The 72,089-nt window shown below is 36.4% G+C and overlaps 1 long non-coding RNA gene and 3 other non-coding genes across 6 annotated transcripts; 2 read left to right on the top strand and 2 right to left on the bottom strand.

Moving 5' to 3' along the window:
• Positions 1-13,176: 13,176 nt before the first annotated feature.
• Positions 13,177-13,283, bottom strand: LOC141722114 (small nucleolar RNA R71). Its single transcript, XR_012575144.1, has one exon. It is a non-coding gene; the product is annotated as a small nucleolar RNA R71 (small nucleolar RNA).
• Positions 13,284-23,962: 10,679 nt separating this feature from the next.
• Positions 23,963-24,069, bottom strand: LOC141721960 (small nucleolar RNA R71). The gene has a single exon (XR_012575000.1). It is a non-coding gene; the product is annotated as a small nucleolar RNA R71 (small nucleolar RNA).
• Positions 24,070-44,409: 20,340 nt separating this feature from the next.
• Positions 44,410-44,516, top strand: LOC141722143 (small nucleolar RNA R71). Its single transcript, XR_012575171.1, has one exon. It is a non-coding gene; the product is annotated as a small nucleolar RNA R71 (small nucleolar RNA).
• A 10,960-nt stretch (positions 44,517-55,476) lies between these two features.
• On the top strand, positions 55,477-56,360 carry LOC141716954 (uncharacterized). 3 transcript variants are annotated; one of them, XR_012573461.1, is made up of 3 exons: positions 55,477-55,605; positions 55,729-55,787; positions 56,007-56,360. It is a non-coding gene; the product is annotated as an uncharacterized LOC141716954 (long non-coding RNA). The 3 variants fall into 3 exon arrangements; XR_012573460.1 differs by having other exon boundaries at positions 55,492-55,787; XR_012573459.1 differs by having other exon boundaries at positions 55,492-55,787; positions 56,002-56,360.
• The last annotated feature ends 15,729 nt before the right edge of the window (positions 56,361-72,089 follow it).

Below are 72,089 nucleotides of genomic sequence, written 5' to 3'. Positions count from 1 at the left end.
AACAGCACATTAAATAAGTTGATACAAGTCTGTGAGAAGTAGTCTTCGAGGCACCTAAGCCAATAAGGAGTATGATTCCTTCATTCTAGGACTCCAAAGTCCATTCAAAGACAAGTCTCTAAAAATATTTAGTTTTAAAAATAATGATTATAGAAATATTAATTAATTTTGATATTTTTTTAATAATTTAATCGTGGACCGTAATTTAACTGTATTTAATATTTCATAGTTCAATAACCCCCCGTTTGCGTTTTAGAAAGATTTAGAAAATAAAATGATCAAAAATTTAGAGTTTAGTGCTCAAAACCTTTGAGTTTCCAAGAAGTATACCATAATTCAACATTTTTTAATATTTTAGGGTTTAATTAATTTTTCACTTGGGGTTTAAAAATAATTAGTTTTAAAAATTTTGAATTTTAGAAATATACAACTTCGTGATTGATATTATACAATTTTTAACTGGTGTGTACATAAAATATGTTTTTTTTGGAGCGGGAGTGTGTTGAGGAACCTGAAAAAATGGGTGGTGGAGGAGGAACCAGAGAAGTAACTGAATCATTTCACTATTTGGAGAGGTGATCGGTTCAAGTATTACTTTGTTTATATTATTGTTGAGAATGATATTAAAGGGATAATTTGTTACTAATATTAATTAAAAGAAAATGTTATCGTTGTATGACAGACTTTATATTTGTTCCTAACATATTTTTTGCTGACATATATGATATTAAACCAATGTTACTTAATTTTATATTGACTGAAGTTAGATATAATAACCCCATTATTTAAAAATTAAAAATTATATTAATATTTGGATTTAACTGTTTGTACAATTAAACAAACATGTATTGTTAAATACGGCATAGCATTTGTGGGGACATTAGAGCTAAAATATTTTATAAATAGAATCTCCCTAGAAAAGTAGTGTCATGTTTAAGACTAATGCATTAAAGTTTAATTATTATGACACGTATTACACACTAAAGTATTGTAGGGACATTAGAGCTAAAGCATTTTATATATTGCATCTCCCAAGAAAATTAATGTCATGCAAAAGACTAATGTATTAAAGTGTAATTATAATGACACGTATTACACAATAAAGTATGATGAGCATTCTTACATCATCAACTAGAAAATCTAAATATAAGATCTTTTTCTTAAAAACTTAACTATAGAAGCTGAAGAGTCTACAAAATCTTCACTATTACATATGCATGGATTCAATTTGATGATAAATTCATTAAGCATAATTATAACTAATTTAACACAACCTTTTCAGCTTCTTATCTAGACATCTCTTCACACTGTTCTTACTCTTTCTCTATCATATAATCAATTTCATACAACTCTCATTTCTGAGAATAACTAAGACAATGAAAAATCTTCAAATGGACATTATCAGTTTGATCTTTTCTTTCATTATTATTCAGGAAGATGATTTCAGCAGTTTTGCAAGACTGTTCATTGCTTGGCTAAATAGGCAAAACTCACTGAGAATCAAAGAAGTGTTGGACAAGATGGATTGGGAGGTACTGTATCAGTTTCATCAAAATCCATTCAAGGTTACACGTGATCGTTTTCATGGTTTCATAGCTTTTACAGTTCGTAACAATGTTGATCAAGCGATGTTCTATAACTCAGTTCAGAATATATTTTTGAGGCAAAATGTTGATCACCATCTCACAGTGTTGGCTCATATATCAGGTAATCATTTCCCATCTTTGTTCGGCTATATTTTCTTTAAAGCTATTTTTAGAAGCCTTGAAAGAAGTCAGACCTGCCAGGAGATGTTTGAATTGCAGAATAGAACTGACATGAGGTCGAAGCTGATAAAAATGTTTAGGTTGTTTGAAGAGATGTATGCTTACATTACAGACATAGACTATCTTTTTTCTGTATATAAGTTTTGCCCAAATGCACGAAATTTAGACCCAATGTACTAGTTAGATGGTCATCCTTATAGAGAAGAATTATGGCTATCCCTCTGCGATATGACTGTTGAGCCTGACTTTCATTTTGAGGGTGAAGTATACAACAAAAGTTTGAACATATCTCATTTGTGGAACACTAAGTGTGAGAATTGTGCTACTCAACTCATCCTTTACAGGATTCTCCTAAGTAGTTTCATTGATTAAGCATCTTAGATATTCTCCTACAGTAGATGTTTCTCTGATTTTGATTAAGCATGTGTTTTAAAGTACAATTCAAGTACATGTTATGTATTTTTGTCATTTTGAACATATGTTCTGAAGTTTCAAGGCCTATAGTAGGAGCAATGTACAACTGACTTTATTACATTTCAATTTACATGTGTTATTAGTTTTATAATTAATCATATTCGATAAGAGAAGTAGTTAACAAACAAGTATTCCAATGTTAGAAGCACCTTATTCTTTCTTAGTAACACCATATGAGGAGAATTCATGACGTAAACAATTTAATATCGTCCCACTCTTCCTTAAATTTGCAAATATAGAATATTTTGAAGACTAACTACAATGTATAGTTTGTTAAATCGTAATCATATCAATGTTCAATTATCCTCATATATCTTTGCATGATAGGCTTTATAAAAATCATTCCTTTAGTATATAGTTAGTAATCTTAGGCCTTATATTCCATAGATTTTGATTCGAAACTCCTCAGAGTAATCATAAAGAACTTCCATCATCTCATACTCATGTCTTACCTCATCTGGAGTTGTGTTGTCCTAATTTGTTGGCCAGTTCTGATATACTGCTCATATGTCCCCTTTTTCGATAAATACTAACATATGCCCCACTGCCAGCCTTCCCCACAGTCAAATGATGAGAAAAAATATTAACTTGTTCAGGACGCTTTCTCCTAACATATCCCTGAATTCAGCCAAATCACTAATCCAAATTCAGTATCACTTTTGGAGCTCAAGTAGCTGAAACGGACCTTGGATGGTTGCATCGATATGGCTTCTCTGACTAAACAGTACAATCGAGGCATCCCATCTTCTTCATCATACAATGCTCATATATCTGCTTTGGTTGTATACACTCTTCTGATATATCCTTATCAAAATCATGGAAGTCTGAGTAGTGGACTGATATTGGTACCGACCTAGCTTTCTTGAGTTTTTGCTGATAAAGCGGCCTCTCTTTGATTATACTGACCATTCCTTTAAGCACTAATTCATGATAGTTTAACCTTCATGTTGTATCTTTTCATTAGTCAACTCCTTATTATAATATCACTTTATTAAGCCTCAACTTGATCATCAACATTTTGTTTATCATAATGGTACAATTTAGGCATTGACATTATGCAATATTGGAGTTCTTATAATCGTCATTTGCTTAACGCAGAAATCTTAGTGTCGAAGATAATCCCCACATTGATTTTAGAATTTAATGAAACAATGGGATCCTGTAGTTTTCTTTTAAAATTCTGAATAATCCTCACATTGATTTGAGATTTTTTAATCAAGCAATAGGTTCCTTAGTTTCTTTGAAATTGACAATTATGTTTTTTTCCATGTTTAATATATTTTTTATGTTCGTTAATATAATTAAAAGTTCACCTACTCAGAATACGATATACCAATTGGTTTCATTTATATAACAGTTTATGTGTAAAAAGTTGTCGTATAACAAGCTTGCATAACGCGGGCAAAAGTCCCTAGTTATATTATAAAATATAATTAATACATCAAGAAAAAATTTATAAAAAAGAATATTAAAAAAAGAATACCAAATCATCCACATACACTGTTATTCAAGACTTTCACTTTCGTACGGGCTAAACGACCTATATGGTGTAGTGTAAGAACTTTTTAAGATTTTAATTATCGAAAATTTAAAACCTTTAATAATATAATACATACAAAATAATACATAAATATTTTAACTTCATTAATTTAATAATATATAATTATTAATTTTAATTTTTTTATAGAATAATAAAATTATAAATATTATAATTATTCCGTGCATTGCACGGGTTATAGACTAGTAGCTAGTAATTCTCCCCCGCGCATTCTCCGTTGATAAACTTGGACAACATCACAGTCACCTAGCTTAAATTGGTTGGGCCAATGCCTATTTTTTCTAATAAATAATTGGAAAATATTATATTTAATTCTAATTAGTATGTAAATAATTACATTTTCAATAAAATTATATTACCTTCTTTACTTCTTATATATGCTTGATATGGGTTGGAAATAAATTTTAAAAAAAAAATTATAAATGTTGTATTAATTATACTTGGAATTCATGTCCAAAGACGGCTGAAAGACTAGAGACACGACGTCATGGACACTACCTGCTACAAGGAAAGATGTAGAATTCGCTGTCTTACAGGAGTCCTAATTTGGAGACTTTTCCACCAAGTCTCCCAACCCTAGTCTAATCTTAGACTCATCCTCTATATAAAAGGCTTTACTCTTCAACCAAAAACTACATTTTTGGCTTAATTCTCTACAACATAGAGATACGTAGGCATCTCGCAAGAACATCCAGTCCACAACGCATGACCAACCATTGAAACTCGAAACTCACAAACCTTAACATTAAATACTAACAAACCCCAGTTTTTATTCCATAATATTTGGCGTCGTCTGTGGGAAGCTAACAGCAACCATGGTAAGCACACGGAGCAGAACTAACAGTGAAACTAGCGATCCAACCCCTACGATGATACTCTCTTCCTTTATTAAGATCCCAACATACTCAACCTACGCCACACTCGATGGAGTAGTTTCTACAACGACAACAAACGCACGAACTCAACGGACGAATCCCCCAATCCAAGATCTACCTCTAGGGAAAAATCCCCCACCGCTTCAAGGGACAAATTCCCCCGCTTTAATAAATTGCATGCATCGTTAAACTCTCAACCCGTGGGGTATGAGTTTTCAACGGTCGTGATTTTAAGAAATACCAACCCACCTTATGGGATATCTCTATGCCCTGAGATTGGAGGAAGTGGCCTTTGAAATCAAGGCGAAGGACAAGGGCGGACGCCCCATACATTCGTGGATTGGATCCCATCCCCGAAGATCGAGAATACTCTGAGCCTTACTCTGCCACATATTCCAACTCATCGGAAGATGAGACTCTCCAGAAAGGAGACGCCCTGGCAAGGAGCCTATGTCAAGGGGCTTTCAGAACACCCAAGGGAAGATTCCCCAGGATATACAAAAGATGATCAGGGTTCATGAAGCTGAAATCCAAATATTGAAGTGTGATATGGAGATTCCGACAAACAGCTTGATCAAGGCATTTTCCTCCAGTTATAGACCTAGAAGGTCTAGCTCAAGGCAACGAATTGTGACCCCAAGGGCTAATCCGAATGACTGGATGCCCCCAGGAGATCCTAATAATCCAAACTCTCTATTCACTAAAGAGATTATAAATGCCCATATCTCAAGAAAGTTTAAGGTGTCCACCATCAAGGCGTATGACGGTACAGGCGACTTGGCGAATCATGTCGGGGCATTTTCTAATGCCCTGTTTCTGTAGCTGTGAATGATGCTATCAAGTGTCGGGCCTTTCCTCAAACCCTGTCAGGTATGGCTCAAAGATGGTATAACCATATATCCCTTAATTCGATTGGATCCTTCAGAGATTCGAGTCAGTCTTTCATCAAGCAATTTATCAGCGGCAGTGTGCATGAGAAGGGCTCGGCTTTCCTCACGGATCTTGTATAAGGAGCAAAGGAGTCCCTTAGAGACTACCTGAACCGGTTCACAAAGGAGGCCCTGAAGGTCCCAGGTCTTTATGATAAAGTGACCATGATTGCCCTACAGCAAGGAACCAGGGATGAATTCTTCAAGATGTCCCTAGCCAAGCGCCCCCTGAAAGCATGATGCAGGTCCATGATAGGGCTGGAAAGTATATCAAGGTGGAGGAAAGTATGAAGAAGGCGGTGGTAAGCAATGAACCCACTGGCAACAAGAAGCAAAAGATGGATCAAGAGTACGATGCCAAGGACAAATATCCTCGAGTTTGAAAGAACTCTAATTCCCCTCTAAGAAGAACCAACCACCAAGATTCATTGAATATGCAAGGTTAAACGCTCCAAGGAGCCTGATCCTTTTGGAAATTGAATAAGATAAATAGTTTAGATGGCCGAAGTAACTAAGGAGATACCCCGAGAAAAGAGACAAGCGTCGATACTGTAGGTCCCATAGAGATGTTGGTTATAACACCGACAATTGTAGACAACTCAAGGATAAGATCGAGTGTCTAATCCGAAGAGGAAAGTTCGGCAGGTTCGCCAAGGGTGAAGAGGCTGGAGGCTAGAAAGGAGATTATGGTCGAAGGGATAATGATCGAAGAGGTAACGACTGAGATCATAACCCACAACACTGAGTGCCAGTAATCAACATGATCTCAACAAGGCCAATAGCTACTGAGATAAAAAGGAACTCTCAAAAGACTTATGCAAGAGAGGTGATGAGTATAGTCGGAGACGCACCCAAGCGTGTTAAGACTAAGATGATACCTGAATTCGACGACATAAATGTTAAACCTTCAGGGTGTGAAGGCAGCCTCTACTTATAATGAATTCCTTGGAAGAACATGAGTTCATGCATTCAAGACCGTGCCTTAAACCTACTACATAGTGCTTAAGTTCCCAACTAGAAATGGTGTTGGAGAGGAGACAAAAGATTAGAAGATGCCTGAAGGTTCTATGTCACAGCAGTTAGGCCCGATGAAACTGGGGGATAAGTGTTAAGTTGCATTTATGACATTTTATAATGCTCTATTAAGCTTTGAATTGATGCGTTTGTACTCAAGTAGTTAAGTGTTTTAACGTGTTTTCTAGTGTTTTTGCATTTTAGGCATTATCTAGGTAATCATGTGAATTAGCATTATTTTGGTGCTAATTTGGTGTCAAGGTGGTGTTGGAAAAAAAGCTTGTGGAAAGCCGACTCGAAGATGCAAAGAAAATCAGAAATCTGAAGTTTTTTTAGAGGTACGGCACGCCCGGGCTGGTCAAGGGCGCGGCCGCGCCATGATGTCAGAAAGGCAGTGCGCCCGCGCTGTGATAGCGTGCGGCTGCGCCAGTATGAATTCAAAGAATCCTGATTCTATTATAATTACAATTGGAGGACTTATGGATTGCATATGGCTGCTTTATATATTCAAATAAAGGATGTTTTCAAGGGAGAGACGTATCAGAGCGCAAGGAGAGCCGTAGGAAGACCATTTTAGCACGGATTCAACGAAGACGAAGAAGATCTTATTTTTATTGTGAATCTTTGTTCTAAGTTGTAACTTGGATGCTATTTTTCTTACTTGTGAACCTTACTCTTGTTTCTTACTTGGTTTTGTTATTTAAGTATAAAGACTACGTTTATTATACCATGCTTTCATCGGAACCCATGTTGATGATGAGTCCGATTATGGGCTAATCGTTATTTTGGAGTTCTAACGGATTTATTTATGGATTTCTTTAGTTAATTTGTTTTGATACTTTAGTGTTTGGTGATTGTATGATAACCTAGTATTAATTGTGCGTATTCGTCTTATGAGCGTCACAAACTTATAAGATAGTGTGTTAATCTTTAATGAAGCGAAAGTAAATTTAAGGATTTAGAACTTGCCATGCTAGCATAGGTTCATGTATTTGTCATGCATGATTCGTGGGTAATTTTAACCATCTTACTTGCCCTGTGTAATCATGATAGATAACTTGTGCTTTAAACCTTTATGTTGTCAAATTCTATAGATGTGATATCCCATATTTTTCATAACTATTATTATTATAATTTGAATATGTTTAGGTGAATATTAGGGATTGAATGGATATTCTGTCTGCTATGTGTTGTATGTAATATTAATTGTGTGGGACCTAGTTGTGATTGATAATTATTTGTATTATTAATTACTGAGTCGTATTGTTTCGTTTTTGTCTTTAAAAGTGATTTTTATGACTTTATAATTACAATAATTATTTTTGGGATTTTATAAAATTTATAAATCAATATTTCATCAATTATTTAGCCCTCTATGATTTTCTGATTTTATTTATTTGTAAAATACGTATTTAATTCCAAAATTCTTTAAAAATTACGAAACTCATATTTATTTAAGTTTGGAATATTCTGAGAATTTTAAAATTGAGAATTTTTGGGATTAATTTTACCCGCGCGTTTAATCGTTTAATTGTTAAAAGTGGGTATAAATTGTATTTCAAAAATTGTTTTGAAATTATGAAATTTATGTTTTTATAAACTTCGGGATATTTTAACATTTTAAGACTATTTTCGTGATTTTCTGAATTTGTTTCAAGTGCAGCTCGGTTCGTTAATGGTAAAATGTGGGTCAGATGCACAATTCAAAAATATTTTAAAAATTATGAAAAATTTATTTTATTAGTTTTAAAATATTCTGAGAATTTTAGAAGTATTTCAGTAATTTTTTTAGTTAGTTTCACTCGCAAGTTTGTTCGTTAAATCAAGAAATGCGGATCTGATGTTAAACTCAAAAAGGTTTTAAAAAATATGAATATTTTATTTTATTAGTTTTTAATTATTCCGTGGATTTTAAAAATTATTTTGGGAATTTTTTGAGTTATTTTACTCGTAAGTTTGCTCGTTAAATTCAAATTGCGGGACAAAACCGGACTGCAGGGAGTTCATATCAATCCCCAATAGACACGTGTTCGATTTTCAGAAAATATTTGCTGCGTGTCCATTCGTTTAATATACGTGATAAACTGAAAAAAAAACACAAAACCATATACAACACCCCTCACACTCTGGCCCCTCTCTCACCGCTTCCCTCTCTGTGTTAACCACCCCCCCGATTTATTTCATTCAGGCAAAAGAATTCCCCTCCCCCATTATTCTTTTTACATCTGCCACCCCCTCCCCATTCTCTACACCTCTCTCTACTATCTCTCTTCCTTCTATCTCCTTTTATTCGTACGTTTATTTACTTTTAATTTTCAAAAATTCATATCTCTCAAACCGTGTATCCAAATTTCAATTATTATATATATAAATGATCAGCGCTTCGATACCAACGCATAGGTATATATATTGCGAGGTTTTGAGAATAAAATTTACGGAGCATATTTTTCATTTTAATTTATTTTCGGGGCATAGAAAAGGAATTTGGCGGTGTTGATTACTCCACATGGCGTTTCATCGTGTGTATGTTTATGGATATGAATTTCGGATTTTTCTGGAGATATTTTCCGGACATTAGATATTGTCTTCGGGGTGATCAGAATTTATTTTGGGTAACGATTCCGAAATTCCGCCTTCGTATTTTTGTATATATTATAGCATGTTAGTGTTTATATATTTATTTCATAATTTTTAGATGTTTTTGTAGAAGTCATTTTTGGCTGTGTTTTTCGTTTCTGGCGTGTTTATACGTGCAAATATAAATTATTGTGTGTTTTAAATTTATTGATTTTATTAGAGTACAGTTGGATTGTGTTGGTTTGGGATTGATTTTGAGGGGTATGACCCCGGGAAAAGTCCGTTTTACAAAGACGTTATTTCGAAATTTTTTCTAAAATATTTATTTCGATTTCAAATTATTATCTTTTATTATCTTCGAAAATCATAATTTGATTCAATTATTTATAATATGTTTTGATTTATTCTTATTTTATTCATAATAAATAAACCGTTCGTCCGTTTAATACAAAACGAACGCCCCTAGACTCAGAAAAATATTTTGCTTTCATTAAAAATACTTTTGAGACCCAAACTCTTCTGTTTCAAAAAGGTCATTTGATTTACGAGTCATTCTAAGTCGATTATTGATCGAAAAATCATACTTTTAACTCGAAAAATCGAATATTTTGACGAACCGAGTCATGTGTGATATGAATTATGTGATACGTGAGTTATGTGTTTACGTGTTATGTGAATTATGTGTGTATTTGTGTTATGTGAATTATGTGGATCGCTCAAGTTTATCAGGACCAGACATGGGGGAGAATGAGATGAAGTGATGTCGGATATCTCGCTTCTAGCAATCGTAGGAGCAGCACATCAGTGAATTGTCGAAGGGAAAGACGATGATGCCATGAGATGTCAGAATAGATGCGTCATTGCGAGTGTGACTAACTGTTAAAAACTCAAAGGCAAGTATCCCTATCATCACTTATTGTTCAATTGATATTTATTTTAAATCTTCTTATTCAAGCATGCTTTCCTTATTCTCAGTTCAAAATAGATAAATGTTTTACATATCGTTGAATTAAATGATTTTGTTTATGCTAGTACTCTTCTGCTATTCTATGTTCAGAATAGGTAAGTGATTTTACTCATCAAATTACTGGATTTATAAAGGTTTTGGATTTTGAGAAAAATGATTTGGTTGCGAGTATTCCTGCCCAAGTAAATGGGGGAATAAAATTATTTCGGGTGTCAATTATTATGACCCCTTTTCAATAAAAGGTTTTAAGATTGGATCAAATTGCGTAAGTGACCGGGACGGATGGTCCAGCGGAGGGCTATTTTTAAGTGTCATATGAAATATTATGACACAATTTTTGCCACAGATAGGTATATTGCATTTTTATTTGAGTACTCGTGTTTTGGGGACATGTTTCTACGAATCATGACCTAGTGCTATCACACAGGCTGATCAGCATGTGATAGTACGTCCGTCGGAGAATGATCCCAATCTAAATTATCATATCATTTTTTATATTAATAGAATAAATGATTTATCAACTGTTTCTGTTCTATTTAAAAGGTAAAATGCCATTTTGATTCAGTTTCTGCTTGATGTGGATATTTAGGTTGTTGTTAAATATCAAAGGTGGTATTAGTATAGATGACTAATGTTGACTTCAGTATGGGATGTTGTGAGCATCAAAGTTCATATTGATATCTAATTTGATATGACAACAATATGAGTATTAATATCAAGAGTTCGGATTTCAATAAAGTTTATGATTCAATCCATAATCATTGCTTCTTATTATTGTTGTTTACGATATTTTCGTAAACACGGTTTTACGAGTTTTAATCTCGTCAAGATTCAAAGTACTGCTGAAGCCTTTCGCTCAAAAATACCAAAAAGGATTTTGTATACTTGATAAGTGGCATTTTATACCACTTAGAACGTCTTAAAATGGCTTAAATTGGTGTCTTGAAATCAAGTATTTTGTGTATTTGATGCATTTTTCTAGTGTTTATGCATTTCAGGGTATTAGTTGCATTTCGGGGGAGGAATCATCAAGAATAAGCCTTGGCATGTGTTCACCATTGCGAGAGGAAAGGAATGGGCAGATTACGGCGAAGAAACGGAGCAAACCTGGATTTTTTCCAGTAGAGGCCTGCGCGCCCGCGCAGCAATGCTGAGCGGCCGCGCAGCAACCTGCGCGCCCGCGCAGCTATGCTGAGCGGCCGCGCAGGGTCGGGGAAAAAGATAAATTATTTTAGACTTCTACTTCTGTTTGGCTTCCAACTTCTATGTAATCTGAGTTTTATGGGACTATTATATAGGTAGATTTGAGACATTTTCACAGAGATTATTAAGGGGATTATGTTTTAGATTGTGTTTTACGCAAGAAGCGAAGGAGATAAGGAAGAAGACCGATTTAGCACACCGCAATGAAGAGGAAGCATATTTTCTTGTGATTCTTGTTTCGTTGTAACGTTGGATGCTAGTTTTCTTGCTTTGACTTATTTACTCTTGTGACGTACTTTGTTTTAATATAATTAGTTTAGTTATTATTTTCTTGTGTTTGTTTATCATGATTTCATATGAACCCATGATGGCGATAAGTTCTATTATGGGCTAATCGTGATCATGGGGTTGCAACGGATTTATTATGGAATTCTTTAGTTAATTGTTTAATACTTTAGTGTGTGATGATTGCTTGATATCTAGTATTGGTTGTGCGTATTCGTCTTATGTGCGTCGCGAACATATAAGATAGGGTGTTAATCTCTTGTGAAGCGACGGTGGATCTTGAGATTTAGAACTTGCCATGCTAGCATAGGTTCATGTACATTGAGCATGATTAGTGGGAAACTCTAACAGTTTTATTTGCCCTATGTAATCAAAAGGAATAACTTGTGCTTAAATCGTTGTGTTGTCAATTTCTGTAGACATATAGGAACTCAACATAATTGATGACTATTCAACTTCTATCTTAATTGTGGATGCTTGGTAGAATGGTATTAGTACAATGAAAGTTGGCTTTTATCAGTTTCGTGTTATTCGATTAATATCATCACTGTCACATGCTAAAGGTAATAACAATGGCTATAGAAGGAAGTAATAATGAAGTTGTGATCTCATGAGTGTTTTATTATTGATAAATTGAAGTGTTAGTTAAGTGGTTAATTACGTAGTTAATTATAGTTAATAGTTAATCAACAATTTTAAGTGTTATTATCTTAACATTGAGAAGTAATCATACATTGGTGAGTGAGTTTAATTAGACAATAATTTAGTCTGAGTCTCTGAGGGAACGAACTAGAAAGTATTCTATATTACTTGCGAACGCGTATACTTGCGTGAATATTAGTGCGTGTTTTCGCCCTAACAAGTTTTTGGCGCCGCTGCCGGGGACTCGGCGTATTTGTTTAGTTTATGTACTTACCATCATTGGTCATTAGGACTCAGTGATTAGGACGTAGTAGTTACTTATTTTTTTCTTCTTTTTTTTCAGGTACTTTAGCAAGCGTTTATGCAAACTCGTTCTCGTGCTCGCAAGACGACTTTAGATACAGCTGAGGAGACAGACGAAGTTCTTGATATTCCGGAGAAGTTAGATTTTGAGGATTCGGATTCAGGAACTGAGCAGAAAGAACCAGTAAACATGGGAGATCGTATTGTTCAAGCTGATCCAGCTCTTATGGATTTTTCTCGGCCTAAAATTGATGACATTCAGTCAAGCATCCTTCATCCGGCTATTCAAGCTAACACCTTTGAAATCAAGCCGGGCACTATTCAGATGGTGCAGAATTCTGTTTCTTTTGGAGGAGCGGCAACTGAAGACCCCAACATGCACATAAGGAATTTTGTCGAGATCTGCAGCACTTTTAAGTATAATGGCGTGACTGATGAGGCTATCAAGTTGAGGCTTTTCCCATTCTCACTAATGGACAAGGCTAAAGACTGGTTACATTCTGAACCAGCTGGGTCCATCACTACGTGGCAAGATCTTGCGCAAAAGTTTCTGGTGAAGTTTTATCTAATGGCAAAGACTGCTGCTATGAGGAGTGCTCTTACTCAGTTTGCACAGCAACCTACAGAATCTATGTGCGAGGCTTGGGAACGCTACAAGGAAATGTTGAGAAAATGTCCACATCATGGAATGCCGGATTGGATGGTGATCACTGGTTTCTATAATGGTTTGGGGGCCCAATCTCGGCCCATGCTCGATGCAGCAGCTGGAGGAGCCTTATGGGCTAAAAGCTATACTGAGGCGTATAATCTTATAGAGACGATGGCTGCAAATGAGCACCAAAACCCAACTCAGAGGATGACGTCAGGCAAGGTAGCAGGTATTCTGGAAGTTGATGCAGCCACCGCTATTGCAGCCCAGCTCCAAGCGCTATCAATGAAGGTTGATTCTCTGGCTACGTATGGAGTTAATCAAATAGCTATGGTTTGTGAGCTTTGTGCAGGTTCTCATGCTACGGATCAGTGTTCTCTTGCCAACGAATCTGTTCAGTATGTGAATAATTATCAGCGACAACAGCAGCCTGTGCCAACGACCTATCATCCTAATAACAGAAATCATCCAAATTTCAGCTGGGGGAATAATCAGAATGCTATTCAGCCACCATATCAGCAAGGAGTAAGTAAACAGTTTAACCCACCTGGATTCCAGCAACCACAGCAGTATGCTACAAGGCAATCATATCCTCAACAGGGAAGTGTAGTTGCACCTACTAGTGCTGATTTTGAGGAACTTAAGCTATTGTGCAAGAGTCAGGCGGTTTCTATCAAGACCTTGGAAAATCAAATCGGTCAATTAGCCAATGCAGTGTTCAATCGTCAACCTGGCACTCTTCCCAGTGACACGGAAGTACCAGGCAGGAAGGAAGCTAAAGAGCAAGTCAAGGCTATTACCTTAAGGTCTGGAAAAGTGGCTGATGCTGAAAAGGCAAAGAAAGTCGAAGCTGAAGTTAGAGATGAAGAATCTAAGCAAAAGGAGAAAGCGGCGGAACCAAGGAAGACTACTGTTGAACATACTCTGCCTGAGGCTAATACAGGGGAGAAACAACTCTATCCTCCACCACCTTTTCCTAAGAGATTGCAGCAACAAAAGCTGGATAGACAGTTCGGGAAGTTTCTGGAGGTGTTCAAGAAACTTCACATCAATATACCTTTCGCTGAGGCTCTGGAACAAATGCCTAGTTATGCGAAGTTTATGAAGACTATTCTTTCAAGGAAGGTGAAACTGGATGACCTTGAAACCGTTGCTCTCACGGAAGAATGCAGCGCTGTTCTGCAGCAAAAGTTACCACCAAAACTGAAAGATCCAGGAAGCTTCACCATTCCTTGCACAATTGGCAATCTAACTTTTGACAAGTGCCTTTGTGATTTGGGAGCAAGCATTAATCTGATGCCGTTGTCGATCTTTAAAAAGCTGGATCTGCCTGATCCAAAACCCACATACATGTCGCTACAATTGGCTGACCGTTCCATTACTTACCCAAGGGGCATAGTTGAGGATGTGCTCGTCAAAGTGGATAAGCTCTTCTTTCCAGCAGATTTTGTTATTCTGGATTTTGAGGAAGATAAGAAGATTCTCATAATCTTGGGGAGGCCTTTCTTGGCTACTGGCCGTACCTTGATAGATGTGCAAAAAGGTGAACTTACTATGCGGGTCCAAGATCAGGATGTGACCTTCAACATATTCAAGGCAATAAAATTCCCTACAGAAGATGGGGAGTGCTTAAAAGTGGATGTGATTGATTCTGCGGTTACTTCGGAACTCGATCACATGCTAATGTCTGATGCATTGGAAAAGGCCTTAGTGGGGGATTTTGACAGCGATGATGAAGATAGCAACGAGCAATTACAATATCTGAACGCTTCTCCCTGGAAGCGGAAGCTGGACATACCATTTGAATCTCTTGGTACTTCTGACCTCAAGAACGCTGAAGGGAAGCTCAAACCATCAATAGAGGAAGCACCTACCTTGGAGCTCAAGCCATTACCTGAACACTTGAGGTATGCTTTTTTAGGTGATTCATCTACGTTACCTGTTATTACATTATCTGACCTTTCAGGTAGTGAGGAAGACAAGCTCTTAAGGATTTTGAGAGAATTCAAATCGGCTATAGGATGGACCATAGAAGACATCAAGGGGATAAGTCCTTCATATTGTATGCATAAAATTCTGCTAGAGGAAGGTAGTAAGCCAACTGTGGAACAGCAGCGAAGACTGAATCCCATCATGAAGGAGGTGGTGAAGAAAGAAATTCTGAAATGGCTAGATGCAGGCATCATTTATCCTATTTCTGACAGCTCGTGGGTGAGCCCCGTACAATGTGTACCTAAGAAGGGAGGTATCACTGTGGTCGCAAATGAAAAGAATGAGCTCATCCCTACTCGAACAGTTACAGGATGGAGAGTATGCATGGATTATAGAAAATTGAACAAAGCCACAAGGAAGGATCACTTCCCCCTTCCATTTATTGATCAAATGCTTGACAGATTGGCGGGTCATGAGTATTTTTGTCTTCTGGATGGTTATTCCGGGTATAATCAGATTTGTATTGCACCAGAGGATCAGGAAAAGACTACCTTCACTTGTCCATTTGGCACATTTGCTTTTCGCAGAGTTTCGTTTAGGTTATATGGCGCCCCGGCCACTTTTCAGAGATGTATGATGGCTATATTCTCTGACATGATTGGAAATAATGTCAAAGTGTTCATGGATGACTTCTCCGTCTTTGGACACTCATATGATGAATGTTTAAATAATCTGCGCGTCGTACTCAAAAGATGCGTGGAAACTAATTTGGTGCTTAATTGGGAGAAATGTCATTTTATGGTGCGTGAAGGCATTATCCTTGGGCATAAGGTCTCTAGCAAGGGTCTGGAGGTGGACAAGGCCAAGGTGGGAGTCATTGAAAATCTTCCCCCACCTAATTCTGTGAAAGGAATCTGTAGTTTTCTTGGTCATGCGGGTTTTTATCGGCGATTCATCAAGGACTTTTCAAAGATATCTAAGCCGTTGTGCAATTTGCTTGAGAAAGATGTGCCTTTCAAATTTGATGATGAATATTTGGCAGCATTCGAGACTCTCAAGGAGAGTTTGATCACGACACCAGTCATTACAGCACCAGATTGGACAGAACCATTTGAGATGATGTGTGATGCGAGTGATTATGCGGTAGGTGCAGTTCTGGGACAGCGCAAGAAAAATCTCTTCCATGTGGTCTACTATGCGAGTAAAACTTTAAATGGTGCCCAATTGAACTACACCACTACTGAGAAGGAGCTTTTGGCTATAGTCTTTGGCTTTGAGAAATTTCGATCTTATCTGCTTGGTACGAAAGTAACAGTATTCACTGATCATGCAGTTATTCGCTATCTGGTTTCTAAGAAGGATTCGAAGCTGAGACTCATTCGTTGGGTGCTTTTACTTCAGGAATTTGAGTTAGAGATCAAAGATAGAAAAGGTACTGAGAATCAAGTAGCTGACCATCTCTCTAGGTTGGAGAATCCCGATTCTACTTCACAAGATAGGACGTTAATCAATGAATCTTTTCTGGATGAACAGTTGTTTGCAATTCAGGAGGAAGAACCATGGTTTGCAGATATTGTAAACTATCTCGTCAGCAATATAATGCCTCTTAATTTGACATCCGCTCAAAAGAAGAAGTTTCTGCATGAGGTGAAGTGGTATATGTGGGATGAACCATATTTGTTTAGACAGGGAGCTGACCAGATCATCAGGAGATGTATCCCGTTCTGTGAGACGGAGGGGATATTACGAGACTGCCATTCCACGGTTTATGGTGGACACTATGGAGGTGAGAAGACGGCAGCTCGTATTCTGCAAGCAGGGTTTTTCTGGCCTACTTTGTTCAAGGATGCTCATCAGTTTGTTTTAAGGTGTGATCGTTGCCAAAGAGTGGGAAATTTGTCAAGGAAGGATGAAATGCCACTAAATGTGATGCTTGAAGTCGAGGTCTTTGATGTATGGGGAATCGATTTCATGGGGCCTTTTATCTCGTCTTGCAATAATCAGTACATCTTGCTGGCAGTCGATTATGTCTCAAAATGGGTCGAAGTTAAAGCTTTACCGACAAATGATGCAAAGACAGTGCTAAATTTTCTTCATAAGCAAATTTTCACAAGGTTTGGAACACCTCGGGTAATCATAAGTGATGAAGGATCGCATTTTTGCAACCGTAAGTTCACTTCTATGATGCAGCGTTATAATGTGAATCATCGAGTAGCTACTGCCTATCATCCGCAAACAAATGGTCAAGCGGAAGTGTCTAACAGAGAGATAAAGCGCATTCTAGAGAAGGTTGTTTGTCCGTCAAGGAAGGATTGGTCTTTAAAGCTCGATGAAGCTGTTTGGGCTTACAGAACAGCATACAAAACTCCACTTGGGATGTCACCGTTTCAGTTGGTGTACGGTAAGGGATGTCATCTACCGGCGGAGCTTGATCATAAGGCCTACTGGGCATTGAAGAAATTGAACCTGGATTTAGATGCAGCTGGTAAGAAAAGAATGCTTCAGCTTAATGAACTTGATGAATTTCGACTTCAAGCGTACGAGAATAACAAAATGTATAAGGAAAAGGTGAAGAGGTGGCACGATAGGAAGCTACATCCTAATTTATTTGTGCCAGGGCAACAAGTTCTTTTATTCAACTCTCGGCTCCAACTTTTTCCTGGGAAGTTGAAATCAAGGTGGTCTGGACCTTTTATTGTCAAAACTGTGTTTCCACATGGAGCGGTGGAAATTTTTTAGAATGATTCGGACCAAGCATTCAAGGTTAACGGTCAGCGGTTGAAGCACTACTATAGGGACATGGCAAACCGAGAGGTGGTTAGTGCCATTTTCCAGAGACCCTCTGCGCGCCCGCGCAGCTATGCTGAGCGGCCGCGCAGGGGTCGAGTTCCAGAAAATTTTTTACAGTTCAGAAAAAAAAAACAAACAAAAACACAAAAACAGTTTTAGCCCATAAACCCACGAATTGTTCCCACTACCCCATCATTTTATCCCTTAATTCCCAAACCCTAATCTAATCCACACCCTATATATACATACACCTATCCTACATATCTCCCACAAAACTTCCTATACTTAAACCCTCTCACAAACATCAAAAATCAGTTCTTACACACTTTTATTCACGAATCAATGGCACCCAAGAGAGCACGCACTATTGACAGCAGCAGCACAGTTCCTACTGCTGATTCATCGAGGGGTACTGCTGCAAGGCCTCGGTTAACTGACAGAGCTGCGGAGGAGGAGTACACTAGGCTGTTGGGGAAGCCGATTCTGAAGGAGAGGGGGTTTTTACCATCAGGGAGGGATGGTGAGTTGTTGCCCATGATTGCAGAGAAGGGGTGGATAGCTTTTTGTGAGTCACCCGAAGCAGTACCGATGAGCGTTGTTCGCGAGTTCTACGCGAACGCGAAGGCTGAGAAGAATGGGTTTTCTGTAGTCCGTGGGCTGACGGTTGATTATCATCCTGCGGCGATTCGCCGTGTGATTGGACAGCGAGAGAGGAAGCCCGAGGAGGAGAACTGGAATGAAAAGACTGCTGAGGATTTTGACTTGGATTTGATTTGTGCGACTCTCTGTCGACCGGGCACAGCTTGGACCCGCAGTCCAGGCAATAATGAGTATCGTCACTTTCCGGCAATCGTCATGAACAGGTATGCCCGTGCATGGAATGCATTTATATGTGCTAATATTTTGCCTTCTTCATATGCACACGAGGTCACAGTTGAGAGAGCACAGTTGTTATGGGGAATTCTGCATGATGAGTACTATGTGGACCTTGGTGAGTTTATCTACCAAAGAATTCTGAAGTTTTTGAGGGGAGCAAAGCATATGAACATCCCTTATGCATCCACGGTTACGAAGCTATGCCGAGCAGTGGGAGTGAACTGGCCGGCTCATGAGTAGTTGCAGTTGCAGTTGCCAGCAGCTCCGATTGATTCTGGCACTCTGAATGGGATGCAGGAGTGGACCGGTGGTGAGCCTGAGGAGCATGGGCTGGGTTATCGTCTTCCAGGAGGGCGTCCAGCATGAGGTGCTACTATGGCTAGGCCAGGGCGTGGTGAGGCTGGTTCTTTGAGAGCTCAGGAGGGTGCTGGGATGGGTGATGCCCAGTATAGGAGGCTTTCACGGCGGATGGATGCCATGTATGAGACGCAGAGCAGGTTTGCTCAGGAGCTCACCCTTGCGTTAGGGACTGCTTTTTGAGGCCTTGGAGCTGATATCCAGTGGCCAGTTTTTGGTGAGGACTCTGCATACCCACCGCCTGATACTCCACCCACTGAGGGTGATGATGATGATGACTCCGAGTAGGTATACCCTGTGTTCCTTTCTACTACTTTCACTGAGGACAGTGAAGATTTTTAGTTTGGGGGTGGTAGTTAAGGAATATTGTGTGTGTGTCATTTAGTTGCATATTCATGATAGTTTAGTTCATATAGTTGCATAATTTATGCCATATAGTTTTTTTTATGAATGTCATGTAGCTCATGCATTTACCATGATCCCTTTTGCAATGATTTATCGACTGAATTGTGATATTGATGCGAGTGTAGTGATAGCATTAAAGTGATATTAAGTTGTGTAGGTTGATATGCATGCTAGAAACAATTGTAAGTCCACTAAGTCTTAAAGAATGCGTAAGGGCTAGATTGTTGTTATGATTTGGTTGTTTTCAAGGTCAATCTACTTATTATGCTTAGAATTCGATTATAGGTTCTTAGTGATAAAGGCATGAAAAAGAAAAAATTTTAGAGAAAAAAATATGGAAGTTGTTGCTAGTTGTGGCTAGGCGTCAAATGGCTAGTAGCCGGCTCGCATATGGTGCGAGTAATCTAGGGTTGAGCAAGATGGAGCGAAACGCACTTGCTCAGAAGTTAAAAAAAAAAAAAATTGCATAATTGATCAAGAGTGGGCTCTTTGGTATTCGAGTTATTAAGTTCATAGGGGACTTTGTGCCTAGTGACCTAAGGCTTTTAGAGTCTGGGATCCGCTAACCTAATGCTCGTTACATGGATACCATTGTATATAAGTCTTTTGTGGACCTCACTCATTGCACGGTCAAATAAGCATTTGAGTTGTAAATAAAAAGCACGATTCCGTAGTAAGCTCCAGAGTTCTTGTAGTGTTATATATCACTTTGTGCCTAGAATTTTTATTCTTTGTATAATCGTAGGATTGCCTTGAGGATAGTCTAGTCATAGTAATTGGTCTAGTTCCGAAGCATATCTGTTAAGCATTTGCACACACCACGTTTCTGGCTGTATGTCCGTTTGCATGAGTTTATTGATCTTTAGTTGTCTAACTGCATTCGTTGAGATGTGGCAATTTGGTTGATTAATTGTATTAAGGGGGATCGCTGCATTTTCATATAGATTGCATTCATGCATATTTTTATTTGTTTTTGAGTCTGTGACGCTTGAGGACAAGCATCGATTTAAGTTTGGGGGTGTGATAAGTGGCATTTTATACCACTTAGAACGTCTTAAAATGGCTTAAATTGGTGTCTTGAAATCAAGTATTTTGTGTATTTGATGCGTTTTTCTAGTGTTTATGCATTTCAGGGTATTAGTTGCATTTCGGGGGAGGAATCATCAAGAATAAGCCTTGGCATGTGTTCACCATTGCGAGAGGAAAGGAATGGGCAGATTACGGCGAAGAAACGGAGCAAACCTGGATTTTTTCCAGTAGAGACCTGCGCGCCCGTGCAGCAATGCTGAGCGACCGCGCAGCAACCTGCGCGCCCACGCAGCTATGCTGAGCGGCCGCGCAGGGTCGGGGAAAAAGATAAATTATTTTAGACTTCTACTTCTGTTTGGCTTCCAACTTCTATGTAATCTGAGTTTTATGGGACTATTATATAGGTAGATTTGAGACGTTTTCACAGATATTATTAAGGGGCTTATGTTTTAGATTGTGTTTTACGCAAGAAGCGAAAGAGAAAAGGAAGAAGACCAATTTAGCACACCGCAACGAAGAGGAAGCATATTTTCTTGTGATTCTTGTTTCGTTGTAACGTTGGATGCTAGTTTTCTTGCTTTGACTTATTTACTCTTGTGACGTACTCTGTTTTAATATATTTAGTTTAGTTATTATTTTCTTGTGTTTGTTTATCATGATTTCATATGAACCCATGATGGCGATAAGTTCTATTATGGGCTAATCGTGATCATGGGGTTGCAACGGATTTATTATGGAATTCTTTAGTTAATTGTTTAATACTTTAGTGTGTGATGATTGCTTGATATCTAGTATTGGTTGTGCGTATTCGTCTTATGTGCGTCGCGAACATATAAGATAGGGTGTTAATCTCTTGTGAAGCGACGGTGGATCTTGAGATTTAGAACTTGCCATGCTAGCATAGGTTCATGTACGTTGAGCATGATTAGTGGGTAACTCTAACAGTTTTATTTGCCATATGTAATCAAAAGGAATAACTTGTGCTTAAATCGTTGTGTTGTCAATTTCTGTAGACATATAGGAACTCAACATAGTTGATGACTATTCAACTTCTATCTTAATTGTGGATGCTTGGTAGAATGGTATTAGTACAATGAAAGTTGGCTTTTATCAGTTTCGTGTTATTCGATTAATATCATCACTGTCACATGCTAAAGGTAATAACAATGGGTATGGAAGGAAGTAATAATGAAGTTGTGATCTCATGAGTGTTTTATTATTGATAAATTAAAGTGTTAGTTAAGTGGTTAATTAAGTAGTTAATTATAGTTAATAGTTAATCAACAATTTTAAGTGTTATTATCTTAACATTGAGAAGTAATCATACATTGGTGAGTGAGTTTAATTAGACAATAATTTAGTCAGAGTCTCTTAGGGAACGAACTAGAAAGTATTCTATATTACTTGCGAACGCGTATACTTGCGTGAATATTAGTGCGTGTTTTCGCCCTAACAATACTGAGGAAGAATCAATTATAGGATTCCTTAACTAAATTTTTTGATTCAACAATTATGATTTTTTAAATTTTTTGCTCTGAGGCAGATGTCGATTTTATATCAAAATGACCATATATATATTACAATAATCTTCCTGAGCATTTTTTTTGCTCATACTTGCCTGTTTTTAAATTTAACCTCCAGTGAGGATTAACTTGCGTTGTTTAGCCGCGTAATTCGAGGAAACAAAGAAGAAGCTTTTGGAAGGTGGTTGGTCCAGGGTTTGCGGACTAGTGTAAGTTTTGTTGTATAAAGTTGTTTATATTATATTATATTATAGTTGTGTATTTTATAGTTGGGCCTAGTATACTTCTTTTCAAAGTTATACTAGCGGGTTAAGTGTTGAGATTGAGAATTGTTGAAAAGAGTTTTAAAAGATTTATTTGTGGAAATTGGATATCTTGTTTCTAGAACTGTAACCTTAAAAGATCTTGGATTAGTGTGGGGTCATTTATGCTAAATATCTTCCGCTGGCATTTGCATTTTGATTTAACAGGTTAATTTGGATTGAGGTTTTATAGTGACGACCAAATCCTCTGATCCCAGATTTGGGGGCGTTACAATATACATAGAGGGTCTCAATATAATTGGTGTTTATTCAGCTTCGATCTCTTTTATGGATGTCTGATAGTATGTTATTCGTGCAATGAAAGGTTGCATTTAGCAGTTCTGTGTTATCTGATTAGTGTCATCACCATTGCATGCTAAGATTAAGAACAATAAGGCTATTGAATGAAGTATTTAATGAAGTTAGAATCCCATGCCTGTCTCATATAATATACAACCCTCTTTACTCTCTTAGTTATAATTGTTAGTTTAATTCATAGTATAAACAACCTCAATTTGTTATCGTCTTAGCATTGAATAATAACCATACATTGTTGCTTAAGTGTATAAATTAATTAGTTAACCTAAGCTAGTCTCTGTGGGAACGAATCTGATTTATATCTTATACTACTTACAAACACGTATACTTGCGTGAATTATTAGCACGTGTTTCGCCCTAACAAGTTTTTGGCGCCGCTGCCAGGGACTGCAATGTTAATTTTAGTTTATGTATTTTCCATCAGTGGTCGTTAAAGTTCATTGACTCGGACATTGTTAATTATCGGTTTCCTTGTCTTATTTCAGGTACTCTAGGGGGGGTGTATGAATACGCGTTCGTGTACTCGTAAGAGAACTCTAGATAATGCCGAGGAAAAAGTTGTGGTGGTTCGAAAGGAAGTTTTCGAAGAAGAAAAGAAGGTAGAAGAAGAAGAGAAAGTTGAAGAACGAGTTTTAGTAGTGATGGGAGATCAAGCAGAAAATCCTAAGGCTTTGATGGACTATTCCCAGCCTAAGATCAATGACATTCAGTCAAGCATCATCAGGCCAGCCATAAGGGCTAACACTTTTGAGATCAAGTCAAGCACGATTCAGATGATACAGAACTCAGTTCAGTTTAGGGGTTCTCCTACTGAAGACCCCAACATGCACATCAGGGAATTCATCGAGATCTGCGAAACTTTCAAGTTCAATGATATGACTGAAGATGCTATTAAGATGCGACTCTTCCCATTCTCTCTGAGAGACAAAGCTAAGTGCTGGTTACATTCTCTACCAGTAGGGTCTATCACCACTTGGAAAGATCTTGCTCAAAAATTTCTCACTAAATTCTTCCCTATGGCGAAGACTGCTGCAATCAGGAATACTCTTACTCAGTTTGCTCAGCAAACTGGAGAATCTCTGTGTGAGGCTTGGGATCGATATAAGGAGATGCTAAGGAAGTGCTCACACTTGGGAAGATCTTGCTTAAAAGTTTCTCACTAAATTCTTCCCTATGGCGAAGACTGCTGCAATCAGGAATGCTCTTACTCAGTTTGCTCAGCAAACTGGAGAATCTCTGCGTGAGGCTTTGGATCGATAGAAGGAGATGCTAAGGAAGTGCTCACACCATGGCATGCCTGATTGGATGATTATTAACTGTTTCTACAATGGATTGGGTGCTACTTCTAGACCCATGCTTAATGCAGCATTAGGAGGAGCCTTGTGGGTGAAGAGCTACGATGAAGCTTATGAATTGAATGAACCGATGGCTGCTAATGAGTACCAGAATCCTTCACAGAGACTGACTCAGGGAAAAATAGCAGGAATTCTGGAGTTGGATGCAACAACTGCTATAGCTGCCCAACTTAAGGCTTTGACAATGAAGGTGGACACTTTGGCTAATCATGGTGTTAATTAAATCGCTAGTGTCTGTGAGCTTTGTGTTGGTGCCCATGAAACTGATTAGTGCGCAATTTCTAGTGAATCAGCTCAGTTCGTGAGCAACTTTCAGCATTCACAGCAACCTGTGCCAGCCACTTATTATCCCAACAACCGCAATCATCCTAATTTCAGTTGAAGCAACGCTCAGAATGTGGTTCAATAGCCTTATCAGCAGTATCCAGATAAAAAGTATAACCCTCGTGGTTTTCAGTAACCGCAATATGTATAAAGACAGCAACTTCAGCTGCAATAAGCTAATGAAAAATCTAAATTAGAGGAGTTGACCCCTTTACCCGCACTGGATCGATCACAGGTTATAGTATGGAACAGGCACTAATACAAACCAAATGTTATTACAAACCATAAGTCTAATTAATTTTACAGATTATTCAAATTTTATTACAAACCCCTAGACTTATTCAAGCATCCCAAAATAGTCTACCTGGAAAACACACCCAACTATCTACAAGCACTCGACTTCTTATCAAACCTGGAACTCAAGCCTGATCTGGTTTAGCTGAAAGATTAGATGGATAAACAAGTATGAGCGAAAGAAATGCTCAGCAAGCAGTATAAAATGTGCTTGAAATGATAAACCACATTCTGATAATAATTGAACAACAGGATAAAATCAGTAATATTTGATCAATAATAAAAACTTCACAAGCTATCAACAATAAATGATAATTTTTAGATTGGAATCTAACTCCGACGGACATACTATCACATGCTAATCAGCCCGTGTGATAGCACAAGGTCATGATTCATAGAAACATGTCCCCAAAACATGAGTACTCAAATAAAAAGGCAATATATCTGCCTATGGCACAAATTGTGTCATAATATTTCATATAACACATAAAAATAGCCCTCCGCTGGACTGTCCGTCCCGGTCACTTACACATTCATCCAATCCATAAAACATTTTGATCAAAGGAGCCGAATCAAAGGACACCCTTAACTGTATAACTCCCCATTTCTCATGGTCCAAAGCTATCTCAATAATCGATGGAGAAATAACTAGAACAATTAGTTATTCGCTAATCTCAATTTAACGTTCCACTGTATAGAGTGATTTATAGAGAAATATAAAACGTTTAATTATTCTGATCTTAGAATAGTATGGAAATTGAAAGAATAAAGTTCAGAGTCAATATCACTTGAATGGTAAGTAAAGATATAGATATTTGCATAACATGATTCGAATTATACGTCACTTGAACAATAAGTGAAGTTAGGGGTACTTGCCTGATATGCTTGATAATTTCTTACCATATATCTGCTTATAGCTGCTGGCTACTATATCCGTCTAACACTTGACCGCACTCCTTGCTACTCGATTCAATAAACAAAAAGACTATCTTAATTGACAGAACCAAACACAATCGACGTAACTATACGTCTTGACATCTACCCGATCGTTTATAATTAATCATGGCATTTTAAAACTGTAAACAGATAGCATGCATATCATATAGCACGTAATCATGGTATTCGTATAACACGTAATCACATATTTCATGTAACACATAAGTCGGATCGGTAAAAGATATATCTCAGTGCGTTCAGAATGAAAATCAGGTTAATAATAATATTTACCGATCAGATACCGACTCAAACTGATACACAAATCAAATTACATTGCAATACAAAAGAAATTAGGACTCAAAAGTATTTTTATTGGAAGCGCAATATTTTTCTGAGTCTGTACGCGTTCGCTTCGTATTAAACGGACGAACGGTTTAATTATTATGAATAAAATAAGAAATAAATGGAAATAAATAAATTAATAATAATATTAATTGATTTTTAAATACCAAAATATCATTTTTAAAAGATTAAAAACAATTTTTTAGGAATTATTTGAATTACTTATAAATAATTTACATTTATTTAACTATTTATAAATGAAATTAATTGATTAAATGATTTTAATCAATTAATTAAATTCATAAATAATTAACTAAAATAAATTATAAATTAAATCAAATTAGATTTTTGAAAATAATAAAAGAAAATAATTCTAGGAATTTAAAATAATTAAGAAAATAATTTTTAGAATTTAAAATAATTATTAAATGATTTTTGAAAATAAAAGAAATGATTTTTAAAAAAATGAAATTGAATTTGAATTAAAATAAAAAGGAAAAATGGGGAAACAGTTTAAGGAAAGGGGGTTAGGGTTTGGGTGGATTGAATCCGGGTTGTAAATAAAAAAAACGGGTCGGGCAATTGGGTACTAAAACAGGTCTGGGTCACCAAGAACGACCCGCCGGAGTTCTTATGAACCCAGAATCCGGCGGTCGATTCCGGCAACCCGGAAAATTGCGGCGGGTTAAATAACACCCCTTTTCCCTTCGATTCAGTCCGGTTTTCAGCGTAACAAGTTCTAATTTCATTCCTAATTACGATTCAAGCATCAATCAACACCAACAACAAGCAACTCGTCGATTCCGACGAGTTTCATCACCGAAAACCGGCGAAAATGTAAATCCCCGATTTCTACACCAAATTCAATGAATTATATAGGAATTTAAAGCCCTGGAGACATAGAATCAGTTTATATAATCAAATCCAACTGAACTATCATCAAAAATCCAGAAATTAAGAACCAAAAAGCATCAAAACCCAAGAACTCGGCTAATATGATTTCGAAATAAAATGATACAAATTTATACATTAATCGACTCCTTGAATCACGATAAAGTTATCTATAACATCAGAATCAATCAAAAATCATTCTAATTCAAAAATGAATTCATGACCAAGAACACAAAATTTGATTTTTCAGAAAATGAAACCTCAGATCGTGATTCTGGTATCAAAAGATCGGGCTTGAAACAAGGATCGTTTTGGTGTGTAGAGCATCAACAACGGATTCCTAGAACTCCCAAAATCAATGATTCTTTGTTCTTGAAGAAATTTTACCCCCAAAATTGTATTCTTGATTTTTGTTTTTAATGAAATTAAAATGAATTAAAAATAAATAACGGGCTATTTATATATTCACAAAAATTATACCCCAAAATAAATTAAGGGTATTTGTATCCCCTAATTATAATAATTAGGGCCCTAAAATAATAATTAAGGGGAATAATTTTAAAAACGATAAAATACAAAATTAACGTCAAAATTCCCCAAAAATTGCGAATAATTCGAAAATACAAAAATAAAGGGTATTTGAAATATGAATAATTTTATAAAAATAAAAACACGAATTTTGTGGGGTTTGACGTCCCGGTGGGGTCCCGGTCCTTTGATTTTGAAAAACAGAAACGATCCCTAAATTACCAGAGAAACCCGAAAACACCTAAAATACCTTCAAACGCGCATAAATTGAAATAAAACAGGTATCTTAATAAAGACGCTAATAAATACGTGTCCCGATTGTAGATAAATTCATATAATTGTAGTTTAAACGTATATTAATCAATTGGAAAATTTTCCGGCCCGCACGAAAACACACATAATAGCTATAACATCTAATATCATGGCAATAATCACTTTACAGTTATAAAACACATAATATTTATTTAACACATAATATTCACATAATTTTCCCGGATATTACATCCTTCCGCCCTTAACAAGATTCTGTCCTCAGAATCAGCCTAGGAAAATAAGTGAGGATACTTGGATCGCATTTCGCTTTCCAACTCCCAAGTCGACTCTTCAACCTTGGGATTCCTCCACAAGACTTGTACTAACGACACAGACTTATTCTTAAGCACTTTTTCTTTCTTATCTAAAATCTGCACTAGTTGCTCGACAAAATATAAATCTGGTTGAATCTCGATTAGCTCGTATTCTATCACATGGTTCGAATCAGGCAAATAACGCTTCAACATTGACACGTGGAACATGTTGTGAATATGTTGCATGTGAGGTGGTAACGCCAACTCGTAAGCCACTTTTCCCACACGCTTCAAAATCTCAAAAGGGCCAACATAACGCGGACTTAGCTTTCCTTTCTTCCCAAATCTTGATAAACCCTTCCAAGGTGAAACCTTCAATAGCACTGCTTCACCAACTTCAAATTCCATATCCTTTCTGGCAGGATCAGCATATTTGCATTGACGATCTTGAGCTGCCACTAATCGTTTCCGAATGAGTTCTATATTCTCTTTTGTCTGCTGGATCAATTCTGGACCCAAAATTTTCCTCTCACCAATTTCTTCCCAACATACTGGAGATCTACATCTTCTTCCATACAAAGCTTCGTAAGGCGGCATTCCAATGCTGGCATGATAACTGTTGTTGTAGGAGAATTCGACTAATAGCAAATGTTCGTCCCAACTCCCTTCAAAATCTAGTGCACATACCCTTAGCATATATTCAATAGTCTGAATTGTTCTTTCACTTTGACCATCCATTTGCGGATGATACGCGGTACTCATGTTCAGCTTCGTTCCGAGACAATCTTGAAAACTTCTCCAAAATCTTGAATTAAATCGAGGATCACTGTCTGAAACTATGGATACTGGAACTCCATGTCTTGTCACAATTTCCTTAAGATATAACCGAACCAATTTATCCATTGAAAATTTCTCGTTGATAGGAAGAAAATGCGCTGACTTCGTCAATCTGTCAATAATAACCCAAATAGCATCATGATTTTCCCTGGTCCTCGGTAGTCCAACTACAAAATCCATCGCGATATGTTCCCACTTCTATTCTGGAATGTCCAATGGTTGTATTAGTCCACTGGGCCTTTGATGTTCCGCTTTGACTCGCTGGCAAGTGTAACACTTACTTACCCATTCTGCAATTTCCTTCTTCATGCTTGGCCACCAAAAATTTTCTCTTAAGTCTCTGTACATCTTCGTACTTCCGGGATGAATTGAGTATCTGGAGTTGTGAGCGTCTCAAAGAATTTCATCTTTCAGCTCAGCTACGTTGGGTATCCATATTCTGGAAGAAAATCTTAAAATTCCTTTATCATCCTTTTGAGTCCATATTTCTTCTCCTGTCAATTTTTTCCATTCATGGCTCATAACTTCTTCCTGACATCTTCTTGTCTTCTCTAATAGTTCTGGTTGAAAAGACATTGCACACAACACATCTGCAGACATACTTTGGGTACTGACCTCTATTTTAAGCTTCTCAAATTCCTTGATCAATTCCTCGGAAGAATTTATCATATTCAACCTTTATTTTCTACTCAGAGCATCGGCCACCACATTTGCTTTTCCTGGATGATAGTTGATAGTACAGTCGTAGTCCTTGATTAGTTCTAACCATCTCCTATGCCTCATGTTCAATTCCTTCTGGGTGAAGATATACTTCAAACTCTTGTGGTCCGTGTAGATCTCACACTTTTCTCCATACAAATAATGCCTCCATATCTTCAATGCAAACACTATAGCTGCTAATTCAAGATCATGCGTTGGATACTTCTCTTCATGTGGTGTTAGTTGTCTTGAAGCGTAGGCTATCACTTTATCATGCTACATCAAAACACATCCCAATCCCTTGTACGAAGCGTCATTGTAGATCACAAAATTGCCTTCATCATCTGGTAAGACTAGCATTGGAGAAGATACTAATCTATTCTTTAATTCTTGGAAACTTCCCTCGCACTTCTCGTCCCACTCGAACTTCTGGTTCTTCCTGGTGAGCTTTGTCAATGGTGTAGCTATCTTCGCAAAATCTTGCACGAATCTTCGGTAGTAACCTGCTAGTCCCATGAAACTTCTTACTTCCGTTGGTGTCTTTGGCCTCTCCCAGTTGATTATGGCTTCAATCTTTGTTGGATCCACTTCCACTCCTTTATTGCTAATCACGTGCCTAAGAAATCGTACTTCTTTCAACCAAAATTCACACTTGGAAAACTTTGCGTACAATTTCTCTTGTCGCAGTATCTCAAGAACTATCCTCAAGTGTTCTGCGTGCTCCTCTTCTGTTTTAGAATAGATCAAGATGTCGTCTATGAACACGATCATGAATTTATCCAAATACTTCTTGAATACTCAATTCATCAGATCCATGAAAGCTGCTGGTATGTTGGTGAATCCAAATGCCATCACTAGAAACTCATAATGCCCATATCTGGTTCTGAATGCGGTCTTCGGAATATCTTCTGGCTTGATCTTCAGTTGATGATATCTAGATCTTAAATCTATTTTAGAAAACCATACAGCACCTCTCAATTGGTCAAACAAATCATCGATCCTTGGCAACGGGTACTTGTTTTTAATAGTCAACTTATTGAGTTCTCGATAGTCAATACACAGTCGCATACTCCCATCCTTCTTCTTAACAAACAGTACTGGTGCGCCCCATGGGGATACACTGGGTCTTATAACTCCTTTCTCCAAAAGATCTTGCAGCTGAGTTGCCAATTCCTTCATCTCCACTGGTGCCATCCGGTACGGAGCTTTAAAAACTGGTTCTGTTCCGGGTGCTAGATCAATCACAAATTCAATTTCTCTGTCGGGTGGTAATCCTGCAAGATCGTCTGGAAAGACATATGTAAACTCATTGATGACTGAAATTGCTTCTTGTGCTGGAACTTCTTTGCTGGTGTCTATCACATGAGCCAAATACGCCTTACAATCCTGACGCAATAACTTCTTCGCTTGAGCTATTGTTAAAAACTTCTTCTCTTGCTTATTTCCCCGAAATATCACCTTTTTCTTACTATCCGATGTCTGAAGTCTCACTTTCCTATTCTTACAATCAATCTGAGCGTTATTCTCTGACAACCAATCAATTCCTAAGATAACATCAAATTCTCCCAACTTAAAAGATATCAAGTTGGCATGGAAATGATGTCCCCCTATCTCAATATCACACTTTGGGCACACTCGATCGACGAAAACTTGATTTTTATTAGCTAACTCTACCACTAATGCTTGTCCTAACAAATTAACTTCGCAATGCAACTTATCGACAAAACTTTGAGAAATAAATGACCTTGTAGCTCCAGAATCAAATAAAACTTTAGCATCTACGGAGTTGACTGGAAGCATACCTGCAACCACGTCTGAACTCTGAACAGCATCCTTCATAGTCATGTTGAATGTCCTGGCCTTTGGCTGGTCCTTTGCTGGTGGTCTTTCAATCCTTGGCACATTCTGAGATGGAGCACCTGTAAGCCTTGGGGTGTTGCTCGTTGTACCTTGTGTTGGACAATTCCTGGCGATATGTCCTGGCTTCCCACACTTATAACAACTAGTTCCCAAATTCTGACCTTGAGTCGGATTCTGACACGCATTAGCAAAGTGTCCTTTCCTACCGCACTTAAAACACGTCACATTAGCATTACAATTCCCAAAGTGCTTCCTACCACAAAACTGACAATCAGGTACTGGTGGACGATTGGGCCTCTGCTGATTTGAATTCTGAAAACGGTTGCCTTGTCCTCCATTCCCTGATTGTAGTCTTCTAAATCCCACATTCCTATTACCCTGAAATTCTGGCCTTTTATTGAAACGGCCCTGAAAATTACCCTGTTGCTGACCTCCTTCTGAGGTTTCTATTTTCTTTTTCTTCCCATCCTTTCCTTTCTGAGATATGTAACTTTTACTTTCGATCACCATTGCTTTCTGAACCACTGCCACATATGAAGTCAACTCAAACATGGCCACTATGTTCTGAATCCAAAATTTTAATCCTTGTTCAAACCTTCTCGCTTTCTTTTCATCTATGTCAACCTGGTCTGTCACGAACCTCGCTAATTCAGTAAACTTAGCCTCGTACTAAGCAACAGTAAGATCTCCCTAGGTCAAGTTCAAGAACTTAATCTCCATTTGGTTCTACATATACCTGGGGAAATACTTCTCCAGAAACAGCTCGGTAAACCTTTCCCAAGTTATAAACTCACCTCCTTCCAATGCTCTCGTGGATTTCCACCAATAGTTCACCTCACCCTTTAGAAAGTAGCTTGCAAACTTGGTCTTCTGTTCAGTCCATGCTCCGACTAATTCAAAAGCCTTTTCCATCTCCTTGATCCATGCGTTGGCTTCCACGGGATCAGCACTTCCCTTGAACTCAGGTGGCTTCACAGCTTGAAATTACTTAAAAGTCACTGCAGGTGGTGATGCTGCTTGCTGCTGCTGTTGCTGCTGTTGTTGCTGCTGCGTAAGATGTAACATCTGCTGCTGCATCAGTCCCAACATCTGGACAATCGCTGGATCCATCCGACTCTCGGTACGATCCTCTTCTAAATTATTCCTTCTCTTCGGTACCATTATTCTAGTAAGAAAACAAGCAACTTATATAATAATCTGTCAAGAATTGTGTCAAATATGTAGCAATTCCTTAGCATATCAAAATTCTGAAACATTATCTCTTCTCAAAATATCATAAACTTGCTACCATATTAACGCAAGCGACATGATTATCACATAATCCTGCTTATTATCTTGAGAATAACAACACAAAGAAAATTTACTCAGAATTATCCAAACCTTTGAAACCCTTGCTCAACATCTCAAATAAACCAACAAACAGTGGATATGGTTGTAGCACAACCTTCCAACCTCTTTCAACACTTCTTACCATTCTCAAAACCAACAAAATAGCAGGGCTATAACACAAAGGCCTAAGGCTAAACACAAAATAGGAAACCTAAACAACTTAACTATAACCCAGCCCAATAACCTAAATTTAACCCTATAAGAGCTAAACTACACGCACCTATCTTATGGGATCTTCCTACGACTCACCTATGACAATCATAAGCCTGTTTCAATGACCATAACCTGTAGTTCTGATACCAACCTGTGACGCCCTCCAAACTCGGGGTCTAGATTTGGGGTCACTAGCCACTAAACTATAATAAAACAATCACAGCGGAATAATATAATAAATATGACCCCTTTACCTGCACTAGATTGATCACAAGTTATAGTATGGAATAGGCACTAATACAAACCAAATGTTATTACAAACCATGAGTCTAATTAATTTTACAGATTATTCAAATTTTATTACAAACCTCTAGACTTATTCAAGCATCCCAAAACAGTCTACATGGAAAACACACCCAACTATCTACAAACAGTCGACTTCTGATCAAACCTGGAACTCAAGCCTGCTCTGGCTTAGCTGAAAGATTAGATGGATAAACAAGTATGAGCGAAAGAAATGCTCAGCAAGCAGTATAAAATGTGCTTGAAATGATAAACCACATTCTGATCATAATTGAACAACAGGATAAAATCAGTAATAATTCATCAATAATAAAAACTTCACAAGCTATAAACAATAAACGATAATTTTTAGATTGGAATCTAACTCCGACGGACGTACTATCACATGCTGATCAGCCCGTGTGATAGCACAAGGTCATGATTCATAGAAACATATCCCCAAAACACGAGTACTAAAATAAAAAGGCAATATATCTGCCTGTGGCACAAATTGTGTCATAATATTTCATATAACACATAAAAATAGCCCTCCGATGGACCGTCCGTCCCGGTCACTTACGCATTCATCCAATCCATAAAACATTTTGATCAAAGGAGCCGAATCAAAGGACACCCTTAACTGTATAACTCCCCATTTCTCATGGTCCAGAGCTATCTCAACAATCGATGGTGAAATAACTAGAACAATTAGTTATTCGCTAATCTCAATTCAACGTTCCACTGTATAGAGTGATTTATAGCGAAATATAAAATGTTTAACTATTCTGAACTTAGAATAGTATGGAAATTGAAAGAATAAAGTTCAGAGTCAATATCACTTGAATGGTAAGTAAAGATATAGATATTTGCATAAAATGATTCGAATTAAACGTCACTTGAATAATAAGTGAAGTTAGGGGTACTTGCCTGGTATGCTCGATAATTTCTTACTATATCTCTGCTTATAGCTGCTGGCTACTATCTCCGTCTAACACTTGACCGCACTCCTTGCTACTCGATTCTATAAACAAAAAGACTATCTTAATTGACAGAACCAAACTCAATCGACGTAACTATACGTCTTGACATCTATCCGATCATTTATAATTAATCATGGCATTTTAAAACTGTAAACAGATAGCATGCATATCACATATCATTTTTAAAAGTTTAAAAACAATTTTTTAGGAATTATTTGAATTACTTATAAATAGTTTACATTTATTTAACTATTTATTAATAAAATTAATTAATTAAATGATTTTAATCAATTAATTAAATTCATAAATAATTAACTAAAATGAATTATAAATAATTAAATCAAATTAGATTTTTGAAAATAATAAAAGAAAATAATTTAAGGAATTTAAAATAATTAAGAAAATAATTTTTAGAATTTAAAATAATTATTAAATGATTTTTGAAAATAAAAGAAATGATTTTAAAAAAAAAAGAAATTGAATTTGAATTAAAATAAAAAGGAAAAATGGGGAAACAGTTTAGAGGAAATGGGGTTAGGGTTTGGGTGGATTGAATCCGGGTTGTAAATAAAAAAAACGGGTCGGGCAATTGGGTACTAAAACGGGTCTGGGTCACCAAGAACGACCCGTCAGAGTTCTTATGAACCCAGAATCCGGCGGTCGATTCCGGCAACCCGGAAAATTCCGGCGGGTTAAATAACACCCATTTTCCCTTCGATTCAGTCCGGTTTTCAGCATAACAAGTTCTAATTTCATTCCTAATTATGATTCAAGCATCAATCAACACCAACAACAAGCAACTCGTCGATTGCGACGAGTTTCATCACCGGAAACCGGCGAAAATGTAAATCCCCGATTTCTACACCAAATTCAATGAATTATATACGAATTTAAATCCCTGGAGACATAGAATCAGTTTATATAATCAAATCCAACTGAACTATCATTAAAAATCCAGAAATTAAGAACCAAAAAGCATCAAAACCCAAGAACTCGGCTAATATGATTTCGAAATAAAACGATACCAATTTATACATTAATCGACTCCTTGAATCATGTTAAAGCTATCTATAACATCAGAATCAATCAAAAATCATTCTAAATCAAAAACGAATTCATGACCATGAACACAAAATTTGATTTTTCAGAATATTGATCCTCAAATCTGATTCTAGTATCAAAAGATCGGGCTTGAAACAAGGATCTTTTTGGTGTGTAGAGCATCAACAACGGATTCCTAGAACTCCCAAAATCAATGATTCTTTGTTCTTGAAGAAATTTTACCCCCAAAATTGTATTCTTGATTTTTGTTTTTTAATGAAATTAAAATGAATTAAAAAGAAATAATGGGCTATTTATATTTTTGCAAAAATTATACCCCAAAATAAATTAAGGGTGTTTTTATCCCCTAATTATAATAATTAGGGCCCCAAAATAATAATTACGGGGAATAATTTTAAAAACGATAAAATACAAAATTAATGTCAAAATTCCCCAAAAATTGCGAATAATTCGAAAATATAAAAATAAAGGGTATTTGAAATACGAATAATTTTATAAAAATAAAAACACGGATTTTGTGGGGTTTGATGTCCCGGTGGGGTCCCGGTCCATTGATTTTTGAAAAACAGAAACGATCCCTAAATTACCAGAAAAACTCGAAAACACCGAAAACACCGAAAACGCGCATAAATTGAAATAAAACAGGTATCTTAATAAAGACGCTAATAAATACGCGTCCCAATTGCAGATAGATTCATATAATTGTAGTTTAAACATATATTAATCAATCGAAAACTTTTCTGGCCCGCACGAAAACACACATAATAGCTATAACATCTAATAGCATGGCAATAATCACTTTATAGTTATAAAAAACATAATATTTATTTAACACATAATATTCACATAATTTTCCCGGATATTACACAAGGTTTCTAGTATGGGTCTTGAGGTGGAAAAAGCCAAGGTGGGGGTCATTGAAAATGCCAATGAGTCGCTCCCTTTGCTCGGTCCAAAAAGGATCCGGATCCAAATCTTCCTTCTCCTATTTCTGTTAAGGGAATTCACAGTTTTCTTGGTCATGCGGGTTTCTATAGGCATTTCATCAAAGACTTCTCTAAGATTTCAAAGCCATTGTGCAGTTTGCTAGAGAAAGACGTTCCTTTCAAGTTTGATAACGAGTGCCTTGCAGCTTTTGAAACATTGAAGAAGAGTTTAATCATGGCACCTGTCATAACTGCACCTGATTAGCCTGAACCTTTTGAGATGATGTGCGATGCAAGTGACTTTACAGTTGGAGCAGTTCTTGGGCTGAGGAAGAACAATATATTTCATGTGGTCTACCACGCTAGCAAGACCCTAAATGGTGCTCAACTGAATTATACTACTACAGAGAAAGAACTTTTGGCTATTGTCTATGGTTTTGAGAAATTTTGATCTTATCTACTTGGGACTAAGGTGACAGTTTTCACTGATCACGCTGCAATTCGTTTTCTCGTCTCAAAGAAGGACTCGAAGCCTAGATTGATTAGATGGGTTCTTTTGCTTCAAGAATTTGAACTAGAGATCAAGGACAGAAAGGGGACTGAAAATCAAGTCGTTGATCATCTCTCGCGTTTAGAGAACCCTAATGTTACTTCATTGGATAAGACATTGATAAATGAGTCTTTTCTCGATGAGCAGTTGTTTGGAGTGCAAGAAGAAGAACCGTGGTTTACAGACATTATGAACTACCTTGTGAGTAATATCATGCCTCCCGACTTATCTTATGCTCAAAGGAAGAAGTTTCTACATGAAGTGAAGTGGTATATGTGGGATGAGCCGTTTCTTTTTCGACAAGGAGCTGACCAAATCATCAGGAGATGTATTCCTTACAGCGAAACGGGGGGGGGGGATCTTGCGAGATTGCCACTCAATGGCTTATGGAGGACATTATGGTGGAGAAAAGACAACAGCTCGTATTCTGCAAGCAGGTTTCTTTTGGCCAACCTTGTTTAAAGATGCTCACCGGTTCATTTTGAAATGTGATCGATGTCAATGTGTGGGTAATATGTCTAAGAGGGATAAGATGCCTCTTAATGTGCTTCTCGAGGTTGAGGTCTTCGATGTTTGGGGAATTGACTTCATGAGGCCATTTATCTCATCATGTAACAATCAGTATATCTTGTTGGCGGTTGATTATGTGTCGAAATGGGTTGAAGTTAAGGCATTGCCAACGAACGATGCGAAAGTGGTGCTTAATTTTCTTCATAAGCAGATATTCACAAGATTTGGAACTCCAAGAGTCATAATCAGTGATGAGGGGTCACATTTCTGTAACAGCAAGTTCACTACTCTTATGCAAAGGTATAATGTGAATCATCGCATTGCTACGGCTTATCATCCTCAAACGAATGGTCAAGCCGAGGTATCTAACAGGGAGATCAAGTGCATTTTAGAGAAAGTTGTGTGTCCATCGAGGAAGGATTGGTCTTTGAAGCTTGATGAAGCTGTTTGGGCGTATCAAACAGCATACAAGTCTCCGCTAGGGATATCACCGTATCAGTTGGTTTATGGTAAGGGGTGTGATTTGCCGGTGGAGCTGGAGCATAAAGCGTATTGAGCTTTGAAGAAATTGAATCTAGATTTGGATGCAGCTGGAAAGAAGAGGATGCTTCAATTGAATGAGCTCCACGAATTTCGACTTCAAGTTTATGAGAACAACAAAATGTATAAGGAGATTGTCAAGAGGTTGAACGACCGGGGTCTAGTGCTCAAATCATTTGTGCCGAGGCAACAAGTTCTTTTGTTCAACTCTCATCTCCGTCTTTTTCCTAGGAAGTTGAAGTCAAGATGGTCAAGGTCGTGTATTGTCAAAACTGTGTTTCCACATGGAGCGGTGAAAATATTTGAGAATGATCCGGGCCAAGCATTCAAGGTAAATGGTCAGAGGTTGAAGAATTATTATGGTGACACAGCAAACCACGAGGTGGTTAGTGCCGTTTTATTGTCCGTTTGATCTCAAGTTCTACGTCAAGCTAATGACGTAAAGCAAGCGCTTCTTGGGAGGAAACCCAAGTTTGTTGTACATTAGTAAGTAGAGGAAGTAAGAAGAAAAGAGAAAATCACAAAAAAATAAAAAAATGAAAAAAATTTAGGACTGACTACAGAAGCCTGGTGCGCCCGCGCTGTCTTAGCACGCGGCCGCGCTGAAAACACAGAAACACGGCGCGCCCGCTTTGTTTTAGCGCGCGCCTGCGCCGGTTTGGCAGAAGTAGCGTGCGGCCGCGCCGAGGTCCCGACTCAAGAAAAAATAAAAGGCAGTTTTAAGGGGGAAATTGGGATTTTTGCTACAAAATCAATTCCCAACCGAATTTTACTCCCCCGCATCCAAAATTTCCATCTCCAAATCAAACCCATTACTCCCATTATTCCCATAATCAAATTCCACTTCTATTCCATATATAATTCTCTTTTCACCACCTATATATACATACACCTCATACACAAACTTCTTCATCACTTCGCAAATTCTCAAACACAAATTCTCTCTAAAACACATCTTTTATTCTCTCAACTCAATTCCAATGGCACCCAAGAGACAAAGAACATAAGTAAGCAGCAGCACCACCGATTCTTTAAGTGTGGTTGGTGTAAGGCCGAGGTTCTCTACTCTCGAGGCTAAAGCGGAGTATACGAGGCTTCTCTAGAAGCCGATCATCAAGGAGCAAGGTTTTCTTCCATCAGGGAAGGATGGTAAGCTATTGGAGATGATTCTGGAGATGGGTTGGGTTCCTTTTTTTTAGGCACCCGCTGCTGTGCCCATGAGTGTTGTTCGCGAGTTTTATGCGAACGCGAAGGCTGAGAAGAATGGCTTCGTGGTGGTTCAAGGGAGGACTGTGGAGTACAGTGCAGAGGCTATCAGGACGGTGATTGAGCAGCCCGCGAGGAAGTCCGGGAAAGACACGTGGAACGATAAGACTCCAGAGGGCTTTGATCTGGATCTTATTGTTGCTACGCTGTTCCAGCCCAACACTCACTGGAAGATTAAGAGGGGTACGACCGAGTATTCTACGTTCCCGGCTTCCAGCATGAACAGGTTTGCCCGTGCATAGAATGCGTTTATTTGTGCTAACATCATGCCATCTTCGCATGTGCATGAGATTACTGTGGAGCGAGCACGCTTATTGAGGGATATTCTGAAAGGTGATTATGTGGACATTAGTAGGATTATTCACCATGGTATTATGAGATTTTTTAGAGGGAGCACTTGTTATGGAGAAAACACGCGCTAAAATTCACGCAAGTATAAGCGTTCGCAAGTAGTATAAGATATAAATCAAATTCGTTCCCACGGAGACTGGTTTAGGTTAAGTTCAATTTATGCACCTATGCAACAATGTATGGTTATCGCTCAATGCTAAGATAAATAACAAATTGGGTTTTGATTAAACTAGGAGATTAAACTAACAATTATAACTAAGAGAACAAGAATGGTTGAATTAATATATATGACAAACATGGGATTCTAACTTTATTAAATACTTCATTCAATAGCCTTATTGTTCTTAACCTTAGCATGTAATGGTGATGCCACTAATCAGATAACACGAAACTAGTAAACGCCAACTTTCGTTTTACGAATACCCTACTACCAAGCATCCACAAAAGAGATAGAAGTTGAATAGACACCAATTATGCTTAGTCCTTATATATCTATAAGAATTGAAAACATAATGGTTTAATGCGCAAGTTATCTATCGTGATTATATAGGGCAAGTAAGATGGTTAAAATTACCTACGAATCATGCATAACAAATACATGAACCTATACTAGCATGGCAAGTTCTAAACCTCTATATTCACTTTCGCTTCAATAGAGATTAACACGCTATCTTATATGTTAGCTACGCACATAAGACGAATAAGCACAAACAATACTAGGATATCAATCAATCACCACACACCAAGATATCAAAACAAATTAATTATTAAAATTTATAAGTAAATCCGCTAGAATCCCATGATAACGATTAGCCCATAATTGAACTCATCATCATCATGGGTTCCAATGAAAGCATGGTATAAAATAAGGTCTTAATAAACTGAATAATAATCAAAGTACGAATAAAAAAAAGTCTAGGTTCAACAAGAATGAAAACGAGCATCCAAAGTTATAACTATTTTCAAAGAATCACAAGTAGAAAACAAGATCTTTTTTTCGGAGCTGTTTTGTGCTTCTAGGTCTTCTCCTTGACCTCTCAATCTTCCCGGATGATGAAAACCCTTTTTTTAAGTACATATAAGCCCCTAGTGGACATGTACCCTTAAAATTATCAAATTCCACTCAAAAAAGGCTTTTTCAGCGAAATCAATGAAATCAGCCGCGCATCGCATGCGGTCGCGTGCGGGTCTGACGCGGCCGCGTGTCGGCATGCGGTCGCGTGCACTTCTGACGCGGCCGCGTGGGTGGCTTCTGGAAAATTCTGATGAATCTTATTTTGGCCATAACTTGAAATCTACTCGTCAGAATTAGGCGATTCAACTGCCCACGCGAAACTAACGAGATTCTCTACAACTTGACAATGGCCTTGGCTTCCAAATCTGATCACTTTTCATCATATTTCCTTTAGAAGCTCCTTTCTTCATTTACCTGATACCTGATATGCAATAACACAAAAACACATCAAAATACCAACAACTTGAGTCCAAAACACCAATTTAAGCTTGTAATAAAGCGTTTCAAGTGGATATAAAATCCACTTATCACACCCCCAAACTTGAATCGATATTTATCCTCAAGCATAAACAGACTCAAAACTACAAAACAAACATAATGCATGAATGCAACTACGTGAATGCAACTAAATGATAATGCAATCGATCCCCTCAGAATAACCATAACCAAATGAATAAGCCAATGCCTCTAAGAATGTAATGACTTAAAATATAGTTCGAATAAATCCCACAAACCAACTCACAAACCAGAAACGTGCGTGGAATGCTTAACAGATATCTCTCGATACTAGATCAATAACCATAACTTATCTATCATCGAAACAATTAAAAGTTTATAAACAGAATAGATAATAAATGCATTATGACTCACAACACCTCCTTTCTACTAGAGTTATACAAGGATTCAAACTATTATTGAAAACATAACAAAGATGCTTATTTGACCGTGCAATAAATGAGGTCCCAAAAGACTTATGCAATAATACCCATGTAGCGAGCGTTAGGTTAGAGGATTCCAGGCTATAAAAGCCTTAGGTCACTAGGCACAAAGTCCCCTATAACTTAATAACTCGAGTATTAAAGAGCTCACTCTTGATCAATTATGCATAAACACATACTTTTTTTCTTTTTTTTTCTCTTTTTTCTTTTTTTTTCAATAATTTCTGAATGAGTGTGTTTCGCTCCATCTCATTCAACCCTAGACTACTCATAAAAATATGAGCCAGCTACTAGCCATTTGACGCCTAGCCTTACAACAACTAGCAATGAAATCCAAATTTTTCTCCAGATAAAAAAAATCAATGTTTTTACGTCATTACGAGAATATCACAAATTCTAAATATAACCAAGTGATTAAATATCAACAACAAACAAGTATGATCATGATCTAGATCAAAAGTAACCCTATAAGAATTTGTTAAAATATTTATTTCTTGCATGCAAATCAATTCATTAGGACTTAAACATCCCTCTATTCGTCATCACCACACTCAAATCAACATTAACTTATCAAATATCATAGTTCATCTTAAGGGATCATGCTAAATATGCATGCAAATGCAACTATATGAAATTACATAAAAACAAAGAAATATGTCCTAAATGAACAATCATGCAAAAATATGAATGAACTACAGCTAAACATGCAATATGAATCTACATGAATCTATATGGACACATACACTACTAATCCTTACATTATCACTCCCAAACTTAAAATTTTCAATGTCCTCATTGAAGGTAATAATAAGGATTTCAGGCATACCTAGTTAGCGGGAGAGTCACCTTCATCGGGTGGAGGATCAGGTGACCAATCAACCTCACCACCAGTGTCTCGAACAACAGTACCGAAAGCGTGTGTCAAATCTTCAGCAAAATATCGGTGGATGACTTACATGGCCTCCATACGCCTAGTCAATCTTTTATACTGTGCATCACCAACACCAGTCCTATCAACTACATGTTACACATGAGAAGAACCCTCTGTTGGCATGGAAATATCCGTCCAGCCACTCTCTATATCATCAAAAATATATCCCAATCCCTTATCATGGGGTGCACCTGAGAATGAATAACTCAAGTGATCTGGCATTCGGTTGAGCTCAAGTGTGGGAGCTTCTTGAATAAATGGTTCAAAACGCTCCTGAGAAATTTTCAGCTCTGCTAACCCAAGAGAATCAAATGGCATATCCAACTTCCTCATCCGTGGAGGTGCATTCAAATCATGTAATTACTCTGCTCCTTCTTTATCTTCAATAACTGATTCCCCTATTAAGGATCTCTCTAAGGTATCTAACTTTAGCAATTGCTCAGGCTCTGAATTTACTACAGAGTCAACCCACTCTACTTTAAAGCACTCATCTTTAGCTGTGGGTAACTTTATTTCCTTGAACATATTAAAAGTGACCTTTTGATAGTAAACCTTCATCGAAAGCTCTCCTTTTTGCACATCGATCATAGTTCGGCCTGTAGCCAAGAATGGTCTTCCCAAGATAATGGGAATCTTCTTATCTTCCTCGAAATCAAGAATTACAAAGTCTGCAGGGAAAATGAGTTTATCCACCTTGACCAAGACATCCTCCACTATACCTCGTGGATAAGCGATGGAACGGTCAGCTAGTTGTAATGACATGTATGTTGGTTTTGGATCAGGCAGACCAAGCTTCTTGAAGATAGATAAGGGCATCAGATTGATGCTAGCTCCTAAATCACATAAACATTTGTCGAACGACAAGTTTCCGATGGTGCAAGGAATAGTGAAGCTTCCAGGATCTTTAAGCTTCGGAGGCAACTTTTGTTGCAGCACAACACTACATTCCTCCGTTGGAGCAACAGTCTCTAAGTCATCGAGCTTCACTTTCCGAGAGAGAATACCTTTCATAAACCTCGCATAGCTAGGCATCTGTTCAAGAGCTTCAGCGAAAGGTATGTTGATATGAAGTTTCTTGAACACCTCCAAAAACTTCTCAAACTGCTTATCTAGCTTTTTCTTCTGCAGCCTCTTAGGAAAAGGAGGTGGAGGATATATCTGTTTCTCCCCTGTATTACCCTCAGGAGGAGTATGTTCCACAGTAGTCTTCCTTGGTTCCATCTCTGCTTCCTTTTGCACTTCTTCTTCAGCCACAACTACATTTTGTGAAACTTGAGATTTTTCAGGCTCTTCGTCTTGCTGAATTTGGGGGCTTGCGACCTTTCCAGACCTTAAGGTGATGGCGTTCACCTGTTCTTCAACTTCCCTCTAGCCTGGATTAATTTCTGTATCACTAGGAAGCATTCCTGGTGGTCGATTCAATAAGGCATTAGCAATTTGCCTTATTTGGTTCTCCAGAGTCATGATAGAAACAGCCTGGCTTTGGCATATAAGAGCCTGGTTTTTGCACATAAGCCGCAACTCCTCCAATTCAGATTTTTCATTCGAAGATAGACATGCACCAAAAGTTTGTTGTTTTGTTGTAATTTGTTGCTGAAAACCAGGAGGGTTGAATAGCTTATTTCCAAACTGCTAGAACGGCTATTGCATCGTATTCTGATTGTTGCTCCAGCTGAAGTTAGGATGATTCCAGTTTTCAGGATGATTAGTGTCTGGAACTGGTTGCTGCGATCTCTGAAAGTTGCTCACAAACTAAGCTGAGTCACTAGATATAGTGCATTGCTCCGTCACATACGGACCTGCACACAGCTCACAAACACTAATTATCTGCTTAATACCATAGTTAGCCAGAGAATTGATCTTCATAGACAACGCCTTAAGTTGAGCAGTGATAGTCAAAGGTGTATCCACTTTAATAACTCCTGCTACCTTGCCATGTGGCAATCTCTGTGTTGGATACTGATATTCATTAGCAGCCATCAGTTCAATTAGATCATAAGCTTCTTCATAGCTCTTTGCCCATAATGCTCCACCTGATGCTGTATCGAGCATGAGTCTGGACTGTGCTCTCAACCCATTGTAAAAATAATTGGTGATCATCCATTTAGGCATTCCATGACGAGGACACTTCATAAGCATCTCTTTGTATCGCTCCCAAGCTTCACATAGTGATTCTCCCGTTTGCTGCGCAAATTGAGTAATAGCATTCCTGAGTGCAGCTGTCTTCGCCATAGGGAAGAATTTAGTAAGAAAATTCTGAGTAAGATCTTCCCAAGTAGTAATTGAACCAGCTGGTAGAGATTGAATGTCATTGATCTTGGGTTAAGAAAAATCCATCAAGGCTTTCGTTCGTGCTGCTGGATCTCCCATTATACTGAGTCCTGAAACACAAACAAATAAACCGTGAGAGTAAAAGAATCTGAGTCAGTGAACTTTAACAACCACTGATGACAAGCACATAAACTAAAAATTAACACAGAGTCCCCGGTAGCGGCGCCAAAAACTTGTTAGGGCGAAAACATGCGCTAAAATTCACGTAAGTATACGCGTTCGCAAGTAGTATAAGATATAAATCAGATTCGTTCCCACAGAGACTGGTTTAGATCAAGTTCAATTTATGCACCTATGCAACAATGTATGGTTATCGCTCAATGCTAAGACAAATAACAAATTGGGTTTTGATTAAACTAAAAGATTAAACTAACAATTATAACTAAGAGAACAAGAATGGTTGAATTAATATATATGACAAACATGGGATTCTAACTTCATTAAATACTTCATTCAATAGCCTTATTGTTCTTAACCTTAGCATGTAATGGTGATGACACTAATCAGATAACACGAAACTAGTAAACGCCAACTTTTGTTGTACGAATACCCTACTACCAAGCATCCACAAAAGAGATAGAAGTTGAATAGACACCAATTATGCTCAGTCCTTATATGTCTATAAGAATTGAAAACATAACGGTTTAATGCGCAAGTTATCTATCGTGATTACATAGGGCAAGTAAGATGGTTAAAATTACCTACGAATCATGCATAACAAATACATGAACCTATGCTAGCATGGCAAGTTCTAAACCTATATATTCATTGTCGCTTCAATAGAGATTAACACACTATCTTATATGTTAGCTACGCATATAAGACGAATAAGCACAACCAATACTAGGATATCAATCAATCACCACACACCAAGATATCAAAAAAAATTAATTTTTGAAATCCATAAGTAAATCCGTTAGAATCCCATGATAATGATTAGCCCATAATTGAACTCATCGTCATTATGGGTTCCAATGAAAGCATGGTATAAAACAAGGTCTTAATAAACTGAATAATAATCAAAGTACGAATAAAAAAAGTCAAGGTTCAACAAGAATGAAAACGAGCATCCAAAGTTACAACTATTTTTAAAGAATCACAAGTAGAAAACAAGATCTTCTTTTTCGGAGTTGTTTTGTGCTTCTAGGTCTTCTCCTTGATCTCCCAATCTTCCTTGATGATGAAAACCCTTTTTTTAAGTATATATAAAACCCTAGTGGACCTGTAAACTTAAAATTATCAAATTCCACTCAAAAAAGGCTTTTTCACCGAAATCAGCGAAATCAACCACGCATCAGCATATGGTCTCGTGCGGGTCTGACGCGGCCGTATGTCGGCATGCGGTCGCGTGCACTTCTGACGCGGCCGTGTGGGTGGCTTCTGGAAAATTATGATGAATCTTATTTTGGCCATAACTTGAGTTCTACTCGTCAGAATTAGGCGATTCAACTGCCCACACGAAGCTAACGAGATTCTCTACAACTTGACAATGGCCTTGGCTTCCAAATCTGATTACTTTTCATCATATTTCCTTTAAGAGATCCTTTCTTCATTTAACAGATACCTGAAATGCAATAACACAAAAACACATCAAAATACCAACAACTTGAGTCCAAAACACCAATTTAAGCTTGTAATAAAGCATTCCAAATGGATATAAAATCCATTTATCAGCACTATGGGTTTTATACCCTTTGCATCCATAGTTACGAGGTTGTGTGCGGCAGTTCGTGTTCGTTGGGTCGCACATGAGCAGCTTCAGCTCCCTAGTTCTGCCATTGATAGTTCCATTATATTGCACATGGTGGAGTGGTATGGTGGTAAGCCTGATCCTAAGGGGCTTGGTTATTCGTTTGATATGCTTCCAGGCAAGCATCCTACTGATCAGTATTATGTTGGTGGTTTAAAGAAAGCCCGTGAAGCAGGTTGGAGAGCTCAGTTGGGTAAAGAGATAGAGTCGTCTCAGTTACAGGAACAATCGAAGAAGGGCAATTCGCGGTACAGGCATCTGGCTAGGAGGATGGATACGATGCATGACATCCACAATATGTTTGCACGTGATCTCACCCAGGCATTGGGGACAGCTTTTCGAGCCACCAGTGTTGACATTTATTGGCCAGTTTTTTGTGAGGATCCCGTGTATCCACCTCCAAACACACCTGACACTGCACCCGTTGAAGGTGAGGAGCCTGATTCTGATGAGGTATGCTTGAATTCCTTACTATTACCTTCACTGAGGACAGTGAATATTTTAAGTTTGGGGGTAGTAGTTGAAGGAATATGTTTTGTGTGAGTTGTATATAGTTTGCATATTCATGATAGTTTAGTTCATATAGTGCATATTTTTCCATGTAGTTTTTTAATTTTTTTTTGGTAGTTTTTATGTTAGTTTGTTCAAATAGTTCATGCATTTGCATTATAACATCATCCCTTAGATGATTTTTCTAATTAATTTGTGATATTGATGCTAGTGTAGCGATGTTGTATTTAGTGATGTTAAGCCTTATTGAATTAATTTTCTTGCTAGAGACACTTGTATTTCACTAAGTCTTATAGGTTTCTTAAGTGCTAGATCATGATCATGGTTTGTTTATTTATCGAGGTTTAATCGCTTGATTATATTTAAAATTTAGGATATTCTTTTAATAATAAAATAACATGGATTTTTAGAAATTGGAGAAAAATTGGATTTCATTGCTAGTTGTTGTGGCTAGGTGTCAAATGGCTAGTAGCCGGCTCATATTTATATGAGTAGTCTAGGGTTGAATGAGATGGAGCGAAACACACTCGTTCAGAAAGAGAAAAGAAAAAAAAAGAGAAAAAAAAGAAAAAAAAAGAATAAGTGTTATGTACAATTGATCACGAGTGGGCTCTTTAGTACTCGAGTTATTAAGTTTTTAGGGGACTTTGTGCCTAGTGACCTAAGGCTTTTATATTCTGGGATCCGCTAACCTAACGCTCACTACATGGGTACTATTGTATAAGTCTTTTGTGGACCTCACTCATTACACGATCAAATAAACATATGTGTGATGTTTTGTTTAAATAAAAGCATGAATCCATATAAAACTCCAATATAAGAATTGAAGTGTTACAAGTTATTTTGAGTCTAGCTTTTTATTTTATTTATAGCCTTGCAATTGCCTTGTTGAGTAGTGAGTCATGATTATTGATCTAGTTGCGATAGTATATCTGTAAGCATTTGCACACACGCACGTCTCTAGTTTGTAAATTGATTTGTATGATTTGATTGATCTTTATGCGAGTAACTGCATTTGTTGAGATGTTGCTCGTTGATTGGTTTAGTTATTCTATAGGGATCGTTGTATTCATATTAGTTGCATTCATGTATTTTTGTGTCTTGTTCTTTGAGTCTGTTTATGCTTGAGGACAAGCATCGATTCAAGTTTGGGGGTATGTTGAGTGGCATTTATGACACTTTATAATGCTCTATTAAGCTTTGAATTGATGCGTTTGTACTCAAGTTGTTAAGTGTTTTAACGTGTTTTCTAGTGTTTTTGCATTTCAGGCATTATCTAGGTAATCAGGTGAATTAGCATTGTTTTTGTGCTAATTTGGTGTCAAGGTGGTGTTGGAATAAAAGCTCGTGGAAAGCCGACTCGAAGCAGCAAAGAAAATCAGAAATCTGAAGTTTTTTCCAGAGGTACGGCGTGCCCGCGCTGGTCAAGCGCGCGGCCGCGCCAGGATGTCAGAAAGGCAGCGTGCCCGCGCTATGATAACACGCGGCCACGCCAGTGCGAATTCAAAGATTCTTGATTCTATTATAATTACAATTGGAGGACTTCTGGATTGAATGAGGCTACTATATATATTTAAATAAAGGATGTTTTCAAGGGAGAGACGTATCAGAGCATAAGGAGAGCCGTAAAAAGACCGTTTTAGCACGGATTCAACGAAGACGAAGAATATCTTATTTTTACTTGTGAATCTTTGTTCTAAGTTGTAACTTGGATGCTAGTTTTCTAACTTGTGGACCCTACTCTTGTTTCGTACTTGGTTTTGTTATTTAAGTATAAAGACTACGTTTATTATACCATGCTTTCATCGGAACCCACGTTGATGATGAGTCCAATTATGGGCTAATTGTTATCGTGGGGTTCTAACGGATTTATTTAGGTATTCCTTTAGTTAATTTGTTTCGATGCCTTAGTGTGTGGTGATTGTATGATAACCTAGTATTGGTTGTGCATATTCGTCTTACGAGCATCGCGAACTTATAAGATAGTGTGTTAATCTTTAATGAAGCGACAGTGAATTGAAGGATTTAGAACTTGCCATGCTAGCATAGGTACATGTATTTGTCATGCATGATTTGTGGGTAATTTTAACCATCTTACTTGCCCTGTGTAATCATGACAGATAACTTGTGCTTTAAAGCTTTATGTTGTTAAATTCTATAGACATGTAGGGTCTCAATATAATTGGTGTTTATTCAGCTTCCATCTCTTTTGTGGATGTCTGATAGTATGTTATTCGTGCAACGAAAGGTTGTATTTAGCAGTTCGGTGTTATCTGATTAGTGTCATCACCATTGCATGCTATGTTTAAGAATAATAAGGCTATTGAATGAAGTATTTAATGAAGTTAGAATCCCATGTTTGTCTCATATAATATAAAACCCTCTTTACTCTCTTAGTTATAATTGTTAGTTTAATTCATAGTATAAACAACCTTAATTTGTTATTGTCTTAGCGTTGAATAATAACCATACATTGTTGCTTAAGTGTATAAATTAATTAGTTAACCAAAGCCAGTCTCTGTGGGAATGAATCTGATTTATATCTTATACTACTTGCAAATGTGTATACTTGCATGAATTATTAGCGTGTGTTTCGCCCTAACAACAGGTTCTCCCCATAGAGGACATGGATGTCTGTGAGAATGAAGAACTTCGGGGGAAGCCAGTTGAGGACTTGGTCCCAATTTCCTTAGACTCCTTAGACCTGGATAAGGTCACATACATTGGAACGTCTTTGGACGCACCCCTGAAGGGTCGACTGATTAAGTTCTTGCAAGAAAATATTGAGTGGCATTTATGACACTTTATAACGCTTCGTAAAGTTTTGAATTGTTATTTTGTACTCGAGTTGTGTGTATTTTTAACGTGTTTTGTAGTGTTTTTGCATTTCAGGCATTTAATAGGAATACAGGTGAATTAACATTATTTTGATGCTAATATGGTGTTAGGATGGTGTCTAGAATAAAAGTTCATGAAAAGACCAACTCAAATCAGCAAAAAATAAAGAAGTCAGAAAATTATCCAAAGAGTCAGCGCGCCCGCGCTAGTCAAGCGCGCGCCCGCGCCAGGTCGAGATAAAAGAATCCTGATTCTCTTGTGATCCTGATTGATGGACTTCTACTCTGCATGGTCTGCTATATATACATAACTTAAGGTCATTTTTCATAACGAGACGTACCAGAGCTTAAGGAGAAGGCGTAAGATGACCGCAGAGCACAATTCAACCAAGGTGAAGGAGATCTGGTTTATACTTGTGATTATTTGTTTTAAGTTGTAACTTTGGATGCTAGTTTTCTTATTCCTGAACCTATACTCTTGTTTTGTACTTGGTTTATTATTTATTCAGTATAAAGACTACGTTTATTATACCATGCTTTCATCGGAACCCACGTTGATGATGAGTCCGATTATGGGCTAATCGTTATCGTGAGGTTCTAACGGATTTATTTATGGATTTCTTTAGTTAATTTATTTCGATGCCTTAGTGTGTGGTGATTGTATGTTAACCTAGTATTGGTTATGCTTATTCGTCTTATAAGTGTCGCGAACTTATAAGATAGTGTGTTAATCTTTAATGAAGCGAAAGTGAATTTAAGGGTTTAGAACTTGTCATGCTAGCATGGGTTCATATATTTGTTATGCATGATTCGTAGGTAATTTTAACCATCTTACTTGCCCTATGTAATCACGATAGATAACTTGTACATTAAACCGTTATGTTGTCAAATTCTATAGAGATATAGGGTCTCAATATAATTGGTGTCTATTCAGCTTCTATCTCTTTTGTGGATGTCTGGTAGTATGGTATTCGTACAACGAAAGTTGGCATTTATCAGTTTCATGTTATCTGATTAGTGTCATCACCATTACATGCTAAGGTTAAGAACGAAAAGGCTATTGAGTGAAGTATTTAATGAAGTTAGAATCCCATATTTGTGTCATACAGTATTCAACTCTCTTTAATCTCTTAGTTAATGTTCTTTAGTATAATTTCTTAGTTAATCTTAGTTATAAACAATCTCAATTTGTTATTCGTCTTAGCATTGGATAATAACCATACCATTGTTGCATAATTACATTGATTGAAATCAACCTAAACCAGTCCATGTGGGAACGAACTAGAATTTATTCTATATTACTTGCGATCGCGTATACTTGCGTGAATATTAGCGCGTGTTCTAGCTCTAACAGAGAACAATAATGTATTTGCTTTTATAACAGCTGACATGCGTGGAATTGACCATGACCTTATAACTCACAAGTTGAATGTCGATCCAACTCAAAAGGCTATCAAGTAAAAAAAGATAACTTATATATTAGTGTTTGTGCCGTAGAGACAATACTATAATATTTTGGTTTAAGACATTTGAATTACTAATGTTTATGTTCTATCGATTATTCCTTTAATAATTTATTATGTCTTAATTTATCATGATATAAATGTTAGATTAATGAATATCTTTGGAATATCATATGAATTTTATATCTCTAAGTATGTGACTTATAAACGAGATTATGAGAATATTATCAATATTCCTAAAGGTCCCTAGTCGAGTATTATTATTAAGGGACAATAATAATGCATTAAGACTGGTATGTTTGTTGATTGATGATCACAACTCATTGATCATAGGTATAGTGATATTAAAGTAAAAAACACAGACAAATGTAAATGTACATGGTGCTGGACAGACCCAGTATGAGATTCTACATGTCTGTTGTGTCATAAGTAATTCTCACAGTGATAATGATGTAATGGTTGTTAGACTTGAAATCATTATATTTTTATGCGATAATTACTGTATTTTGAGTACATTAAAAGTTACCTTTAACCGGGTAACGATAAAAGTAAATTTCAGGTATATTATGAATCGTATGAGAAATATGAATGATCTAGAAAGGATTTAACCCTCCTAATTTTAGGAGTGATATTGTTGGCCTCTTGTGTGAGCTAGACTATGAAATGCGTGGTCGCGCTCAAATATTGATTTGATGTGATAGTCTACTCATTGATTAAGAAAACCTGGATTAAACTATGATGAGGATGACACATTACATGCCTCTAGTTTAATCTATAATATATAGTTAAAGAGATTATATTACATTATACATTATTAACGAAAGGTTTAATCGATCACCCATTTAATTATTATTACTTGGATAGTGATGATGTATAACTAGCTGCCGCTCATTATTTACGATTTTATTTTAGATTTAAAATTCGTTGCCAACCACTACAACAAATCTTACATTTATCTGCCAATAATTTAGTTACAATTACATATTAGTAGATAAAGACTAAGTTTCATTTATCATTATATAATTGTAACAATTTTTGGTAGCTAAATGTCGACGTAATGGAAGTTGTTATAAACTTTAACCTCTGGAACCACGTACATGTTGAGGTGTTCCAATTACTTTAAAGTTTGAGCCGCAGTTATTTCCCTCCATATTAAATTTAATTTTCTAATAGTATTGTTTTTATTATAGTAGCTGTTGCGACCCCTAAATAAGATACCGTATAGGACTAATATATTTTATTTTATTTATCTCTAAAAAGAATAGAGAAATACTTTTTATGATTTTATAGTAAACTAGAAGATAACAAATTTGAAATGTTACAAATAAATTATGGAAGTGCATTAAACTAAAAACGATTTCATCAAACTAGTGAATTTTTTTAAAATACAATTACATATTATATGACATAAGTTAGTTCTTACATTTTCCAGTATGAATTTAAACTTTAGTATTTTTTAAATATTTTTAAAAATATGAATATTGTTAGACAACCATCTAAAAGTGTGTGATTGTTAATATGATGCAAACAGAGGAGTAGTATTTGGGTACAAAACTAACTGCAACAACTTTTCTAATGAGATACCAATACGGTTTCGTAGGTATTCTCTAGCTTATCCGGTAAGTATTCGAATTTCAATTTACACTAATAATCCTATTGATTCTAATTATGACTGGTGTTGTATGTAAGGTTGTCAAACAGATAATTCGGATACGGATCTGCCTATATCCGTATTTGAATCCGAATCCGAAAATTGGTATCCGTATCCGTATTCGAATTCGAAAATATTTAAGGAATAATATCTGAATCCGGATCCGACGGATACTGTTCGGATACAGATAATATCCGGATCTGAATTCGATTTTTAATCAGATTTTTTATTTTTATATTAAAAATTCAAAAAAATTGAAAAAATACAGTAAAAATTAAAATTTCATTTTTAGAAATTAAAATAAGAGTTAAAGCGATTTAATCCCATTTTAATTTATTTAAAAAATTAAATTTTATTTATCTTTTCAATATATTTGTTATATTTAAATTGTTGAACCCAAATAATTTTTTATATACGTCAACATTGTTTACAATTATATAAAATTTGTGTAATCATATTATTTAATATATATATGTGTGTGTGTATCTATATACACATACATACACTATAAATTTAATATAATAAATTTTAAATTATATATAAATATTTAAATATAATATATTTATTCAGATTCAGATATTATCGGATACGAATATGCCTATATCCGCATCCGTATCCGCAATTGTCGGATTCGAATATGGATAATATCCGCTTTGTTTTAAATACGGATAATATCTACTTTATTTCGGATACTAATGCGGATTTTTCGGACGAATATCAGATTTTTCGGATTTTTTGACAGCCCTAGATGTATGGAGTCTGCCACTCGAAATAAATTATTAAAACATGATTAAAAAGTTAAAATTGTTATTAAAGAAATAAAATTTAATCTATCTAATACTAAACTATATAATAATTGGTATTTGTAAAATATACAACAATTATACATACCCCGAAATGGATGTCAAGTTCCTTTCTAAATGACACGTGATAGTTTTTCATTCGCTAGACTCATATATATGTACCACAAGTTTATTTTCATTTAAATTCTAGCAATTCTCGTCATTATAATTTGGTTCAATCTCCATTTTGATTATTTCTTATAATTACCATAGTCAAATTATCTAATCTGTAAGATACTATTATTAAAAAAATGTAGTACGAGACTCTCAAGTTCAGATTCTGTCAAATATAAATATTTTATAATTATTTATCAAATTACAACTAAGTTTTGAAGTTGGAATAGAGCCAACAACAAATATTTATATTATTATTTAAAAATTTAAAAATTACATTGATGATTTTTAAAATGTTAATCATAAACTATTTTACAAATATTTTAAGGGAAATTATCAAAAATATAAATATTTCTACTTTTTTTAACAATTTTCACTATATAATGAAAATTATTGACAAAAATGCGATGCAACCAAAATCAACTATACATGCAACTAGTTGGATGGAGTTTTTTGATTAAGTTACACAATTGTTTTTGTTGCATTTTACGTTACATCTAACTGTAACGAGTTACAAAAGCCGTTGTATTTGCATTTATTTACATCTAATTGCAGAAAAATTGTATTTTTTAAAAGAAATTTAAAATAATGAATTTTAAAATTTTAAAAATTTAAAAATAAATCTTTTTTGCATTTTTTGAAAAAACGGGGTAGCAATTTTGCAAAAGCATTTTTGAACTTTGAATTTTTCAGAAAAAGCCCTTTTATAAGTAGTACTGATCCCAATAAATGTTATAAATACTTTATCTATGAATAGTCTTGTGTTTGGTTTTTCTAAAATTCTTCGAGTTAACCGATTAATTCTATATGCCCAATCGATTCAATTTTTTACATTAGATTAATCATTATAAATATTTCTTTATTGGTGTATATATATAATACGTTATTAAAATTAAATTTACTATATTCAAATATAAAGAGGTATAAAATTTGTGTCGCATGTTAAATATACTATTACCTCCGTCCCTAATTACTTGTCCACTTTGACTTTTATGCGATTTTTAAGGCGCGTTCAAGGAAAAACTCGGTTAATTATTTTTCAAAATATTTTTGTTAATAAAAATCTGATTCTTAAACTACAATTTAGAAAAAGAAAATTTCAAAAAAAAATCAAAAAAAAATTATACGATTTATGCACTTTAAATTACGTGAAAAAATTAAACTGGACAAATAAAGTTGACGGTAAAAATATATGCTATAAAAGCTCTACAGACGACTAAAGAGATAATGAAAACTTTTGGAATTAAGTGGCTTAATTAAGGATCTGTTTGATATTGCTGTTGCACACAACTACATCAGTTTTTTGCTAAAAAACTGTCAGAAAGGTGTTTAGTAAATTTTAAAAACTGCTGTCTGGAAAAGTGTTTTTGGTCTAAAAGCTGTTGTTAGCAAAAACATGTCCCCCATGCTTTTTGAAAAAAATATGTTCTCAGCTTTTGCAGGAAGTAGCTATCAGTTTCATCATCAAACCTTCTCAAAAATATTATTTTTATATATTATATTTCAAAATATGCATGATTAAAAAAAATTACCAAACAGTCGTCTAATTTTCCTGACAGCACTTTTTCTCACAACACAGCAGTTTTCAACAGCACTCCCAAACGGAGCCTTAAGCGCCTAAAATTCCCCCTAATTTTAAACCTTTTTCAAACTGGATAGTGTTACAAAAAACCACTACATTCACGTAATCTTTATCAAAAAGTGAAAACTAACCCGTAGCGTAATGCTATCCATTCTTTACCTGCAAGACCTCCTCTACAATAACTTGCCATTGTAATATCTACATAGCTTCGATAATTTTTTGGATGGTACTCTCTTCAAGTACATCTTTTCATAATTGATACCATGCGTAAACACATTTCAGTGCTCTTTTAATTAATGTGGCAAGGACCAATCTTTCTTACCGAACTTATCTTATGTCCAATTTGTAGTTTGTCGCGGGTTGACTATACAATGGTCGATTATTAAAAAGGCTGTGAAGGCTATGAAGGTTAGTGACAAATGCCTCTCTTTATTTTTAATATTTTACTGGATGCTTTACCTAGACACCTTTCTCATATCAATAAATGCCTATCAATTATTTGATGAATTACCTATCTATGAATCATGCTTAATCTTTTTAAACACAGGCATGTGCTTAATCCTTTTAACACTGGCGTAGAACTATATATTCATTAAACTTTTATTGTTCAATTTTTTTCAAGGAAAGGTGAGAAAGGATCAAAAGTTGTGGTCGATATGATAAGAATTATCATTTAAGTTCAAGTTCCACGTGCATTTTGGAGTCGAAGAGGACAAAAAATTGGGGGAAAGATGATAATGGTCAAGAACTATATGCTTTCGTTGTTGCGGTTCTTCTGGACCTTATCACCTTTGTTTAATAATATGAATGAATGATTTTTAGTTGGTATTGTGTTGTTTTAGACAAGTCCAATGCAAGATGCAAAATTGCTATAGTTATTGCTATAATTTGACACCAAAAAGTGTCGTTTGATGCTAAATTAAAACTTTAACTCCAATGCTAGATGCATATTGAAACCAAATATTTCCTAATTTACCTAAATTTGTCACTTTCCCCTAAGTTTCATTTAAAGCACAATAACATTCATCTCATTTGTAGTAGTTTGATGATGTGGCTAGATGCATAAATGCATCATTGGTTTCAAATTTAGAACTAAAGATGCATATATGCATATTTGCATCCAAGTATAGAACTTCTTTGGAGTTGAAATTTTTGACATTTGATTTCAAATTATAGAAATTGCACCACTTATAGCATTGCATTGGACTTGCTCTTACCTGTTAGACACCGTGGTAGCTAGAAGTGGCAGTCAATAAACATCTCATGTGTTAACTATTAGGGGTGTTCGCGGTGCGGTGTAGTGGGGTTTGGACCAAAACTGCAAACCAAACCGCAGGTGTGGTTTATCCAAATTCCCAAACCGCAACTGCACCGCGTAAATCTTAAACTGCGCAAACCACACCACGAAAATGCGGTGTGGTGCGGTGCAGTTTAAGCGGTTTGAGCGGTTTAAACTATTTTAGAAAATAATAAATATTAGTGCGAGCGGTTTACAATTTTCAATATATCAATAAATGAATTAATAAATAAGTTTCAAGTTAATAGTATTACTTCAAAATACAATTTTAGTAAATCTGAAACATGAACTACAATTTCTATTTTTTTTGCGTACATTAGATAAAATTTCAATTATCTTAGTCATTAACAAAAAAAACAATAAACGGTAACATCCAACCATCCACTACAAGCTGCAACATTCCTACATAAATGTTTATTATATATATTTATTTATATTATAAAGGGACAATAATATTATATATATTTATTTAGTATAAAGTTATAATTTATATATATATATATATATATTATACTAATATGCGGTGCGGTGCAGTTTGAACCACGAGAGCAAAGTCCCAGACCGCAAACTGCACCGCACCGCGTGGTTTGACAAAAATGCAAACCATGACCGCATCACGAAAAGTTTAAACCACGTGGAGTGCTGCGGGGCAGTGCGGGGCAGTGCGGGATCCAACCATAAGAAGCTGCCTGGCCCAATTGAAAAGAATTAGATGGCTCGAGTACAATGTGCCATGTAAACTGTCACATAGCTTGTCTATGAGATGCTATGTAGTGTGTCCACGTGGATATCCTAGTCACCTAACAACTTACACATAAGCGGCTGACTTAAAACTTGGTGGGGTCCATATCTTAAATTACCTGCCAATCTAAATAAATGTAGGTGAAGATCTTTCTTTACTAACTTTTATTTGCCAACGGCTACCAATCTTATATTGGTAGATAAAACCATTTAGTAACCAATAGAGTAGTTTTACCTACATTTAAAATTCGTAGGTAAAGGCCAAATTTCTTGTAGTGAACGTAATAATAACCTATAGGGTCACACATAAAGAATACTTGAAGGAGTAGTTAATTTAAATTAGATTTAAATTAAATGAAAGTAATTTGAATTATTTATAATATTAATTAAGTATGACTTAATTTATTAGATTAATAATGATATTCGAATTAACAAATATTAATTCTGAAATTTTGTTGTTAAATATTTAAGTGAGACTTAATTATAATAAAAATAGGATTTTCGAATTAATAATAACTCCTAATTAGTTAAGAGTTAGAATTCGTTTTTCTACTCTCTATATAATCTCACTTGAGGCTGATTTTATACGGAAGACTTTTATTAAAAACCCTAGCCACTGAGCGAGAAGATGGAGTGAGTAAGAAGAAACGACTTTGTTCTAGTACACATTCAATCCTTGAGTTTAAGCATTCGTGTGGATACCAATAGAGCGTAGATCGTGAGAGCGGGATGTGTGGTGATTGAACAAGTTTTGGATCTCCATTAGTCAAATGATTTGTAAAGCTTTTTAAGGTAAACAATCTGATCTATAAATTAAATATCTGTTTTTTGTATGGATCATGCGGTGGGTTTCAAATATTCTGATTTTTCACATTTTTAATTATAGTTTCCGTTGCATTTTATACCTCGAAACCATTCAATGGTATCATATCTACTTGCGAAAAGTGTTTAATTCGTTTATGTGTTTACTGGTTTTACGATGATAGCATGTATACAATCTTCCATGATTGTTATGTATGCGATTTTATATGTTTTGCATGTTGTTATGTTTATATATATATATATATGTATGTATGTATATATTTTGAATATATGATATTCATGATTATATAATCTGTATATATACTCATATATATATGATACTTTTTTGTTCTTATTATGAGAATCGTATTTGATACGATTCTGAATCAGATACTGCAGATTTGCTGAAATCTGGGTTTGGTGTCCGATTTTCGCAACCGAGTACCTTTTTGGAAAGGAAAACGTGCGTCTGAACAAATTTGATAAAAGAAGCCATTAGCGGCTCATCTATAAGGCGTTTGACGTCGTTTAGGTCCGGTAATCTGAGATTTAATGTTATCATATTTAATTTTAAATTTTCTAAATTTTTCCATATTTGATTTTTATAATTAGATCATGATGGATATAATATGTTAAGATCAGATCATGTGTTCTAACATGTTCTTATGTGTTAACTGAGCATGGTGGATAGTTATGGCTTAAGACCTTAGGTTAATGGTTTTGTTTTTTTAAATACGGTTTGCATGTCATTTGATCTTGTAATTATTAAATATCGAATGTAAGTCGAGTTCTTCTTGTAAGTCCATTAGATTATCTTTTATATTACTTGAATGTAATGTATATTAAGACTTAAAGATCAAAGAAGGGCATTTCAATGGAGGCAATCCAATGAAGCAATACAATGAGGTAACTTAAGAAAATAAGACATATAATAGTTAGATTGTATTTATTTACCACCGTAGATTGACCTAGATCTTCATCATTAGCTTGATGTAGAGCACATTGGATGAAATCCATAACCAACCACGTTTACTTTATTTCACTTTACATAAATATGCTCGTATGATGAATGTATGTGCAGAGTAGTTTAATGATGCGTGCTTAATTAGATTATGGGTGCATGTATTAGATACGACATTCATGCCAAACTTGCTAAACAAGATAAAATCTGTAACGATTCAAGATTTTAAAATGAACAAATGATTATGTGATTCTCGTGTTTATGAAACACCGAATAAAATATGAATTTTCTTTATTTCTAACATGGGCCGATTTTGTCAAAAGCGGGTTCATTGAACTTGTAATGTTGTGGGTTTTAAGCGAGACCGTTGTGACTCCCTTACTACCTGAAATCAAACCATTGATGCATACTGATTTAAAGTATTTTATTCAAGGAAAATTGGGAATCTCTTTATGATGGGATCATGATCGTTTTAAAATTAACAAAACCCTAAAGTTAATATTAAGTTGATCAAAGGCCTTCCAATGAGTCCAATGCATTAACCCGTAGATTATTAAATGAAATTGATGATATCAGAATTTAGTTATCAGATTTTGCCAGTAGAGTTTGCTACTGGAAGTTATCAGAGTTTATGAAGACTGTCAGTATTTGACAGATCAGAGTTTGTCTATCAGCATTTGTCAAAACTGATTTCTAGGAAGTAATTGATCTTATTTAGAATACTTTGATTTGTAGAGATATGTCAGTATATGACTTTAATTATTATAGCATGTTAGTCCCTTAACAATATGACAAGAATTACAGAAGGGAGTTTGAATGGAATTCTTGAAACTTTTTCTGAAAATAAAAATGTTCTAACTCGAATATATATATAAGTGTGAATTGATAAGCACAATGCGGAATAGTTACTTAAATGAATCAAAACACAATTAATTAAAAACAAGATTCTTTATAAACTTTCTGGTGGATTTGAATGATTCCACCAGATATATATATATATATATATATATATATATCGAGAGAACCCTGTGTGCAAAATGCTCATAGCTGCTTACAACAATTGAACAACTAAGAATACAGAGAAATGCTGAGGATTCTGCTTACAAATGTTTCTCTGCTTGTTTCTTAGATTGGATAATTTTTTTAATGCTCATAGCTGCTTACAATAATTGAACAACTAAGAATACAGAGAAATGCTGAGGATTCCGCTTACAAATGTTTCTCTGCTTGTTTCTTAGATTGGATAATTTTTTTAGTTGCTACTACTTGGTTTATATATCACCAAGATTATAAAGTAATGAGACAGGATAATAAAACAAAACTATCTAGTCTATTACAATGCAACTTCATTACTCTATTCCAGCATCTTTGAATATCTTCATAATAGCGTGGAAATGGCAATGCTTCTTTGTTCTCGAAAACCCAGTTGAATAGGCTACCACATTCCATTTGCATCCACTCGACGCGTGTGACTGTGTTGTCACTGTCAACAGATCTTTGAATTCTTTATCCGTCGGGTTCATGATCATCCGTCGAGGTATTGATCATTCGTCGAGTTGTTGATCATCCGTCGAATTCATTGTTGTTTATCCGTTGGGCAGCAATCAGGCACTTGACTTCATTTCACTTATGCAGAATTACAAGACATCATCTATGTACAATTAATCAACCTATTATGCATATCTAACTAAAGTTAACATGACTTAAGTACTACTACAGATTCTAAACAATGTGAATGCAGAAATGTGCTATAGACTTATTGTTACATAAGTTACTCACTCGATGGATAATAAGTCATCATCCGTCAGGACTATATTGAGTCATCCGTCGGGACTATAAACCTTATCCGTCGAGTGATACATTATTTCACTAAGTAAAATCTACCAAGATGTTTTGTTCATGAAATCATCAAGTACACAACATTTACACAACAATCTCCTCCAATTTATGTCTACTGGAATTGTAGCCATAAATTAAGAGACACTTGATAATAACAAAACATCTTAAAAATACAACTTTAAAAGAAAGTAGATATTACTGAAAAGTGCTTCAATTAATAAGATGTACAAAGTTTTGCTCACAGTCATTTTCAAGATGCTCCTCTAGCCTGAGTAGATTTATTTACTTCCTTGAAGGTCTGGATCTCTTTCCAAGCTTTCTGTTGTTTTCTTCAATCTGATTTTGGAGCTGTCTGTGGAATTCCAGTTCATCAGATTCTAAGAGATCTAGCTTTTCTTGCATTTCCAAAAGAGTCTCACTGCTAGAGATGCTCAATTGGTCTTCTAATATGAAAAATCTTCTCACTTCTTTGTCATCCATGAACTTCATCATCCAGTAGGGCCTTAGATGCACTATTCTCCCTGTGAAGGGGATAATTAGAGTCTTTGGGAGTGCATCTTTAGCTCTAACACTCCTTAGTTTTTCAATCTTCTTCAGTACCAATCTTCTTGCAGTAACATTGAACCCAAAGTTCTTTTTGAAGGATGAATATACCTTAATCAGTACATCTTGGCTTTCTTGAAGGATCCTGTGAAGTGGCCACTGAATCTCCCTTCATCCTTTGTACTTGAACACTAACCTTTCAGGCAGGTTTCTGTACGCATCAATTCCTCTCACTTCATATAGTTCATCTAGATAGAGGTTTAGATCAGAAAATTATTTGATGTCATACAAGTACATGTAATCTCCCTTACTGACTTTAGATTGATCTTTGACTAGAGATTTGGATTTGAGAGGTGACAGCTTCACTTTCTTGACTGCTCTTGACTTTGTTCTCTTTGGCTTGTTAAGGATTGGCAAATAGAAGTCAGGAATTGGTATGTTCTCCCATTCTACTGGTTCATCCTTAGGCACTATAGGTTCACCATGGATGTTTCTGTAGGGATCCACCACCTTGATATCTTCAAATACCACAGAGGGTTTTGATGCTTGAGTTGTGGTTGGAGTGGATTCCTTGGGAAACTGATCCTCCAATTCCTTATCAACCATGTCCAGTTTCCTTTTAGTTCTTTTAGCCAATTCCTTGATTCTTGGAGCTTTCTTCTATTGTTCAACTTGCTTCTTTGGATCTTGTGATTCAGTGATTTCAGATGGCTGAGCAGAAGTTTGTTGTGATGAATTTATAGCATGTAACTTGGCCAAGATAGCAATTTGCTCTTTCTTTTGTTTAGCCTTTTTGGCATCTAGAACAGCTTGCTTCTTTTCCTTTTTCAATCTAGCCTTTTCTTCTCTCTTTGCTTGAGCAAATTGAGGATGTCCAGCCACCACACAAGTTTCTTTCCCATTCCTGAAAACTTTAGCAATTCTCTTTTTCAAAGCTGAGTCAGCTGGATCTTTGTAGAAAGCAATTGACCTTGACATAAGCTTCTTTTCATCAGGCTTAGGTGTCTCATACACAGTATCCAAGGAGTTCTTCAATGATGATTTTGAGTAGTTTACCCTTGGTTTTAGAATTGTTTCATCCTTTAGAGATTTTATGCAAGAAGACTGTCCTCTTTCCAGATAGTTCATGCTCATCTCATTCACACTAATTTGCTTGACTTGAGAGTGATGGATGGCTGACTTAACTGGTTCCTTGACAAGTTCAAACTTCTTTTGTATATTCTCATCAATCTTCTCCCAGTTGAGTGGACTCAACTGCTTCTTTTCAGCTGCTCTAAAGTTGGCTGCTGCTGCATTTATCTGATCTATGATGTTTGTAGCTGGTGGCTTTGAGATAGTAATTGAAGGCACAATTACTTTACTAATATGAATTTGAAGCTTCTCCCCCTCACTTGATCCTTTCTCCCCCTTTTTGTTATCATCAAGTTGAGTAGAGGAGGAGGTTTGAGCAGCCACCAATTTTTGAAGTAGATCTGTCTGTTGGGCTTGATGAAGATGGATGGCTATTAAAGATGCTTCCATGGTTGACATTATTGTATCCAAGGCATCTATCTTGGTGGCAAGATCAGAATTTTTTCTTAATTGCCTTTTGATATCAAGCATTGTAGCTTCTGGAAGTTTAGAATCTAGCTTGTCTGAAATGGCCTTCTTCATCTCCTCAATATCACTCTTCATGGTGTTTACACCCCTAGCATGCTGGAAGCCCTGGATTTGTTGAAGTTGCAAGGAGGCTAGATGTGCCTGAAGGAGCTTCTTGATACTGGCATTAGTAGTGGTTTGAAGAACAGTGTTTGTCGGATTGATTAGCTGGATCAGGGTGGTCTTGAAGTAGTGCTCATCACAGTGCTTTGAGAATGCCCATGATGGCATACCTGATCTTGAACTTGAGCCTACTTCTCCCCCTATGTCCATTGCCTCATCTTCACTATCCCCACTCCCATCACCAAAGAAATCAGCTGAACCGCCAGTCTCATAGTCCACATCACCAGCAGTAGAAGGAAAATATGTGATGGCATCCTTAGCTCTCATCATAGACTGTGTGGTAAGCACCAAATTCAACATCCTTTCTGCATTGTCATTGCCCTGTTCGGCTAGAAGTTGATAAGCTGGAACAGGGTGAGTAAATGCCTCAGCATCGAGGGAAGTGGAATCTATAACAGCTTTAGGATGCTGAGATAGTCCTTCCCTGTCTGCATCCTGGACATTCATTGACTTACTAGCAATGACATTCATCCTTATAGCTCCAGTACCTGCATTTCTCTCATTTTCTCTCTTTTGTTGCATCAAGGTCTCACCCTGGCTCCCCACCCTCACACCCTCACCTTCACCTACTAAGGTAGGGCTCCTCTCACTTTCTTTTTCCAATCCTGAAGAAATGGATTGCATAGTTTCACTCATTTCCTCTCCTTTTTCCTGGGAGCAACCCAGACTCTCACTCAAAATACTCTTCTCTCTCAATCCTAAGAGTGACTGTACAACCACTAAATCTTCTGCACTTGAAATAAATGAAGTTTGAAGCTGTGCGGAGATACTCGACGGATGAGTGATATCCATCGAGTGAGTAGTTTAGCTATCCGACGGATAACTGCTGTTAAGCTTATCCATCTGGATACAATCACTACTCGACGGATGAGCAATATCCTCATCCGTCAAGAGAGTAGAAATGAATGAACTGGGAATAGAAACTATTGTTGACTCTGTGCTGATTGAAGATATTTTGGGCACAGATGATATAACAGTTCCTGAAAGAATTGGCAAGTGAGCCAACAAATCATCTAAAAGATGATGCTCACTTGCACTAGATTTTGGCTTCCCTAACAGAGTTAAAGAGGGATAATCAGGAATTGATATGTTTATCATATCCACATCCAGAGAATTTGTTGGTGAGTTTGGTGTTTGAGGTGCTTCTATAACTAGAGATTTTTGGCTGTAACTCCATATTTATTGGAGCCACATCAAACTGAATTTGTGAAGGTGCAGTGACTGTGTCTGTTGCACCAGTTTGCACTGTGTGTGTACCCTGTGCATCCCCAAGGGTTTTAGATTTCTTCTTTCTGGCATAAGTTTGGGGTGAGCTTGTGTCCCTAACCCTCTTGGCCTCTGCTCTTGGTTGAGAGCTTTGTTCAATAACTACATCCTTTTAGGAGGATGCAGCTAGAAATGAGATTTTATCCTTTTTAAGCACTGCAGTTTGTTGGGAAACTACAGTGTGGCTAGGCTAGGATCCACTCAACTCTCCAACCTTATTCTTGGGATTTCTTTTATGTTCACCCCTTCCCTCACCTATCTTGCCCTCCTTCACACTCCCCTCTTTGGTTTTAGTGGATTTTTCAACTGGCATCTTTTGGGAGATACCAGAGGAGGCTTTCTTTGATTTAGGTTTGAAAATTTTTGCAGTTTTGGTAGCTTGGGTAGGCAACTGTTTGGTCATTGACATAGTTGCCATAGCCACATTAGAATTCAAAGAAATTGTTGAGGTTGGAATAGTGGTAGGGATAGATGAACTTACCTCACTTACCTGAGGTGCTTGCATTACAGGAAAATAGAACAATGGCACATCCTTGTGATGATTGACCCTGTTCAAATCTGCAATGAGCCTTTTCTCTTGAACCCAAAAATCTAGTTTGTTGTTAGGGTTCTCAAGCACAATCTCTTCACATAGGTGGTTAGCTAACATCATAAAGAATCTAGCATAATACACATTTTTACCTCTTTTATTTAACTCTCCTAATTTAAAGCCTAACTCAAACAAGACAAGATCACTGAAATTGTAGAATTTATCTGTAACTAGCATGCAAAGCTTGTTAAGCATTGAGATATTGACTGAATCAAAATTACTGACTTTACCTGAAAAGACCTTTGTCACAACATCACACATAAAACTCCATTCTTTCCTAAGACTCATTCTCCTAATGTCACTTAACTTAGAAGTAGAAAGAGCATAGTTCATGGAATTAAGCATATTGATTATATCAGTGTCAGTGTGTGGTGAGGTCACAGTGTTATCAGGAATTTTAAAACATGCTTTTATAACATCACTATTAATACAGAACTCTTTACCTTTAATGGTGAGTGTGATTGTCTTATTTGTTGAGTTGTAGGTAGAAGTGGTCCACATCTCTTCAACAACTTCACAGAAGATTGTGGGTGATTCCAGCATGGCATAATTGAGCTTGCAATTTTTCACAAAGTCCATCATCTTGTGATAGTCACCAGATTGCTGAATACCCTTGTTTACTAGTACAGTGAAATTGTTCTTCTTATAAATGAATCCAATTTGAGACATAATCTTTACAACAGGTGCCATTGTTAGAGAGCTTGAAGAGAAAGAGAGTAAGAGCTTTGAGAGAGTATGAAATTAGAACAGTTGGATTGAGAATGATAAAAGAAAAGCAATTGAAATGAAATATGCTTTTATACTATCTCAAAAATAACTGTTAAAAGTAATAAAGTAAAATAAAGTAACCAATAGAAATTGCCTAAAATAGCCGTTTAAAAAAATAAACTGTAAAAATTCCATCCATTATCCATCGTGTTATGCTTACAAACTGTAAGTATACTCGATGGATAATGTACAGGGAATTAACGGCTAAGATTAAGACAATTTGACGGATGAGGATAAACGGTTATCCGTCGAGTCATAAAATATTCCAGAAAATAATTGATTTTTATTGGCAAATTGTATACCGACGGATGATCAAACTCGATGGATAAAGATCATCCATCGAGATGTAAATTTTGACTTAGCCAAAATTTCATCCTTTACTGAGAAATCAATTAAATTTCTGGCTACATCTCACCTTGCAAATTAACTCATATAGATTTAAGAATAATTAAGCATACCTAACTCACTTACCAACCTTGAAAAGGTGGATTCATCCAGTGGCTTGGTAAATATATCTACAAGCTGCTTCTCACTTGGAACAAAATGTAGCTCCACAGTACCATTCATTACATGTTCCCTTATGAAATGGTACTTGATCTCTATGTGCTTTGTCCTTGAGTGTTGTACTGGATTTTCAGTTATGGCCATTGCACTTGTGTTATCACAAAAAATAGGAATCCTCTCAACTTGCAAACCATAGTCTAGCAATTGATTTTTCATCCATAATATATGTGCACAGTAACTACCAGCAGCAATATATTCAGCTTCAGCTGTGGATGTAGAAACTGAATTTTGCTTTTTACTGAACTAGGACACAAGCTTGTTTCCTAGAAGTTGACAGGTTCCTGTTGTACTTTTTCTATCAATTCTACAACCTGCATAATCTGTATCTGAATAACCAGTTAGATCAAAACCAGAATCTCTAGGGTACCAAATGCCAAGTTTTGGTGTTCCCTTGAGATATCTGAAAATTCTCTTAATAGCTATTAAGTGAGATTCTCTAGGATCAGCCTGAAATCTAGCACATAAACATGTAGCAAACATTATATCTGGCCTACTAGCTGTTAAGTGCAAAAGTGAGCCAACCATGCCCCTATAACTTGAAATATCCACAGACTTTTCAGTAATGTTTAATTCAAGCTTAGTTGCAGTGGCTATGAGAGTTTTTGTAGATGTGCAATCCATTAGATCAAACTTCTTTAATAGATCAAAAATATGTTTAGTTTGATTAATGAATATTCCATCACTAACTTGCTTAACTTGTAAACCAAGAAAGTAAGTTAGTTCTCCCATCATACTCATTTCATACTTACTTTGCATCAATTTGGCAAACTTTTTGCAAAGTTTCTCATCTGTAGAGCCAAAAATAATGTCATCTACATAAATTTGAACAATTATAATAGAGCCATTAACATTTCTAAAGAATAAAGTTTTATCTACAGTACCTCTTGTGAAATGATTTTCCAAAAGGAACTTTGATAAAGTGTCATACCGGGCTCTAGGTGCTTGCTTTAGTCCATGAAGTGCTTTCAAAAGATAGTAGACATGATCTGGAGAATTTGGATCTTCAAAACCAGGGGGCTGACTAACATAGACTTCCTCCTCCAAATCTCCATTCAGAAAGGCACTTTTGACATCCATTTTATAGACCTTGAAATTGGCATGGGCTGCATAGGCTAAGAAAATTATGATGGCTTCAAGTCTTGCAACATGAGCAAATGTTTCATCAAAATATATTTCTTCTTGTTGCCAATAGCCCTTAGCAACCAATCTAGCTTTGTTCCTGACTACTATGCCATTTTCATCCATCTTGTTTCTGAATACCCGCTTGGTGTCTATTGGATTATTTCCTTTAGGCTTGGGCACTAGCTTCCATACATTATTCCTTTCAAATTGGTTTAGCTCCGCCGGCATAGCTAAAATCCAATCAGGATCCAACAAAGCTTCTTCTACCTTCTTTGGCTCTTCCTTGGAAAGAAAGCTACTGTATAGACATTCTTCTTGAGTTACTCTCCTTGTTTGAACTCTAGAAGAAACATCACCAATAATAAGCTCAAAGGGGTGATCTTTTGTCCATTTTCTTTATTGAGGTAGATTAGCTCTAGATGAAGAGGCCTCATTATTGTCTTGATGTGTGATTGAGTTTTTATTGTTAGAAACTCCCCTTGAGTGTGTGGATCTTTGATTTGAGAAAGGGGAACTTTCTACAGGTGATCTATCTTGATTTCCAGCTTCTCTTGATAACCTGACGGATGATGAGTTTTGAGTACCGACGGATGAGGCTGGTTGTCTCCCGACTGATAACGCAGATTGCCTTCCGACGGATGAAGCATTATGCAACTCGACAGATGTTGAGTTTTGTGCTTCATTTGAAGTGGACTTTTCTGCATTATCCTTAGATACTATTTCTTGATCACTTTCATCATCACTGTCAGCACTAACCATCTCTACATTATCAAATTTGAGGCTCTCATGGTAATCTCCATCTTGCAATCCTTCAATCTTTTTATCATCAAACACAACATGTATAGATTCCACAACAATGTTGGTTCTTAGATTGTAGACTCTATATGCTTTACCAATAACATATCCAACAAAAATTCTTTCATCTGCTTTAGCATCAAACTTCTCATTTTGATCAGTTTGATTTCTCAGAATATAACACTTACAGCCAAAGACATGAAGAAAGTTTTGAGTTGGCTTCTTGTTCTTGAACAATTGATATGGAGTCATGCATCTTGCTTGATTAACCAGGGAAATATTCTAAATGTAGCATGCAGTATTTACAGCTTCAGCCCAGAAATATGTTGGCAGTTTAGATTCTTCAAGCATTGTCCTTGCAGCTTCAATAAGAGATATGTTCTTCCTTTCCACTACTCCATTCTGTTGAGGAGTTCTTGCTGCTGAAAACTCATGCGGAATTCCATTTTCCTCACAAAATGCTCTCATGATAGAATTCTTGAACTCAGTTTTATTGTCACTCCAGATTCTTCTAACTTTGAAATCAGGATGATTATTGATTTGCCTTATGTGATTGATAATGATTTCACTAGCCTCATCCTTAGACTTTGGGAAATATGTCCAAGAGAACTTTGAGAAATCATCTACAATTACTAGGCAAAATCTTTTCCTAGAAATGGACAACACATTGACTGGTCCAAACAAATCCATGTGTAGCAGTTGCAAAGGTTCTTCAATTGTTGAATCAAGTTTCTTCCTGAATGATGCTTTAATCTGCTTCCCCTTTTGGCAGGCATCACACAGTCCATCCTTAGAAAACTCCACTAGAGGAATGCCTCTAACCAATTCTTTCTTTACTAGCTCAGTGATGGTCTTGAAGTTCAAATGGGATAGTTTCTTGTGCTATAGCCAACTTTCATCCTCACTTGCTTTACTGAGAAGACAAGTAAGAGATTCTGTATTGGATGAGATGAAATCAGCTAGGTACACATTTCCCTTTCTCACACCAGTGAGAACCACTTTGTTGTTTCTTTTATTAGTCACAACACAGGCTTCTGAGTTGAAGGTTACTGAGTTGCCTTTATCACAAAGCTGGCTGATACTCAACAAGTTGTGTTTGAGACCATCCACTAAGGCAACCTCCTGAATGATGACATTTTCCTTTGAAATCAAGCCATATCCCACGGTATAACCCTAGCCGTCATCTCCAAAAGTAATAATTGGGACAGCTCTCTCCTTAAACTCTGTGATCAGGGTAGAATCACCAGTCATGTGTCTTGAACAACCACTATCCCAGTACCAAAGATTCTTTCTGTTTCCCTGCATACATCAGAATCAAATCAAGTTGATTTTGGTACCCAAGTTTCCTTTGGTCCTGCCTTGTTAGCTTTCTTTTTCTGTTTCTTATGCTTCATCTCATTTGACTTGGGGATATCAAATTCATCCTTGGTCATTTGAGTTTGGCCTCTGAAACCATTCATTGCAACAGAATTATCATGCATATTATAATCAACAAGGAATGGCATGCTATTAGTAAACATGTTATTCCAGTATGGCATGCTAAATGGCATTTGTGGCATACTAAATGCAGTATAATAAGGATTAGGTGCAAATGGCATGTTAGCAAATTGTGCATTCATATTCTGTGTAGACATAGCATTCATAGGCATGGGAGGCATGGCATTCATGTTAGGAAATTGAGGTGGCACAGACATGGAAGTAGGCATGGTAGATTTGCAATTAACAGACAGATGATTTACACTACCACACTTGACACAGATTTTTCTAGGAGCATATTTATCAGGTGTGTAGTTATTATGTTTGTTAATCCCTACTTTACCATTTCTATTATTTTTCTTTTTAGTCTCTATTTTTACCTCAATCTTTTCAAGTCTGTCACTTAACTGTTTGACAGTCATGTGACCAACATTAGCCTTTTTCCCTTTCTTAACTTGACTCGATTATCCTGAAACAAAGTTCTTGGAAACAGATCCATACTTTTCATTCAGCTTAATAAGTTTGGCTTTTTTGATAGACTTGCTTACAGTCGACGGATGAGGATTTGCATCAGTCGACGGATAACCCTTTTTGTTATCTGACGGATGACCCTCATCATCCGTCGAGTCTACATCTGTTAGCAATCCATCCACCAAATTTGGTTCTAGTTTCTCTTTGTCCTTTTTCCAGGCTTTATCATAGAAGGACTCGATTCCTTGAACTCTAGTCATTTGAGCATGGACATCTCTAGATGTTTTCCATGCCTTAATCACCTCTTGTTCACGCTCGAGTTGCTTCTTCAAAATTTCTTCTTTCTTCAAGAACTCAGTTAATTCCTCCTTGGCAATCTTACACTCAATTCTTAATTTCACAAAATCAGTGAACTGAGATTCTAGCACATTATTTCTCTCACTCAAAAACAAATTGTTTTCTTTGATTTTAGCATTTTCTTTAGTAAGAGACTTAAGTGTAACACACAAATGATATAACTCTGTAGACATGTCATTTATGGCATCATTACACTCAGCTTTAGATAAATGTGCAAGGTTTGTAGTATTTACCTGATTACTTGAAGAACTTGTTTTTGTCTCATTAGACTTGGCCATTAGGGCAAGATTAACATAGCTGACATCTTCATCTTCATCGAACCATCTGCTGCCCAGTCATTTTCTTGTGTTATGAAAGCCCTTTCCTTTTGTTTGAGCAGTTCAAAGTATTTTTGCTTATAATCCACAGGCTCAAACTTTTTCTTGCTGGAATCTGACTTTTTATACTCACTGGCAAAATGCCCTGCCAAGCCACATTTGAAACATTTGAATTTTGATTTATCCACCATGTTTCTATTTGGCTTGGCTGCTCCAAAGTCCTTCTTGAACTTGAGCTTGGCAAATCTCCTGGAAAGAAATGCTAGGTGTTCATCAATGTCCTCCATGTCATCTTGGCTCATAGAATCTTCATTTTCAGCTGCAAGCCCCTTGCCCTTGCTTTCACAGACCCTTGAAGTTGATTCAACAGCTTCCATCGTCATATCCTTCTCTTTTTCCAACTCAGCAACTAGTGCAAATGGATCCTCCTTTCTTCTTTCCTCTCTCCATCCTCTCATTTTGCTCTATTTCAAGCTCATAAGTTTTCAGGATGCCATACAGTCTCTCCAAAGTAAACTCCTTATAACCTTGTGAGTTTCTTAATGAGACTGTCATTGGTTTTCATTCCTTTGGAAGAGATCTAAGGAACTTCAGATTGGAGTCTTTTGTCTAATAGACCCTTCCATGCAACTTTAGTGCATTTAGTAGTTTTTGAAACCTACTAAAAATGTCAGTGAGAGACTCATTTTCTTCATTATGAAAATGCTCATATTGCTGAATCAGGAGCTGCATCTTGTTTTCTCTAACTTGCTCAGGGCCATCACAGATGATCTGTATTGTGTCCCAAATATCCTTGGAAGTTTTGCAGTTGATAATGTTGTCAAACATATCTCCATCAACTCCATTAAACAGGATATTCATGGCCTTTTTATCCTTCCTGACTTGTTCAATGTTAGGATCAGACCATTCATGCCTTGTCTTGGGGATTGATGGTTCGTTTCCTGTTGCAGCTCTCATTGGAACATGAGGGCCTCTTTCTATGCAGTCAACATAGGCCTCATCTTGAGAAAGTAAATGAAGATGCATCTTTACCTTCCAATGA

The sequence above is a fragment of the Apium graveolens genome, chromosome 4 (assembly GCF_009905375.1).
Source record: "Apium graveolens cultivar Ventura chromosome 4, ASM990537v1, whole genome shotgun sequence".
Classification (NCBI taxonomy): Eukaryota; Viridiplantae; Streptophyta; class Magnoliopsida; order Apiales; family Apiaceae; genus Apium; species Apium graveolens.
Note: the sequence above shows the minus strand (reverse complement) of the source record. Positions and strands in the feature narration are given on the sequence as shown.